This window comes from Petaurus breviceps, unplaced genomic scaffold (genome assembly GCF_028583685.1).
Source record: "Petaurus breviceps papuanus isolate PSGF00001 unplaced genomic scaffold, PetGlider_PUasm1.0 90895, whole genome shotgun sequence".
Lineage (NCBI taxonomy): Eukaryota > Metazoa > Chordata > Mammalia > Diprotodontia > Petauridae > Petaurus > Petaurus breviceps.
This window is the reverse complement of record NW_027187372.1, coordinates 33,332,333-33,394,437: the sequence shown is the minus strand read 5'-3', so window position 1 is coordinate 33,394,437 and position 62,105 is coordinate 33,332,333. Positions and strand designations below refer to the sequence as shown.

At 40.8% G+C, this 62,105-nt stretch overlaps 2 protein-coding genes across 5 annotated transcripts; both read right to left on the bottom strand.

The window, feature by feature from the left end:
- Nucleotides 1–1,840: 1,840 nt before the first annotated feature.
- Nucleotides 1,841–12,760, bottom strand: IL20 (interleukin 20). Of its 3 annotated transcripts, XR_011165702.1 has the most exons (7): nucleotides 12,538–12,756; nucleotides 6,363–6,563; nucleotides 6,001–6,066; nucleotides 5,734–5,886; nucleotides 4,971–5,045; nucleotides 3,451–3,666; nucleotides 1,841–2,196 (listed from the first exon to the last, which is right to left on the bottom strand). XR_011165702.1 is itself a non-coding variant. In XM_069074355.1 (6 exons), the coding sequence occupies exons 2-6, from the start codon at nucleotides 6,411–6,413 to the stop codon at nucleotides 3,589–3,591; spliced, it is 423 nt and encodes a 140-aa protein (XP_068930456.1). In that variant the 5' UTR covers nucleotides 6,414–6,441; nucleotides 12,538–12,760; the 3' UTR covers nucleotides 1,841–3,588. The 3 variants fall into 3 exon arrangements, 2 of the variants coding, with proteins under 2 accessions (XP_068930456.1, XP_068930455.1); XM_069074355.1 differs by having other exon boundaries at nucleotides 1,841–3,666; nucleotides 6,363–6,441; nucleotides 12,538–12,760; XM_069074354.1 differs by having other exon boundaries at nucleotides 1,841–3,666.
- Nucleotides 12,761–28,657: 15,897 nt separating this feature from the next.
- IL19 (interleukin 19) lies at nucleotides 28,658–42,836 on the bottom strand. Of its 2 annotated transcripts, XM_069074352.1 has the most exons (5): nucleotides 42,693–42,836; nucleotides 41,846–41,911; nucleotides 33,067–33,219; nucleotides 31,017–31,088; nucleotides 28,658–29,398 (listed from the first exon to the last, which is right to left on the bottom strand). In XM_069074352.1, the coding sequence occupies exons 1-5, from the start codon at nucleotides 42,834–42,836 to the stop codon at nucleotides 29,300–29,302; spliced, it is 534 nt and encodes a 177-aa protein (XP_068930453.1). In that variant the 3' UTR covers nucleotides 28,658–29,299. The 2 variants fall into 2 exon arrangements, with proteins under 2 accessions (XP_068930453.1, XP_068930454.1); XM_069074353.1 differs by lacking the exons at nucleotides 41,846–41,911; nucleotides 42,693–42,836 and adding an exon at nucleotides 37,598–38,140.
- Between the last annotated feature and the right edge of the window lie 19,269 nt (nucleotides 42,837–62,105).

Sequence of the window (62,105 nt, the reverse complement as noted above, 5' to 3'; positions counted from 1 at the left end):
AGAGAGAGAGAGACAGAGATAGAGACAGAGAGAGAGAGAGAGAGAGAAAGAGAGAGAGAGAGAGAGAGAGAGAGAAGAGAAGAGAAGAGAAGAGAAGAGAAGAGAAGAGAAGAGAAGAGAAGAGAAGAGAAGAGAAGAGAAGAGAAGAGAAGAGAAGAGAAGAGAAGAGAAGAGAAGAGAAGAGAAGAGAGGAGAGAGAGAGAGAGAGCACATCCTGGGTAAGCTTTCTCATAGAAGGCAGGGTATTGTTGTAGTTTGTCCTTTGTTCTTGCAGAGAGATTAGTTCATTAACACATCAAGCTCAGTGAGCCTCCAAGTTGTCAGGAAAACTTTAACGTTTACAAGACCACATCATCTCAAAATTATCACCACCATTTTGGCAATCTTGCTGGTCTTTACTGCAAAGGTTTGGGATTCTGTATGAGAACCACAAGTCCTTGACAACAATGTCTAGATGGTTTCCTCTGATTCAGCACGAATTACCAGGATGTGATTTTTGATTAATATATGATAAAAATTGTAAATTAGGCTCCTTTGTACATGACTTCCAGGTTCCTCTTTGCAATCTTGCTTCCTGCTGCTGCTACTTTTTACTGACTATTTATAAACTTACTTACTAAACAGACCAGAAGAGGGGTGGTCAGATGAAAGAGGTGACAAGATCTGTACTTTAGGAAGATCAGTTTGACAGCTTACTGGAGGATGGTTTGAAGTGGGGGGAGACTTGAGGCAGAGAGACTGATCAGCAGGCTATTGTAATAGTCAAGACTTGAAGTTATGAGAGCTTGCATCAGGGTGATTGCACTGTCAGAGAAGACAAAAAATTGAACATGGGAGATGAGAGACAGACAGACAGAGACAGAGAGAGATAGAAATGGAGAGAGGCACAGAGAGAGAAACAGAGACAGAAAGAGAGACAGAGAGACAGAGAGAAATAGAGAGGATATTTATTGCTTTATTTTGCAATTTTGTCTTGACTAAATATTTTACTATTTCAATGAATATTCCATTTTAATGCAATTCGAGTTCCTTGCCTGGTTTGTTAGTATAGCAAAAAGTCAACATAGGATCAACAACTAGGTTGATGTTACCAGTTTCTGAGTGACTGGTGGGATGGTAGTACCCTCAAAAGTACTTTGGAGGGAAAGATAATGAGTTCAGTTTGGACATGTTGAGTTGAAGATGTTTATAGGACATCCAGTTTGACACGTCCAATAGACAGATGGAGATGCAAGATCTGACGTCAGCAAAGAGGTTATGGTTGGGCAAGTAGATCTGAGAATCATCTGTATGGAAATGATCATTGAAACTGTGGGAGTTGATGAGATTACCTCATGTGAGTCAGGAGTGAAGAAGGATATAGTGACAGAAGGCATTTGGGTAATATGAGATGAGGAGGAGGGGAAAAGAGTTTGTTGGATTGTTAAACCATGGGAAATGAGCCTCAGTGATCATCTGGTCTAATGTTCATTTTAAAGATAAGGGAATTGAGGTCCAGAGAGTGGAAGAGATCTTCTATTAAGTGACCATGCTGGAGTCAGGTCTACTGACTTCACTTCTACACTCTTTCTGCTAAGCCTGGAAAATATTTTCATAGTTGTGCCTATTCATGCTCAAGAGTTCAGGGGAATCCAGAATTTTATTATCTGGTCACATTTCTAAAGCACTTTACAGAGCACAGTTATACAATAGGTCTGTGAGACAGGTAGCACCAATGTTTTTATTCCTGTTTTACAGATTAGGAAACTGAGGCCCAACAAGGTAGAGTTGCTTACCCACAGTCATATAGTTAGTAAGTGGTGGAGCTGGGTGTCAAGTTTATTAAGAAGACAGTAAGAACTTTCGGAAGAGATAGAAACAAACAAGGAGATTTTATTACTGTGCTCAATTTAATATGTATATTACATATTTTAAATTACATAACAGAGCTTCAGTGTTCGTAAAGTCACATTTCTAATCTATGCAAATTGAAATGTCCATCTTTGCTGATACTTAAGTTTATAATAAAACATAAAATTTTTAAACATTTTTTTAAAAAAAGAAAATGTCTTCATTTCAACAAAGAATAAATCAATCAATCTTAGCACAGCCCTAGATACATGATAGGCATTCAGTCATAGACTCTTCAACAGTTGGTTAATACTTATTAAATGTAGATTTAGAGCTGGAAGGGTCCTAGTCTCATGCTCTCGTCCTCTAGTCCCATGCTCCTACTTTACAGAAGAGGAAACTGAGGCCCAGAGATGTTAACTGACTTGCTCAGGGAGCTGGATCAATTTGAATTCATTCTCCAGTTGATCTTACAGAATGTTCAAGCAGACAGTAATTGCAAATAATTGACATTTACATATCATTTAAAATTTTTTTACATATATCATAGATCAAGTAATAAATATTTATTATTTATAAATTATTATTATAAATGCTTAATATTAATACTTAACAAGTATGTACTATGTACCAGGCACTGTTCTAGGCTCTGGGGATATAAATACAAAAGAAGGATGAATGTTACCCTCATGGAGCTTACATTCTATTGCAGCGTTACAACATGTTCACAGATAAATAAATACATGATATCAATAAATACATATGGGAGGGAGAGGAAGGTCAAAACAACTGAGGAAATCAAGAAAGTTCTTTTTTTTAGAAGATAATGATTGAGCCTTGTATCTTAGCTCATATAATCCTCAAAAGAACCCTTGAGGGGTACCTAGGTAGCACAGTGAATAGAGCATCAACTCTGGAGTCAGGAGGACCTGAGTTCAAATCCAGTCTCAGACATTTGACACACTTACTAGCTGTGTGACCTTGGGCAAGTCACTTAACCCCAATTGCCTTGCTTTCCCCTTTCCAAAAAACAAAAATAAAAAAACCCTTGAGGTAGGCACTGTATTATTATCTGCATGTCACAAATAAGGAAATGTTGAAGACCATAGTCATAGAATTATCGTTTTAGAGCTATAAGGCACCTTAGAAGCCATCAAGCCCAATCCCCCCATTTTACCTATGAGCAAACTGAAGACCAGAGAAGTTACCTGAAGCCTTTGGGTTATCTGCCTAGGGTAGCACAACTTCCAAGAAGCTAAGGCAAATTGGAACCCAGGCCTTTCTGACTTCAAGTCTAGTGCCCTATCATCAGATCCAAGTCCTAATTTCATGGATGAAGAAACTGATATTTAGAGAGGTAAGGTGACCTATTTGTCCAATAGTTACACATTTTTCTCTTGATTCAAAAGACCTTCAGGTAAAGTTCAAGACACAAAAATTCTCAATTAATAATCATAAATAGGGAGAGGTTCAACATTATTAAAATAAAAAATAAATAACACAAAAAAGTTAAAAAAGAAACAATAAATATACAATATTAATAAATACATTCCAATAAAGAAATGGGGGCAACAAAAATGTCCTATCAAAGTACAGTACTCAGTTGTAGGAGCACAAGACTATGAACCATGGGAGGAAATAAATAATCAGGTTATTACATGATGAAGGAAAGAGCCATTCGGAACTAATTCAGTGAGTGTTCTTGAAGGGCTGAAGACTCCATGGGGGGATGAACATGAAGGTGGCCATTTTTTCTTCTTATTTAGTCCTTTCCATCCATCTCAGGAGGATGTCCAGCTCTCCCAGGGCCTTGACCACAGCCTTCTGACCATCTAGCTAAAAGAACCAAGAAAAGTCTCTGGTGAATGCCAAATTGTAATGACCATTACATTTCTAGAGTACTTCAAATAGGGAATTTGAGGGGACAGGGAAGGGATTTCATTGGTGATATCATTGGTATGGAGATAGAATGTAAGTTCCTGGAGGGTAGGGATTTCTTCATTCTTGTCTTCGCAGCCATAGTCAGCCATAGCATAGTCACCCATTAGGCACCTAATGTTTGCTAATAGATTGATTAGAGAATTTCCAGTCAATGTGAATAGGAAGCTAGATGATGCAGTAGATAGAGCATAGGGCCTAGACTCAGGAAGATCCAAGTTCAAACCTAGCCTCAAACACATCCTCTCTGTGTGACCTTTGGCAAATCACATAATCTCTCTCTGCTGCAGTTTCCTCAGTTTTAAAAGAGAAGGAAATATTAGCAGCTACCTCACAGGATTGGGAGGATCCAATGAGATAGTATTTTCAAAACTTAGCACATAGAAGACATTTAATGAATGCTCATTTCCTTCCCCTAATTTATATTCTTAAAGAGCTGCCTGAAGCAATTAGAGGTAAAGTGACTTGCCCAGAGTCACATAACAAGTAGGGAGGTATGTGACTTGCCAATGGTCATAGGATCATAGATTTGAACTGGAAGGGACCTAAGGGCTCATCTCATCTAGCCCCCTTGTTTTACAGATGAGAACACACATCTAAGTACCAGATTGAGGATCTGACCCAGGTATCCTGTCCCCAAGACCATCACTCTTGCCATTACATCACTTCATCAGCAATTACATCAGACTGAAGCAGCCTCTGACCTCCTCCTCCCATAGTCTTCCTCCTCCTCCACCCACTCCTCCTAGGTACATCGGATGGAAACTGAGCAGTGCATTCTGTTTTGAGCCTCCTTCTGGAAGCATTGAAAACAGTCCAATCTCAACAGATAAGCCACTTTGGGTTGGGTTGTTAAGATGGGGGTGAGACTGGGGGACGGGGGTCGAGGTGAGGGACAGCAGCTGGACTAGGAGCTGTCGATATCACCCTGGTGATTTTGATGGTAGCCCAGTCCTCTTTTCAACTCGAAGACAAATGAAGTGCTAGGCTCTGGGAGCTCTTTCACAAAGGGACAGCCAGCCCTTGCTGTCAGCTTAGACAGGTATGGCCTTGCTTAGAGGGGAGGGAAGAGAAACCATCACTTCTGGGGACCCCTTGAGGCTCCAGACCACAGGATTCTATAGCAGTGAAGCTGTCAGTCTTTGCATGAACTTAGCCCAGTAAAGAAACCCAACCTCACCAGTGCCAACTAGGTATTTTACCTCTTCAAAGTGACTCAGAATATGGGCGTATTTCTCCTTTGCTTCCTCCCCGCAGTGGCACATCATATGGTCATGCTGTAATGGATATAAACAGGGATATATTTCATTAGAGAATGCTTGCAGAAATGGTATGGGTGAGTTTTATTCTTGCTTTCCCTCCAGTGTCAACCTCCAGCCACAAAAGTACTGTCTTCCTCATGACACATCCTTTCAGAATTTCTCCTTTCTGACTCTCCAGAACCCATGGGGTGGGGGTTAGGGGGGGAAGGAGGATGAATAATATGCAAAATGCCAGCCTAGAAACTCAGCTGTCCCCGCTTGGTCCACCCCTCCTTTCCTCCCACTACAAGCCAGATCTCCCTAGATGACCCAATCCTATTCAGACTTTGGTCTGTTTCCTGTGACTCAGTCATGTGATACTTTATGATACCAAAGCAGTCAAGGAGACTGATGATTTCGTGCTTTGGATACAAGCTGCTTTAATGTGCAATGCTGTTTACCACCTAGTGAAGGAGTATGAGTAGATTCTTAGAAATCAAGAAACCTGAGTTACTGCCCTGACTTCCCTGGCTACCTAACAGGGGACTGGGAGGTGAGCTGAGCCCACTTTCTTCAGAAAAAGATACTAAATAGCTGAATTTCTAGGCTGGCATTCTGCTGCTTCAGTTGCCCCATCTGTAAGATGTGTTGGCAGAGAAGGGACCCCAAGTTCCTTTAGGCTATATACCAAGATGGATTCTGGTATCCTGAGACCTTTACTCACACAGAGCCGAAGCTCCTTCTTGATTCCAAGAAAGGAATTGGCGATGCTGCTGACCTTCCGGCGAATGTGGTGATTGGATGTCTGGTAGTTTTTGAACACTCTGTCTAGGTAGAACCTCAATAAATGGCGGAAAAAGCAACATCTTTCTGTGGGCTGGAGAAAAATGAAGGGATGGGGTTAGATCAGCTGGATGACGTGAGATCTTGGAATTCCTGAAATTCTGTGCCCCACTTTTCTATCCAGAGGTCCTCTGTGCCAGACCCATACCTTTACATCTTGCAAAGCCTCTGAGCGCTTCAAGATTCTGTTATCCAAATTTTCATCTTCATCTTGCTACACAGAAGGGAAATCAAGAAGAGTTTGTATTAACGGCTCCACCTAGAGGCATACATGGCAAACCCATTCGGTCCATCTTCTGCTTCCCACTTCCCCAGGACCAAGGTCAAAGATGACCTTTCCAAAAACTAAAATGAACCTCTTCCCACCCTCACATCTCCAAGCCCTAGACTATGTCTCTGTATACAATCTCCAAGAGATTAATCCAGTGGGAGTATGTGGCTAGCAGGGAGAGCACAGCAAAGTGGGACCCTCCCCAACCCTGGCCCATATACACACAAACCCCTACATACCACATAGCCTTTAATCTCCAAAAATTCATTCCTTATTTCCTGAAAGTTCATGGACAGGACACAGCTTCCCAAATGGAGTCTTTTTAGTCCCAAAGAGGGCAACACAAATAGTGAAAACATAGTCGAGAAAAGACATAGGGACAAAAAAGAGTCTTTCATTTTGGGGCAAGGATCTGGGGTTGTCTTGGATGAAGAATTTTGCTGCAAAAAAAATTTAAAAAAAAGAAAGTATATCTCAATTGATTCTCTTCTATCAAGTCTTTGGAAAGCTTTCCCAATGCCAATTCACTGAGACTTTAGGTCTTTAAATGAATGGTCTATCCAGTCCTCATATATCACTTACTAGAGCAAATCCAGGATATGGAGAAGTGGGGCCAGAGCCTTCTTTTGCTGCTTGGTGGCTGTCAGAATGGGCTCAGGGAACCCACGGGTACCTTTATGTTCCCCACCATCCCAGTTACATCGTCATTACTAAGCGGCAGTAGTGCCTGAAGCAGCAGACATAGGTAGAATGTGTCATTTCAGGGAAAATGTCAAAACCCGTTCAGGGAAAATGACGCATATTTCCTTCCTCTCTTGACAGTCAATCTTGTTATCTGTTCAGGTGCCTTGTGAACCTGCCAGGGAACTGGGGAATGCCAAAGGCATTTTACCTGATACGTTGGAGACAACCCCTGACTCTATCTGGGCGGACCAAGGCCACAGAGAAGCCTTAACACCCTCAAACAATTGTTTGAGATCACTTTGGTTATTTGAGGATAATACTTTCATTTTACAGCCTAAGGGAAAATAAAAACTTAACGGATGATGTAACCAATCTCACAGCCAAGGGAAGATAAAACTAATGGGTTGTGAACCTAACTATACCCATTAATCCACTCCCTTGCTAGACTTTTTTTCTTGATGTGTCAGGTTGTAACTAATGCCTTCATAAAAGGAGCAGTTATCAGGGCTGAACCCCAAATCATTCTGGCTCTCATTGATTGGCCAGCAACAGGGCCCAGGCTGAGCCCTAATTGGTCATTGCTTGGGTCTGGATTGGCTCAGAATGAATGTAAACAGCAATTTTTTCTGTTATGGCCAGAAACCCTGAGAGTCTTCCCCTCCCAGATCTATGGTTTTTATAAAGAGGTAATTCTTTGCCGTATTTCTTATTAAGGCTTATAGACCTTAGCCTGAAAAGGCCAAGGTCTCCCATTGGGTCCTGAGCTATTTCCAGTGGTCCTGATCTCTGGCCCGTGGACCCAGATGGCTCCAGAGGAACAAGTGAGGCTGGTGACTTTGCATAACCCTCCCTCGCTTAAATTCAATTCACTTGCATGTAATGGCATCACTTCCCTGACATCATGGTTCTCTTCGAGAACAAAAGACAAACAACAAGCAGATATCAGGTAGTTTGAGGGAGAAGCTAAGAGTTCATTATTTGCTTGTTTAATACAATGCAGCAGTACCTACTTTGTGAAGGGCACTCTGGTAAGCACTAGGGAGGAACAGTTTCCAAAAAATGTTATTCCTGCCCTCACATTCTAGTAAATGGGTAAGACATATGCATAGACAACTATAATATACAACTTGGGCACCATAATCAGGTAAGTAATGGGGAAATGAACCACCTTGAAGACTGGAAAGGACATTCAGATAGCTCTCACCTGCTTTACCAAAGGGGAGCTAGGTGGTACAGTGGATAGAGTGCTAGGCTGGGATTCAGGAAGACTCATTTTCCTGAGTTCAAATCTAGCCTCAGACATTTACTAGCTGTGTGACCCTGGGCAAGTCACTTAACTTTGTTAGCCTCAGTTTCCTCATCTATAATATGATCTGAAATAGGAAAGGGCAAAACACTCCAGTATCTTTGCCAAGAAAACCCCCAAATGGAGTCACAAAGAGTCAAGCATTACTGAAACAAGTGAATAACAACAATAACATTTTTTTAAAAGAATAACTCTACTTTCCTTCACAGACAGAACTGACTATGATGGAAGCTATAGAAAGGTAAACTGGGGCTTAACTCTCTAAAAATTAGGATCTTGCAAAGGTTAGTTGGACTGCCTCAGAGGTCGAAGGTTTGCCCTTCCCTGCAGGTCTTCAAGTGAAGGTAAAGACTGAAAGGCCATTTGATGGGGAGGAGGTAGAGGGCATTTCCGTGCAGTGACATCATTGTAATGAACACTATTGTCATGAGTGGCAACAACTTGTACATGAACCATTACACCTATTCTGTATGCTGGTATGTATGTCAATCAATGAGATGAAATTTAAGAGGGATGTCAAATCTTACACTAGGGTTCAAAATATCAATTTTATAAGCACAAGATTGGGAAGGTAAGGCTAGATAGCAGTTTATCTGAAAAATGTTTGGGGAATTTAGTGGACTATAGGTTTAACACAAGTTAACATGTGGTATAGCAGCCACAAAAGCTAATGCAATCCTAGGTTAAATTCAGATTGTCATACCGTGTTTCCCCGATAATAAGACCTATCCCGAAAATAAGCCCTCCCCTTACTGTGTAAGATTCCTCTAAAATAAGCCCTCCCCTGAAAATAAGCCCTATTGAGATTGCTACTGTAGTGAAGGTGATCCCCTGCGCTACACACTACATTACGGTACCCTCTGTATGCACCGTCCCCCCCCTTGAAACGCACGCCGCGCTCCGAGCTGCATCCAATCAGAGCTGCAGCAGTGAGCGCGTCATCCTGTTCTTCCCCAGTGATTTGCTTGCTGGCGCCATTGAGAGCAGTGCTGCGGAGGAGAGCTGAGGCTGGACAACATAAGCCCTACCCTGAAAATAAGCCCTCTGGTGTTTTTCTTTCCAGAAAAAAAAAATAAGACAGTGTTTTATTATCGGGGAAACATGGTACTATCCAGGATTAGGGGAATGAGAGTCCCTCTGCATCCTGCTCTGGTTAGGCCACAATTGGAGTATTTGTATCTGTCAGCAGCTGATAAGCATTTATTAAGCTGGTTCAGTTCTGGCTATGACATTTTAGGAAGTTCATTGATGTGGAAGTATATTAAAAACCTCTTATTTCTCCTTCTTAAGACTTCTCTTCTGGGGGCCAAGTATCCTCAGTGCCTTCATGCTGTCTTCAGATGGCTTGGTCTCCCACACCCTTGTCATTCTGATCATTATCCCTCTAGACCAACTACACTTTGTCAACGTTCTTCCTAAATAATATGATTTCTTAATATTTCTCCAGCCTAAAATCCTTCATAGATTTTTCTCTTTAGGAAAGTAGGAAGAACAAAAGCTAAGGCCTTTCTTAGGGAAAATGAATTAATGGTGAGAACTCACTGTCTCCCTCCCCATCAGAGGAGACAGGTGCCACGACCCAAGTAAAAGTGATGGCCTCTTTTGCACTCAAGCTTAAGATCTTGATCACAGAAAGTACTACTTTGCAATCCTTAAGGAGAATGTATCAGGAAGAAGCTTAGTGGTGACAATTCTGAAATAGTCCCTAAACTGTATCCTATAAATGTTGCCCCCAATCATCTCAGAGAAGAAAATCACCTTGGGGAGCATGGGAGACTGTGCCAGCTTCAACATCTTTCTCTCCAAGTTTAGTCATCAACATAGCTGAATCATTTAAATGGTTCCAGAAAGCAAAGCTACAGATATCCTGGGGTCATCTCACAGACCCAGTCACCATTAAAGTCAACCATAGAGACTCAGGTACCCATAGGCACTGGTCACTCTGAGGTCTCCCATAAAGCTATTCCTGGTGTCACCTCAGGGACACAGAACCTTTATGGTCCTCCAATCACCACTGAGATCAGTCACAAGCATCAGCTATCTCTGCCAACTCCTTCTTTCCCTTAGGTCACTCAGGTCTTCATGATTCCAGTTGTCGAGGTTTAGGGGGTGCTAGGACCCTGAAATAGTGACACGCAGGACCTGCCTGAATGAACTCGACCAAAGCCCTCTTTCAACTAAAGAAAAACAAGGTTTATTAAATATCTGCCATACTGGTTAGACTCTTAAGGAATCTAAACATTTGTATTGCTAATGCAAGCAGGCCAGAATGAATCTGAACCTTTGTGATGCTTGTATTGGCAAGCAGGCCAGATTGAATCTGAATACCTTCCTGGAGGCTGAGATGGATCTTATATACAGAAAGACTGTGAAAGGGATCTAGGATTGGCCCAGTAGTCTGAGGTGATTAGAGGGGTATAGGAAGGATCTTGATGGGAGTAGCCAGTGTCTGGAGTGACTAAGGGTGGGAGGCCAGGAACCAAGAAAATGAGGTTTTGATAGGATCAAAGGTGGGAAGTAGCTGGAGGCCTGGGTTAGTTTACAAGTAGCAGAGAAAGGGGAATTATAGCCTCAGGAGAGCACCAGATTAAGTGGAAAAATTCAAGGAGAGTTCAAGGGGGTTTCCAGAGCCAGTACCCTATCCCAGGCTAGGGACTTATCCACTGTGGCACCTAGCTGCTACTCTGCACACATTATGAGTAATAAATATTTGTTGAATCATTGTAATTGAATGAATAAGTATTTAATTGAATTTCTACAGTGCCCTGTGTATAAAGGATATCTATCAGAAAATGTCACTCAACCTGTATATTTTAACAAACCTTATATATGCTCAGTGGAAGGAAGAAAAAGGACATATATTTACTAAGTACCTACTATATGCTGGCCACTATGGTAAAGTACTCTATAAATATCTCATTTGATCCTCACAACAGTCCTAGGAAGTAATGGCTATTATGGTCCTAATTTTACTGTTGAAGAAACAGGCAGGGGGTGGCTAGGTGGCGAAGTGAGTAGAGCGCTGGCCCTGGAGTCAGGAGGACCTGAGTTCAAATCCGGCCTCAGACACTTAATACACACACACACACACACACACACACACACACACAAAACCTAGCAGTGTGACCTTGGGCAAGTTACTTAACCCCAATTGCCCTCTAAAAAGCAAAAAAAAAAAAAAAAAGAAACAAGAAGACCAGGGTTAAGCAACTTGCCCCAGACAGCTAGTAAGTGTCTGAGGCTGGATTTGAACTCAGGTCTTCCAAAGTCCTGGCTTAGCATTCTATCCATAGCACCACCTAACTGCCTTTAAAGCATTGCTTTGAATTGCTTGGGTATGACTTGGTGTCATACTTGTTACTAGGGCATGATGGGAGATTGCAAGGCAGTGAGGGGAGGGAGAGGACAGGGTAAGTACACAAAGTAATTTAAGACATGGTCCCTGCTCTCAAAAATCCCAAAGTCTGAGTGACTATTTCTGCAGTCTACTCCTTAGATCTCTCGTCTTCTACTAACAAGCATTTTGGTAAATGACACCTACTATATATGCCTGGCATTGTCCTACATGCTGAAGACACAAAGATAAGAATTAACTAGTCCCTGCCCTCAAGGAGCTTACACTCTATAGGAAGAGGTGACAAGGATATAACAAAAAGAGTGTTGACTCAGTACAGAAGTTGAAGGGTCTGATTTAAAATTCTGTTTCTGCTGCTTCTCATCAATGGAACTCCAGCCTTCTGGGATGACTTGGCATCTTAGCCATTCCACCAGAGAAGTGGTGGCCATTTGTCCAGTCAGTACTTACTAAGCACCTACTATGTGGTAGGCACCAAAAAGAAATTGGTCTATTAATACAAACCCGGAATGATTAAATCAGCACTGGGAAATACAGAGCAAATGAATTCTTTTAGAGTTGTTGTCTAGTCATTTTTCAGTCATATCTGATTCTTTGTGATCTCTTTTGGGGTTTTCTTGGCAAAGATACTGGAGTGGTTTGCCATTTCCTTCTCCAGCTCATTTGATAGATGAGAAAATTGAAGGAAAGGGTTAAGTGACTTGCCCAGGGTCACACAGCTAAGAAGTGTTTAAGGCTGGATTTGAATTCAGGTCTTCATGACTCTAGGCCTGGAGTTCTGTCCCCTCCCCCCCCTCCTTCTAGAGTGAGTGCCTTCATATACCATACCAAAAGGGAGCTGACCTCTTCAAAGGTAGAACACATGTTTTGAGTCGTTTCTCCAAGGTAGTGACTTATACCAATCTATATGTCATTAATATAAAACTGAGCAGTCCTAACTGGCTGATTCAGTTAGTAAACTCATGACTTTGGCCTTATTAGAACAGTGCTTTGTGCCCACAGGCTTTCAGGCAAGTCCCTGAGTGGTAAAGGAAGAGAAGACAGTGGGATAAAGAGTGGGGTGTCCTACCTTGACTTGGGAGTGCTGGCTCTGTCTCCTTGGAGTGGTGTCTGTCTCAAGCTGAGTAGGCTCCCACTTATAAGCAGGTAGAATGAAGGAAGTGAGCACCAGACATGTAAGGGCTGGAACTCCCTCGGAATTTCTCCATTACTAAGGCATTTCCTCAATTCCTAAAGCAGGTGCAATTGTGGGTTTTTTAGGCTGAGATCCTGGAGAAAATAAATGCCTGAGGGATTCTCAGGAGATATGGTTCATCTGTTTCCAGCCTCTGCCTTTTCTGACCCCACCTTATTGCCTTCTAGAATGGGAAATAGGGAAAGGAATACTCCCAAGGCTCAGAATGGGAAAAACTTCTAGTCTTGGCTCTGCAACTTACTAGGTATGTAACCTCAAACAAGTGACTTCCTGTCTGTGGGCTGATTTCCTCATCTATAAGCTGAGGTCAATGGACTTGAGGGGAGGTCACTGTGGTGCCCAACTTTCTTCACTTCGGTAAACCATCTTGTGCTCCCTATTTAAGATGAAAGGAAATTCATTTTAGAGTTTACCATGCAAATGTACACAAGAGAGAGGAACAGGGGCTGATTCTTTGATCTCACTGGTATAGGAAACTCTCCAGTAAGGAAATTTGTTTTACCATTGCACATTCTTTGCAACCTATAGTCTTAGAGAATTGTCTGGTGGAATGAGATGCTAAGTCACCCCTAAGCTAAGTAATCACCTACTATACCCAGGAATATACCCACTTAAAAATAGTAACTCATTTGATCCCCACAACAACCCTGTGTGGAGGGGAATGGAGGGGTCATTATTATTTCCATTTTATGGTCAGGAAACCAAGGCAGACAGGGATTAAGTGACTTGCCCTGGGTCACTTCAGACAGAGGTCAGACTTGAATCAAGGCTGGCTGTCTATGCACTAAGCCACATTCCCTCTAATACATAAGAAATAAAATTGTTTAATTTCAAGAGGATAATATATTCCCAGTGTTCCTTTGGCAAGTTTTTGTATCCCCTGGAGATACATGGTGGGTAAACTCTAGACTAGGGGACTTTGAAGGTCCCTGATAGTTCTAACATTTAGTGATCCAATCATTGAATTTCTGAAGAAAGCTCATGAGCACATTTTGTCTATTCTTTTGCTCTCATCTCCCAATGACTGTGCACATGAACCTTCTCCTCCTATTAGACTATATCCTGACTACCCTCACTGCCTTCCAAACACACAGTGGTCATCCCTCCAAACAGAATATTCTTCTTCATCCATCTTTCAGAACTCAGTTCTAAGGGTAGCTATGTGGCACAGAGGATTGAACACTGGTCCTGAAGTCAGGAGGACCTGAATTCAAATCTGTCTTCAGACATTTATTAGCTGTGTGACCCTGGGCAAGTCACTTAGCCCTGATTGCCTCCAAAAGAAAAAAAAAAACAAACCCTGAAGACTCAGTTCTAGCTCTAACTCATCAATCATGCAGTGAAGTCAGAAGTCCTGCGTTCAGATTCAAGATATGACACATATATGACCTTGAGTAAGTTGTTTAACTTCTCCAGTCCTCAGTTTCTTTATCTGTAAAATGGAAAGATTGAATTAGAGGCAACTAGGTGACACAATGGATAGAGTCCTAGTCCTGGACTTGGGAAGACCTGAGTTCAAATCTGCCTCAGACACTTACTAGCTGAGCAAATCATTGAACCTCTGTCTGCCTCAGTTTCCTCAACTGTAAAATGGAGATCATCATTGCTTCTACTTCCCAGGATGTTGTGAGGATAAAATGAGATAATCTCTGTCAAGTGCCTGGAATATAGTAAGCATGTAATAAATGCTTATTCATTTCCCTTCCAGCTCTATTATCTATGGTTCTCCACGGAGCCCGCCTTCCTTCCTCACTTGCCCACTCAGTCCATGATTACTTCTTCTTCTGACCTCTGTCTATATTGCACGTTTGGAGACTTGGTCAAGCTATTGTGTAATACTGCTCCATGATAGGTTTATTCGCTGTCATCTTTCTCTCTAATGAGATCATAAGCTTCCCCGAGCCATGGACAGGTCTACTTCTTTTTTGTCTCCCTCAAAATGGTATAAACATTTGCATAGAGAATATAAATTAAACCTATGATTTCATCAGTGAAAGGAACTCCCTGAGAAGAGCTCTGCCTCCATTGATACAGGTCAACCATTTCTGTGCTTAGGATGCAGAGAGGTTAAGTGAGTTGCCCAAGGTCACAGAGTCAGTATGTGTCAAAGGCAAGACTTGAACCAAGGTCTTCCCAGTCCCATTCTCTATGCCCTTTGTCATGTTGCCTCTCAAGTATTATAGAAAAATTGGTCAAATTGAATTGAATTCAGCTGCCTCTGAGGAGCATGTAATTCACACTAAGTGATAGTTTACAAAGTCATAGAACATTAAAGATGGAGAGAGTGAGAGACCATCTAGTCCAGGGGTGGGGAACCTATGGCTTTGAGGTCACATGCGACCATCTAGGTCTTCAAGTGTGGACTGCATTTGAAGACCTAGAGGGCCACATGTGACCTCAAGACCATAGGTTCCCCACCCCTGGCTGTAATCCAATTCCCTTATTTTATAGACAAAAAATCTGAGTCACAGTAAAAGTAATCACTTTTCCATAGTTGCACAAGAGCAGAACCATGGTTCAAACCCAAGTCTTTTGATTTCAAACCCAAGTCCAATGATCATAAGGGAAAGAACCACTTTAAAAACATCTAGCTAGGATCTCACTGGTTTGGTTACTCCTTTCTATGGTACAAGTTACCAGTCTTCTACATCCTATAACTCTGCTACATTGGCTTCATCTGACACTGATGTCTTGTTGGTGCAGCTGTGAATCAGGACTGCCATTTTGGAAAGCAATTTGGACTTATGCAAATAAAGTCACTAAAATATCCATATCCCTTGAAACAGAGATCCTACTAGTAAGCTTGGGCCTCAAGGAGAAAGCCTCATACATAACAGATACAACAAAGAATTGGAAACAAGGTAGGTGCCAATCAATTGGGGAATGGCTAATACCATGGTACTTAGCTTTAGTGGAATATTACTGTGCTACAAGAAATCATGAATACCATAGAGACAGAGAAGTACATATTTATGACAAATGCAGAATGAAATAAGCAAATTTAAGAAAACAATGCCTCCTAAATGGAAAGAACAGTCACAAAACAATTAAAAAATTAATGTTGCACAATTATAAAGAACAAGCATGGACTACCACCCCCCAAAAGAAATCAGAATATACCTCCTCCCAACTGCTTTGCAGAAGTGAGAGCTTTATAGATATGGGAAACTGTATATATTTCCATACTTTCATGATGTACTGATCAATTTTACTAATTTTTTCCTCTCTTTCTTTAAAAATGTTATTGGCTACTATATGATAAGTGTGGAAGGGGTATGAGAAGGCATACTTGAAGAAATTCTGGTTATGTAAGAAACAAAAGATAACAATAAAATTATAGTTAAAAAAACAAAAAAGAGATGACTATTTCAAATGGGAAGGTGATAACTGACAATGGAAAGAAACCAGAGCTTCTCAGTTCTGACTTTGTTTATCTTTTTCTCTGTCAGGAAAAAAAAAATTATCTTTGAACTAAAAAGAGCAGAACAGTCAATCAATAAACATTTAGTATGCACTACTATTCCCCAGATACTGTGTTAAGCACTAGAGATACAAAAAGAGACAAAAGGCAGTCCCTGCCCTCAAGGAGCTTCCAATCGAATAGGGGAGCCAACAAGCAGACCCATATGTGCGGACAAGCTATATGCAGGAAAAACAAGAAATAATTAAGAGAGTAGATAAAGAGGGCTTGGGCAAGGCTTCCTGAAGAAGATGAGATTTTTATTTGGCAGTTAAAGGAAGCCAGGGAAGGGAGAACAAAACTGACTTATAGGGAGCTGACACCCAAAATAAGTAAAGAGATATTAAAAGAGCATCTATTTGCCATTGATGAGACTGAGTTACCTGGCCCAGACCAACTACCTTGGGTACTGAAAGTATTGGCAGATGCAATTGCTTTCAGAGATCTTAGAAAGATCAAAGAGACCAGGAGAAGTGCTACCAATCTGGACAAAGGCAAATAGCAAGGAGAATAGAGTCTGCAAACTATAAAGTCAATAAGCTTGACTTTGATTCCTAGAAAACTATAGAATATCTTATTTTAAAAGTAGTGAACAATAATTACAATGAAGCAATAATTACAAAGAACCAGCACAATTTCATCAAGGTCGTTTCAGAACAACGGGACACCACTCACTTCCAGGTCAGAGATCCAGGGTGGACAAAGGAAAGACCTGGGTTTGGTGAAAGGTAGTAGTGGAGATTCCAGAGGGAGGAGCAGTCATGGACCTTAGGTTGTGTAATGAGCTAGGAACAAGTTCAGAAGCAAATATTTTTACGCAGCTCTGCCCTCAAGAACTGAGCAGGATCTCAGCTCCACCCTTAAGCCTAGTCTCAACCCTACAGTGCAATAACCAGGGCAGGAATCCCAATTCAATGGGGAGGATGCAATTCTGTCACTCTGAATCTGCAGTTTTCCAGTTGACTGATAGGGGCTGATACCAACAACAGTCTATTGGAAGTTCCAATCAGGGGCAAGCCCATAGAACCACTGCACAGACCCCATCCCAGGTCAGGAATATACAGAGGTGGGACCAGGAGGGCAGTGAGTAGACTTGACTCTGGATCAACCACATTGGGAGCACTGAAAACTTACAGGTCCCCAGCCTGAGATGCCCCTGAGGTCCTGGAATAATCTAATACTCTATACCCCCAAAAAGCAACAGAAGAGCCCAAGAGAACAAAATCCCAATCCATATATTCCTCCTACAAGATGCAGAGTGCCCCCTTCTCACATTAAGTCAAAGGAATGAGCAAAGAAAAAACAATAATCATATCATAAAGTGCTATTACAGTAATAGGAATGCTTAAGATACAAACCCTGAAGAAGAAAATTACTATAAAGCATCTACAAGTAAAACTTCCAAGGAAAACACAGTTTAGGCACAAATCCAACTAGAATTCCAGGGGGGAAATTATATAAAAGTGATTTTAAATGATTTTTAAAACCAAATGAAACTGCTAAAAGTTAAAAATGGGAAAAGAAATGAGAGCTATGGAAGAAAGATATGCAAAGAGAATTGATAACATGAAATAAGAGATAGAAAACTTTACCTAGAAGGAAAAAATCCCTTGAAAATTAGAATTGACCAAATAGAAACTAATGATTCCATGAGACAGAAAGTTAGTGGGGGGAAAAAAGAAGAAACTATAAGGTACCTCATAATAAAAACCACTGACTTGGAAAACAGTTTGAGGAGAGCTAATTTAAGAACCATTGGTTCAAGGAACAAATCACAGAACCAATCAATAGTTTCATTAAAGAAAATGACAACAATGGATTACCATTCCAAAATTTTCGGATGCAGCCAAAGCAATCTTCAGGGGGAGATTTTATATTTCTAAGTACTTTCACCAATAAAAGAAAGAAAGATCAACAAATTGAATTGGTCTTACAACTTAAAAAAAAATCCTGGAAAACAACAAAGTAAACTCCAATTAAACATCAAGATAGAAATCCTAAAATAAAAAGATTGACATTACTGAAGCAAATAAAAAATTGAATTAATAAATAAAACTAGTTTTTAAAAAAAAACTAATAAAATAGATAAGCCATTAATGAACATGGTTTTTAAAAAAAATAGAAGAAAATAAAATTATCAGCACCAAAAATTTAAAAAGTGAATGCACAACAAATAAAGAAGAAATAAAAAAAAAATTAGGAGCAATTATATGCCAATAAAACTGACAATCTAAATGAAATGGTTGAATATTTACAAAAAAATGTAAAATGCCCAAATTAACAGAGCAAAAAAAAAAAAAAAGAGTGACTAGCTTAATCTTAAAAAAAGAAATTGAAGAAGCCATAAATGAACTTTTCTCCTCTTCTTCCCCCGAAAGGGCCCAGGTCAGAAAAATTTGCAAGTAAATTCTCTAAAACATTTTTCATAATAAATCCCAATAGAACACAATTTTTTAATAGAGAAAAAAGCACTGCTAAATTCCTTCTTTGGTGATACACATATGGTCTTGATACCTAAACCAGGGAGAAACAAAACAGAGAAAGAAAACTATAGACCAGTTCCCCTAATTAATATTGATGCAAACATTTTAATTAAAATATTATTAGGGAGACCAAAGCAACATATCACAAAGATTATACACTATGACCAAGATGGAGTTATGCCAGGAATGTAGGTCTGGTTTAATGTTAGGAAAACTATATGCATAACTGGCAATATTAATAGCAACAAAAATATATGATTATATTAATGGATACAGAAAAAGCTTTTGAGAAGATGAAATATCTATTCCTTTTCAAAAACATTAAAGATCTTTAATTAATATGATAAGTAGCATTTATCTAAAACTGAGGGCCAACATTATCTATACTGGGAATAAACAAAAGGCATTTCCAAAATGATTAGGGGTAAAACAAAGATGTCAATTATCACCATTGCTATTCAATATAGCGTTAGAAATGCTAGCTATAGTGACAAGACAAGAAAAGGAAATGGAAGGAATGAGCTTAGTAAAAGAGGAAATGAAACCATTACTTTTTGCTGATACTGTGATGGGATACTTAGAAAACCTTAATGAGTCAACTAAAAGCTAATTAAAACAATTTAGCCAAGTTACAGGATTATAAAATAAACTCATATAAAACAACATTTTTGCATATTACCAACAAAATGTAGTATGTAGAAGTAGAAAGAGAAATTTCATTTAAAATAACTGCAGAAAGTGTAAAATATAAGAATAATAACCATTTGTGCATTCATTTCAATATTTTTGTGTTCTGATACAGTTGATTTCTTAAATTAGTTCCATGTGATGCTAAGAAACACGTATATATGTATGTATGTATGTATGTATGTATGTATGTATGTATGTGTGTGTATGTGTATTCATTACCAGACTCATTTAAAAGGTTCCATGCGTCTTTAAACTGTAGTTTATCCAGAAATTTATGCAGTCCTGTTTTCCTCTTGTTTATTTTTCTGTTAGTTTGTCCAAAACAGAAAGAAGCACATTAAAGTTTCCTTCTATTATTATATTAGTCTGTCTTTTCTTAATTCAGTTAATTTTTCCTTTGTGAATTTAGGTACTAAGGAATTTGGAGAATTAAAAGTTTAATATTGATTTTGGTTTGTTAACTATGGTTCCTTGCAAAACAATGCAGTTTCCTATTTTACTTGTATTTATGTTGTGAGTTTTTGTTTTGCTTGGCTTTGCTTGCTGCTAGCTTTTTTAAAAACTGAATCTATGATTTTATACACGAAAGAGTTCTTACAGGCATTCAAGGTCAACTCTGTCCACTACATCATGGCAACCTCTCTGCTCCCTCTCACTACAGTAAATTTGGATAGTAAAGGTGCAAAGTGTATTTCCCTTCTAAATGGAGTCCAAAATACAGTGTGACACTATGAATCAGGGAAGACTGTGTAGTCAGTCGGGCAGTTAGTAATCAACAAGCATTTAAATACTTACTATGTGCCAGGAACAGTACTAGGTGCTAGGGTACAAAGAAAAGCAAAAACATGTCTCTGCCCTCAAGGGGCTCACATTCTAATGGGAAAAACAACATGGAAAAAAATGTATATACAAGATATATACAATGTGTGCTGTGTACAGAAAGTAATATTAGAGGAACTGATATTTCTGTCAGTCTTCCACTGACTGTGCGAGAAAAAGAGTCAATTATTATAATGCTATATTTTGGATCTACTGGCAGTCTCAAATTCAGTTTCATTGAGGAAGAGTCCAAAAGATAGGACAACACCAGAGATGGAGGAGAATGGCATTGATTCTCTATGATCTATTAAGAGTTACTTTATGTATTTTGCATACTTTTTTCTGGGCTACTTTAAATTCTTTGTGTTTTCTGCATTGTCTGTGGGGTGAAATACTATCCTCTCCAACTAGAAGAGTAGATAGTTAAATTTTTATTGTGAGCATTTACAACTCAGAAAGTGACTAATACTGCAAATCAGGGCTTGGTTTATTTATTTTTATTTCATTTCAGTTTTGTCTAAACTTAAGAAAGTGATAGAAAATCTAAATAATGCAGATTAAACTGCATTAGAAATTTCAGTGTGTGTGTATATATATATATATACATATATTATATATACATTTTTTTTCCAGAAAGCTGGATGTTAAATTATTTTCCAACATACCCCAGCCTGTCCTCAATATCATTTTACCATATGAGTGCTTATATGGGAACTGAAGATTCTGTTATATTCATCCATGGAAATCTAGACAAAGATTTTGTTGTTGTTCAGTCATTTCAATTGTGTCCAACTCTTTGTGACCCAATTTGGGATTTTCTTGGCAGAGATATGGAGTGCTTTACCATTTCCTTCTCCAGGTCATCTTACTGAGGAAACTGAGGTAAACGGTAACTTGCCCGGGGTCATACAGCTAAGAAGTGTCTGGGGCCAGATTTGGGTTAGTGAAGATGAGTCTTCCTGATTCCAGGTCCTGCACTGCACCACCTAGCTGCCCTAGACAAAAACTTACATCAGTAATATTTATCTATTGCCTAGAGTTTACTCCGAGTAGGAGTTATAAGGAGCCAAAGATAGAATGGTCCATGGTAATAATGTCCAAGATACAACCTAGTCCATCTAAGTGTAGAACCAGGAGACCCTGGGCTATTTGGGGTGGGAGGGAGAAGTATTGGACTAGTATCCAAATCTGATGCAGCTTCACGCAATTCCCCAAAATAAGAAATAGGGTTGAGGTGTCAATTTATAAAATCCCAAGAGATGAAAGGCAGAGGCGGCTAGGCTAGGTGGAGCGGTAAGTAAAGCGCAGGCACTAGAGTCAGGAGGACCAGAGTTCGGTTCTGGCTTCAGACACAACACCCACACAAAAAAACTAGCTGTGTAACCTTGGGCAAGTTACTTAACCTCAATTGCCCTCCAAAAGGAAAAAAAAGAGAGAGAGAGAGAGAGAGAGAGAGAGAGAGATGAAAGGCAAACTGGATATGAGAAAGAGGGCAAGATCCCTTTTTCAATAAAACAAAGGTATCTTCTTGGCCAAGTTAGCCCTGGGGAGGAAACTATGAGAATATGAAGAAGAAAAAAAACACCTCTTCCTTTTCTTCGTAAGGCAAATCCTAAATTTGCTGCTGAGAATTTTACCCTGTTCGTTACTCATATACAGTATGTAGTCATATCTCAAAACAGCTTCCTACCTGGTTGTGTCATTTGCTGTGGTAAGACTGGGAAGATTTTCCAGCCTGCAGGGCCTTTGGAAGGGTTGGATAGGCTAGAGGCAGATGAGTTAAGAGAAAGTGAGGAGAGTGTAGGGGAAAAGACATGATGGGAAGGGAGAAATCTTTTCTCAAGTTTCTTCAACAGGTAAGAGACTTTTCCCTTTGGCAGGCATGGAGTCTGGGGAACTCCTCCCAGCCTGGGGCCCAGGCCACATTCCTAGGAAAGGTGGGGAGTGATGAAAGGAGGAGCCCCTTGCTCCATCCAAAACCTACAAATATTTATTCCTTTTTGGTTTTCCATTCCTCAAACTGATGGGCAAGGTTGCCTTATTTCTGTTTCCTTAGGTCTCCCCCTTATTATTCTGTATCATGATACCATGTCTGGGCCTCCATGGCCAACTGGCTTTATCTTCAGAAAATAATAAAAACTCAAACTTATACAGCATGCTAAGAATTACTAAGCACTTTGCTCACAAAATAAGCAATGGAAATATTCTGATCTTATTTTATAGATGAGGAAACTAAGTATCAGAAAAATGAAGTGGCTTGACCATTGTCACAGAGGTTATAAGAGTCAGAGGCAGAATCTCAACCCAGGTGTATGTTAGTGATTGTTTTACTGTACCACTGCCCCTGCTGGAATTAAAGTCATGAATCATAGGATTAGAAGACTTTAGAACTCGAAGGGGCCTCAGAAAACATCTATATTTCACAGATTTATTGAGTTGGTGAGTAAGTGAGTGGTATTCAAACCTAGTCTTCTTACTTTAAATCCAAAGCTTTTGTAGGTGCCAAACTATTATGAATTGTAAAACCTGTAAAATTGTAAAAAACCTAAAAAAATTGTAAAAAAAAAATCTCAGTTTTGTTGATTGTAAAATGTAAGTGTTGGGCAAGATGACCTACAGAATACCTTCCAACTTTAAATCTGTAGTCCTGTGATCTAGGTTACTGCCAGCAGCCTGAATTTCTTCCCCTTTTGCTCCATCTCCAACACCTAGAAAGAATCCTTATGACATAATCCCATTGAACCAGCAAGTATGGTTGATGGTTAAGTATTTTTTTTTTAAGGATTAAGAAGGGTTAGAGAATAGACTTTGAAAGGGTAGCCTCCTGAAAGGTAAGGATAAGGTAGCTGGAAAGACTGGGCTAGATAAGTGAGAAAAAGTAAGTAGAACAATTAAAGGATTAAGAAAATTGGCATCTAGGTGGTTCAGTGGATAGAATGCCAGGCCTAGAGTCAGGAAGACCGAAGTTCAAATCTGGCCTCGGGCATTTACTAGCTGTGTGACCCTGGGTTTGTCACTTAACCCTGTTTAAGTCAGTTCCTCATCTATAAAATGAGCTGGAAAAGGAAATGGCAAACCAGTCCAGTATCTTTGCCAAGAAAACCCCAAATGGGGTCACAAATAATCAAACACAACTGAAAAAAAACAAACAACAAAAAGAAAACTGATACAAGTAGATTTAGATATGGCTGTGTGGTACAGTAGATAGAGATATGGATCTGGAGTCAGGAAGACCTAAGTTCAAATCCAGCTTCAGACATTCACTAGCAGTGTGACTGTGGGTAGGTCATTTAACCTCTTCTTGTCTCAGTTTCCTTAAATATAAAATGGAGATAATAAGAACATCTACTTCTCAGAGCTGTCATGAGAATCAAATGAGAGAATATTTGTAAATACCTTATCACAGCACCTAAACTGATGCTATAGACAATGAAAGTTGTTGTGATTATTATTATATTGGTGGGGGTGAGGGTGGCAAATTGGTGAAACAGACAGGTGATTGATGCAAGGCTGAAGGGGAGGGGAGTGAGGCTGTAACTGTGTAGTTACTCAGTCAGAGGAGTAACTGGAGTGTGTTGTCAGGTTATTAAGATCAATAATTGACAATAAAAGCTTAAACCAGGGTTGGGGGTCTAAACATTCACAAGTAGTTCAAAGAAACTATGGATAAACTAAAGAGGGAGAAGACTATGTGTGTGTGTGTTATATATATATATATATATATATATATGTGTGTGTGTGATACATACTTATTACACACACATAGAAATACATATGTATATATGTAATGTCATATGTGTTATATGAGATATATTCCTAAATTAGGTGTTGTACAGTAGCCACCAAAAAGCAAGAATAGTAGCTGAGAGGTAGAAATTCACAGAGGATAAAATCCAAGAAAAGAGCCCATCATAAAAACCATGACCTCATTTGTTTATACACAAATGATGAAATTTTAGGCAACAAACAAGGGAAATCAGAGATCCTATTGTTAGTTATATTAATTAAGGAGGCAAATTAGACTTCATAGTCTTTATTGAGACGTAATGGGATAAAATCCACAACTATGGCTCTGGAAGGGTATACTTTATACGAAAGAAAAGGGATAGGAAAAGGTGTGTGTGTGTGTGTGTGTGTGTGTGTGTGTGGTTACTAATGTCTATTACAAAGGTATACTTGTGAGAAAATACAGGAACCTGAGAAGGAAAACATGATGACAACTATTTGGATAAAGGTTAATGGGGGGTGGGGAGGGGGAGGTAGTAGAGAGATAAACAAATGATCTTTCTTTCGTTTCATTTTTTTGAAGCAATTGGGGTTAAGTGACTTGGCCAGGGTTACATACCTAGTATCTAAGACCACATTTGAACTCAGGCCCTCTGTACTTCAGGACCAGTATTCTATCCAGTGCACCACATAGCTGCCCCTAAACAAATTCACTGAAGTATACTACAGACCACCTGTCCAGAAAGAGGAAATAGATGAGTCTAAAAACAGACAACAAGCCTGTCACAGAGAAATAATATAATAGTAATGGGAGGACTTCAATTATCTGGACAGCTGCTGGAGCTTTCTCTCTGCCAAAAGCAGAGCAACTAATAATTTTCTTTAGTTATAATTTTGTCCTTCAAAAAAAGCAAAGGAGCTAACAAGGGGAAATCCTATTCTGCAACTGATTCTTACTAACAAAAAGGAACTGGTCACTGGGATTGAAATAATGGGAATCTTTTGGGGAGTTAACCATACTATCCTTAAGTTTGTGATAGAAAGGAAATCTAAGCATTTTCCAACTTGCAACCTAGATTTTTTGGAAAGCATATTTTGAAAGGTTCAAGTAAAAGATAAGTGGAATCCCATCAAGAAAAATGTTCCCAGAAGAATGGAATGCTCTTAAAGATGAAATACTGAAGACATGAATGTAATCCATTCCAATGACAAGAAAAGAATGGGATTGGTATAAAGAGACACATGTGGATTCACAGGGAACTCACCAATCAATTAAGGGTTTGGAGTCTAAAGGAGATGAAAGGAAGGTCAAGCAACAAAGAATGAATATAACAGTGTGACAAAGTCCTGTAAAAATAGAATCACTAGGGTACACTAAAGTTCAGAGTGAGATGAGGCTGGCAAGGAAAGCGAAGGAAAACAAAACCCCCAAAAAAGGGTTGGTTTCTTGCATTTTTAAAAAGCTATTTTTGGAGACAAAGAATGAAAGAAGGGACTAGAGCTTTGCTTGGGGTGAATGATCACTGAAAAAAGAAAAGGGAGTGCTATTCAGTTTTTATTTTGTTTCTATTTTCTCTGAAATGACAATTACACTAGAAACAAGGTAGGAAAGGAAAGGGAAAAGCACTTATATAATGCTTTTATATATAATATGCCAGCACTGCTCTAACCACATTTTAGCTTCCTGAAATGACAGAACAAAAATGATAATTTTATTAAATAATAATTAAAAACATGACCATAAAGAACTGATTAACAAAGTTGATAAGCAAGATAAGTGAGCACATCAATATCTAATTCATCAAAGATGGCAAAGATGAGCTACACCCTTGGGTCCTGAGGATCCAGATATGACTCATGTTAGTAGATATGACTTTGAAGCTACTGCTGGTGATATCCACTTAAATCCATGAAAAATGCCCACCCCTGCTCCAGGACTGTACTCCACTCATAGAATCATGGATTTAGAGCCAGAAGGGACCTCAAAGGTTATCCAGTCTAACACTCTCTTTTTACAGATGAAGGATTTGAGGTCAAGAGAGTTAGTACCCTCAGACCCTATGTGCCTGGAACATGTAAATGCTATATAAATGTTAGCTATTATTATTATTAAAAAGGTCAGGCATGAGTGGGATTATTATGAGGATAAAATGAAGCAATATTATTATTATTATTATTTACCTTTTGGAAGGGGGAAGGCTGGGCAGTTGGGGTTAAGTAACTTGCCCAAGGTCACAGGGCTAGTAAGTGTTAAGTATCTGAGGCCAGATTTGAACTCAGGTCTTCTGAGTTCAGAGCTGGTGCTCTATTCACTGCACCACCTAGCTGCCCCATGAAACAGTATTTGTAAAGTTCTTTGCATATGTTAAAGCACTATGCAAGTACTAGCTATTACAATTACAAATAAATAAATAAACTAGAAGGTCAAAGCTGTGTCCCAAAGATTGCCAACACCTTTCCCACGTACCCAATGCCTAGCCCCAGACCTCCTCCTTACTCTGAAATTTCCAGTCTCTTTGTTCCCTAAAAGTTACCTCCTCTTAGTTCTTATTCCACCTAGCACTGTCTCCCAAGGATATGTCCTTATGAGCCTGTAGCTTCTAAGTCTTCTGGATGAAAAGGAGGTGAGGGAGCATACATTTGGAACAGAAGAGGATTCAGGTGGAGAGAGTGGATGCTGGACAAAGGAAGATCTAATTCTGGCTTCCCCATTTCTCTTTCATCAGGCTGTACCAGGAAGGGTGTTGAACTGGGAGGGAGGAGGCTTGATTCCCTATCTTGCTCTATCATTAATCAGCTCCGGAATCCTGGGTGAGCCCCTTTGCTTTTGTTTCCTCTAGAATCAGAGTCTCATATTGGGAAGGGATGTCAGAGATCACTGAGTCCAACCCAAACTGGAATTCCTTCTACCACAGACTCTGAGCACTTTCAGTGATAGGGACCTGCAGATCCACTTTGACACCAATCTGATTGGTAGTACAGTGGTTACAACACTAGGCCTGAAGTCAGAAAGGTCTGAGTTCGAATTCAGATATTTCCTAGGTGTGCCACCCTAGACAAGTCACTTAACCTCAGTTTTTTCATCTGTTAATGGAGATAATAGTACCTACCTCCCAGTATTGTTTTGAGGGTTAAATGAGCTAATAAATATAAAGTACTTAGTACAGTGACTGCTTACATAGTAAGTGAAATGTAAATGTTAACTAGCAGTGAGAGTGATGGTGGGGGTGGTGGTGGTGGTGGTAGTAGTAGCAATAGTAGTAGTAGTGGTAGTAGATGATATTCCTGGAGTCAGAAAGACCTGAGTTCAAATTTGACCTCAGATACTTATTAATTAACAGTATTTGTTGTTTAGTCGTGTTGGTTGTGCCCAACTCTTCAGGACCTCATTTGGGGTTTCCTTGTCAGAGATACTGGAGAGGTTTGTCATTTCCTTCTCCAGCTCATTTTACAGATGAGGAAACTGAGGCAAACAGGGTTAAGTGATTTTCCCAGGATCAAACAGCCAGTAAGTGTCTCGTACCAGATTTGAACTCAGGAAGATGAGTCTTCCTGACTTCAGGCCCTACACCACCTAGCTGCCCAATTAAAAGTGTGACCCCACTCAAATCACTCAAACTCTTTCTGCCTCAATTTCCTTGTCTGTAAAATAAGGGCATCAGACTTGGTGATCTCTAAAATCCCTTCCTGCTCCACTGTAATGTATGTTACAAACCTCAAAGCACCCTACAAATGTTAGCTCTTATATTGACTCTAGGTGAAATGGTAGGAGTGCTAGAGCTGGAGTCAGGAAGAAGTGAGTTCAAATCCACGCCCAGACAGTACTAGCTGTATTCGCCTGAGCAAGTCACTCAATCTTTGTTTGCTTTATTTTCCTCATCTGTAAAATGGGGATAATAATAGCACCTACTGCAATGGGAATCAGAAGATCTTCCCTGCCCCTAGGCCTCTTGATAGGCTTAGGTGACTCTGAGAACTTTCCCTGATTTGAAAATATACTCTGCCCCCTAATAGGCTTGTTTTTCAGGAATGCCCACACCTGGTTACTTTGTTATTGGGCAGTGGGTCAAGAGGGTTGTGACATTTTCTGACTCAGGAGAAGGCTATATATACCCTGGTCTTAGGTTTTGCTTTGGTTAGGTTTTGAGGCTTACTTTGGGAAGAGTTGTGTGATTTCACCAGACGAGACTCTGGGCAGCCATTGAGCCCCCCAGCTTTGAAAACCTAGATGTTGGTGCTTCCCTCTCTGGTAACTAACTAGGTATGGATGTAATGGTCACACAGCTGGAAGCCCTGTCTGCTAAATTGTGTTATTTTTGGTTGTTACATCTGTTTGTATTCTCTGAAGGTCAGGGTGCTGTCTTTTTCTCCTGAACCAGATAAATGATATGTGTTTGATTGATTAAAGTAAGGTTGTTAAACCCATTTTGAGTTGCTTTCCTTTAGAAAAACAGATCTAAGAACCTGTGCTAGTAGCCATCCTGGGTATGCTAGGGTGCTTGCTGCTACCCCTACCTTCTGGAATATTCTTAGGATCAAGTGAGATAATATAAATACTATATATAATGATATATTAAAATAAATATAAATTACTTTGTGAATATTGAAGTGGTATATAAAAGTTATTATTGCTTTTATTATTACCTTTAATATTTGAAAATGTCTATCAGACATTTATCTGGAAGGGGAGGGGAGGTTAAATTACATGTGCTCTAAGGTCCTTTCCAAGCCCAACATTGTACAAATCCAAGCCTCCCCACACAGTCCTGTCTGCAAAGAACACACTTCTCTGGGAGTGGTGAAGAACTGAGTTTATTTAAGCAGTAAACACTTTGTACAATATGTACTACCCAGCTAATCGCCCAGCTGACATCACAGACATGGGGCAAACAATGTCACAATAAATTAGAGGGAAGCCAGGACCTTTCCATCCCACAGAGGTGGCAAGGGACAAACAGGGAATTTTTCAACAAGTACATCCAAAAGGCATAAATAGAGCAGGAAGCTGTTTGACAACTTTAAGGGAAAGACATCTTCCAAGTGGGACTGGACAGCTTGATACCAGACAATGGAATTCCATGTCATGGCCAGGGTTGTCACTGTGCCCCTATCCAAACCCAGTACTTCCCCATAAATCCCTTCAGTGAAGACAAAAACCTGATAAAATATTCTGTGTAGACTTAACACCCTTCCCATCATCCTTCCCTCCCTTCACACCCAACCTCCCCACCCAGATTTGACCTAACTATCACTGGTACCTTGACCACAAATCTTGAATTTTTCAGCTCTGTCCCAATTTCAAGAAAATCAAGTAGACTTTTTATTGAGATGTTGCCAAAGGGTTATTCCTTTGCTACCCACAAGTCCTGATTTTTGTTTTTTAGTGTGGTCGCCATAATTTAGGTTAGGCCCCTAATATCCAACTTTCTTCCTAGGGTAGAGAATTGTCCTTTGATCATCACTTAGTAGCAGCCTTAGGTTGGTAATTCCGGCTGATCCAGGATAGTAAAATGTCTAGTTCCCCTAGAGACTTAATTGCTGCAGCTTTGACCTCCATCTGGAATAATAAGAAATACACATCCATCACTAAAATGGCATTGTTTAACACTTTATACTTTCCAAAGCATTTTTCTCTTCACCTTTTTCATGTATGAAAAAGTAAGGGTTAGACTAGGTGGCCTCTAAGGTCCCTTCTGGAGAAGTTAGGTGGTGCAGTGGAGAGAACATAGGCCCTGGAGTAAGAAAGACTCATCTTCATGAGTTCAAATCTGACCGCTGACACTTACTAGCTATATTACCCATGGCAAGTCACTTAACCCTGTTTGCCTCAGTTTCCTCATCTGTAAGGTGAGTTGGAGAAGGAAATGGCAAACCACTCCAGTCTCTTTGCCAAGAAAACTCCAAATGGGGAGAGTCAGATTCAACTGAAATGACTATACAATAACAAATAAAAATATGTACACACACATCCATATGTATGTATGTATGTATACATTTCCTTTTGGACATGTAATTTCATTGGCATAATTACTTCCTGATGAGGATACTGCCCCTCTTTACCACCAGATGAACACACCCAGTGGACAGAGCTGGGTAAATTCTAATCTTACAGCATTGCCTGGGGGCACAGAGAAGGTAAAGTGTGGTGAGTCACACAGTCAACACCTATCCAAGGTGAACTTGAACCCAGGTCAGCTCTTATTTCCATTATGAATGCTGCTTCTCCTTGCCTCATATGGATAATTACAATTCTTTGCCCACCACCCAAAAAAAGAATTCCCTTAGTAGAATGAGAGGGGGTCAGTTTTTTTTTTTGTATCCCAGTGGTTAGCATGGTTCCTGATACACGTGGGACACTGGATAGTTGTTTGATTGTTGAAATAAGCACATGGCCACTCTATATAAGCATAACATACTGTTCCCCACCTCCCCTATTACCACGCTTTTCTCAGTAGGGTGGCTTACTTCTCAAGTCAGTTCTCATACCTGACTCTCTCATGTAGTGTCCCAAAAGTCTTAGTGCAGATTTGCTGAACTCTTTGGGATAACCTGTACTAAACATGCTTTTACAGTTTTCCTACTTCATAGGACCTTCATGTACCCTCAAAATCATTACTATTTAGGAGACAACATTATTTTCATTTGACAAATAAGAACTTGAGTTCCAGAGAAAGGCAATGATTTGTCTTAGATCACACAGTTAGTTAATTACAGGGCTGGGTCTTGATCCCAATCTGCTCCTCTGGCAGGATAAGAATTTCTGTTTCAGTTGAGTAGTACAAATATTATTATGCCCATTTTATAGATGTGAAAGTTAAGGCTCAAAGATATGAGTGATTTGCCCAAGGTCATTCCTTCATTCAACAAGCATTATCAGGTGGGACTCTTTTCAAGATAGGGGGCATAGCTAATGGAATGGTGGAGCTTGGGCTGTAATTTGGGTCTTCTATCCAGGCTCTTCCCAATTCCTGCCACCTCTTGAAATGCTTGTCAAAACCAGCTTTCATGGTAGGGGCTGGAGAAGTTGGTACTTGAAGCTGCAAAAATCGGGTAGGATGTCTGGGTGGGGCTAAGGCAAATTCCCAATGAGAATTGCCTTGGCATGGGGGAGAGGCTCTCTTGTAAGGCTGATGGGCCCATCTGTGTCCATACCCTCCAATCCCCAAGCTCATTACCTGTTCATAATTTCTGACAATGATTTGAAACTTCTCGGTGGCTTCTTTTTGACAGTCACAGTTCTTCTGCTTCTGTTGTGGCAAACAGGGGAAGAAATCCCAAATGATAAGGATGGTCTAAAGCTGTTTATGCCCACAATGTGCTTAGGCTCTCCTCCCCCAAACACCCTGACACTCCGCATGCCACAGCCCAACATTTTCTCCCATAGTGAAAGGCACAAGTGAACAAATGCTGGATTTTCCCAAAGAACCTTGGGGAACTTGAATAAATAAATATCTCATAGAGCCTACTCTGTTCCAGTCACTATGCTCACCAATGGGGAGATAGGGATACAAGAATGAAATTGTCCCTTCCCTGGTGTGGTAGGAAGAGCCCTGGAATCAGAGGATCTGGGCTCAAGGATTACTTCCTGTGCATGACTTTGGACAAGTCATTTTATTTCCCTAGACCTGAGTTTCCTCATCTGTAAAACGAAGTGGTTGGACAAGATGGCTTCTGAGTCCCTCCTATATAGTTCTATGAATCTCTGTTTAACCAGAGCTTATATTATGTATCCAGATAACAAATACAAAACCACAGCATTTAGATTTAGAACTTGATGGTACTACAGAGGCTATCTAGTCTAGACCCTTCATTTTATAGATGAAGAAACTAAGTCCAGAGGGATGAATGCACACGGTCACATTGTTTAGTCATTTTCAGTCATGTCTGACTCTTTGTGATTCCATTTGGGGTTTTCTTGGCAAAGATACAGGAGTGGTTTGCCATTTCCTTCTCTAGCTCACTTTATGGTTGAGGAAACTGAGGCAAATAGGGTTAAGTGACTTGCCCAGGATCACACAGCTAGTGTCTGAGGCCAAGTTTATATTTGTAAAGATGAGTCTTCCTTATTCCAAGCCCAGTGCTCCAGCTGCCCACTTAATAGCATCTATCTCATGAGGATCTCATGAGATAATATTTGCAAACCTTAAAGTGCTGTATAAGTACTAGCTATTGATATTAATTAATACTGTGTATTTTATTAATAATTAATTGATATTAACATCAATGCTACTCCTTTACAGTTTTAAAGAATTCCAAAAGTGCTTTCCTATCCATGATCTCATTTGGGTTTTACAATACCCTGTGAGGTGTCAATAGTCTCATCTGACAAATGGGGAAACTGAGACCCAAAGTAATAAGATGGCTTGCCCTAGTCCACATCATTAGAGAAAAGACCAAGAGCAGTGCCCAGGTGCCAATTCCCAGCCCAGTGCCTCTCCTACCATACATACCATGGTGAATTTATGTAAGAGTCTTTGGTTTGGGATACATGACTCAGAAGGATTTGTCTACAACCTGGGAAGGACCTAAGGCCAAAGAGGAAACCCCAAAGAATCTACAATTCAGACTACCGACAGAGCAAAGCCAGATTCCTCAGCACTCACTCTTCCCCCATTGCCTCATCATCACCCAGATTTCTTGGATGTCAATCAACCTAGAGACTTCCAGGCATCTAGGTCTAAGAAAGTCTACACTGGTCACATCTTCCCACCTCTCTGAGGATAGGTATAGGCAGAGTAAAAACCAGGAGGACACTTAGAAAGGTAACCACTGATAGTTTCCCCAGAAGGCAATTGGGTAAGGAAATGCCTTTGTAGGGCAGAATGGCTTGTCTTTGGTCCAAAGTTTCAGCTATGCTTTAAAAGCACTATAATGTACTTGACAAAGGACTAGTCTAGGCATCAAAGCACTTAGGTTCACGTCCTAACTCTCTGACATATTTTCTATCTGACATTAAGCAATTTATTTAATCTCTCTATGCCTCTTTCATCTTTAAAATGGGAATACTATTGATCTGTCCAATCTACCTCACAGGACCAAATGAAATAATACATATGAAACTCTCTCCTGCTCTCCCCTTTCCTCCTCTCCCCTCGCCTCCCTAGCACAAAGCTCTAACTGGGGCTTAATAAATATTTGCCAAATAGATGAACAAACATGGCCCAGCGTATTTCCCTAATGAACAAACTAGGTTGAACATGTTTAACTAGGGAGATGGTTACTCACACACTGCTCCAGGGCATTCCGAATGCGGAGGAAAGAATTGGCAATGGTGCTGAGACCTCTCTGGATTCTGGGGTCTGACTCCTCATGATTCCTGAAGACCTTGTCCACATAGAACCCTAGGATATCTTTGGTCATGCAGCACACATCTGAAGGCTAGACACAGAAATTCTTCTTATTTCCTGGAGCAAATCACCAACCCACGAAGTCTAACTCCCCTATGCCCTCAGAAACCAGGACAGCTGAGTTGGGATCAGAGGAAGCCTGGGTAATCCAAATCTACTGAGAGAATTTCTTTTTAATAGAATTTCTCAGTATGTTCACCCTCTTCCCCTATCAAGCCAGAGCCAAAGAAAGAAAGGAGTAGAACAGGGAGTTTTAGGGGACAGGGAGGGTGTTGGATTTTCCTTTGACACTGTTGTTCAGTCACGTCTGACTCTTTCTTATCCCTTGGACCATACTGTCCATAGGCTTTTCTTGGCAAAGATGCCATTTCCTTCTCCAGTGGATTAAGGCAAAGAGAGGTTAAGTGATTTGCCCAGGGTCACACAGCTAATAAGTTTCTGAGTCTGGATTTGAACTTAGGTCTTCCTCATTCCAGGTTGAGCGCTCTGTCCACTGAGCCACCTAACTGCCTCATGGAAGAAACCCTACAGGTCATCTAATTCACCCAATGCAGAAATTCCTTCCACAACAGCTCTGACAAATGGTTATTTTCTGTTTGAATACTTCTAGTGATTGGGGAGCCCATTACCACACAAGGCAACCCACTCCGTTATTAGATACTTCTAAGTGTTTCAAAGTTACGTTCAGTCCAGCAGCTGCATCATAGTGCACATCTGTAATCTCTGCTGTTGCAAGTGGCTGAGGCTGCTGGATCACTTGAGTTTGGGAGTTCTGAACTTTAATGGGTTAAGACAATCTGATGCCTGCACTAGGTGGCCCTAATATGGTGAGCCCAAGAGGTTGGGGGTCACTGGGCTGGAGAAGGAAGGGCCAGGACAGGTTGGAAGCTGAGCAAAAAGACTTCTATGCTCCTTGGAAGTAGGACAGAGTTATGAGGAGAGGAAAGGTCAGGAGAAGGGATGGGAGAAGAGAGGGATGGAAGGGGAGGGGAGGGATGGGGAGGTGAGGAGAGGGGAAGAGAGGGGAAAGGAGGAGAAGAGAGGGAAGGGGAGGAGAGGAAAAGAGAGGAGAGGGAGGGGAGGGGAGGGGAAGGGAGGAGAGGATTGCTAGTAGCCTAAACCTGGCTCTCTGCCACTTCTGCCTATTGCTCCTAGTTCTGGAGGTAAGCAAAATAAGCTTAATCTCTCTTCTACATGACAGTCATTCAAAGACAGCTATCACATTTCTCTGGAGACTTCTCTAGGCTTTTGTTCAGTTGTTTTTCAGTCACATCTGACTCTTTGTGACTCCATTTGGGGTTTTCTTGGAAGAGATGTTGGACTGATGTGCTATTTCCTTCTCCAGATCATTTTATAGATGAAGAAACTGAGTCAGGCAGGGTTAAGTGACTAGACCAGGGTCACATAGCTAGTGTCTGAGGCTGGATTTGAAACCATGAAGATGAGTCTTCCTGACTCCAAGTCAGCCAGAACTCTAGCCACTGCACCACCTCAGGTAGTCAATCAGCAAATATTTGAGTGCTTACTATATGCTAAGAGGTCCTGTCTAGTTGTGCTAGACACTGATTCCTATGACAGTCTTCATGTCAATGTTACAAGGCATCATATCAGTCACCCTACTTTGGACAAACTTCAGTTTGTTTTAAAAAAAAGATATGATCCCCATCCCCATTCCTTCAACTGAATGCAATACTGCAGTCGTGGTCTGATCAGCCCAAAGTAAGGCACTCATCTCCCTCATTATGGACATTAAAACAACCTAAAATGAAATTCATTTTTTTTAAAGCAGTAACTTCCCATTTGGGGCAGTTATTTAGCTTCCAGCCCCAAGATGACCAGGTTGTCAAATGCCTCTCCCCATCACGTTCACCACTGTTTCTTCCAAACCCTGTTTCAGTTCATCTTGTTAGCTATGGCCCTTTGCTTTAGCCCACTCAGACCTTTTTAATCTTGCATCTCTCAGTCAACATTATTCCTTCTAGAGAAGGAATTGGAGAAGCCTTCTTCATTCAAATCACTGATAAAAAAAATTTTTTTTAATTAAAAAAAGAACAGACAAAATGGACTGACTACTGGAGATAAAGAGGTTAGATAATCTGATCATCAGTTAATTTAGATAATCAAGATTTTGAAGGGAAAAAATCTGTATTTTACTTCAATAGACTATTACTTCATCTCTATATGTTCAATCAATCAATAAACATTTATCAAGAACCTACTATGTGCCAGGCACTGTTCTTAGTGCTGAGGATACAAAAAGAGGCAAAAAAGAGTCCCTTCCCTCAAGGAGCTTACAATCTAATGAAGAAGCCTCTCCTCACACCAATCCATATCATTGCCAGACCAAAACAGACAAATAAAACCCCATAATCTACATCACTTTCATCCTTCCAAGCTGAATTTACAAGAATTCCCCAACTTCATACGGGACGAAATCCAAACTCCACCAGGCTCCATCAAGGCTCTCTACTTCTTAGTCCTTCCCTTCTCTTCCCAATCTTCTTTCCTAATACTCCCTAACACTTCTCTTCCACTCCCATCATTTGTCTCATTCTTGTCTTTATACCCCCATTCTTTTAAAATTTGGTCCACCTCCTCCAGGAAACCTTCCCAGACTATTGTCCAATAACCAATAGGTATTACCAGCAAGATCTGACTTGGTTTAGAGGTTTAAGATAGAAATCAAAAGACAAAAGTGAGAAATACTAGCTCCTTTTTTCTGACCCTTATCTTTGGAATTTGGGGGCATGACCACTCCTCCTTTCTCCTTGTACCATGAAGAGCTACTACTTCCTGAATCACCACCCTTGCTCCACTGAGCCCAGCTGGGGAGAAAATAAAGGATGACAGGTGAAAGACAATATGACCCACATGTTCCCCTCCTTCTTACCAGGCCACCTTGGCTATCTGGTCTCCCCATTTTTTTTTTTAGTCTGAGAGGCAGAAGTCAAAGCCTAGATGCAACCTAAATTTTGCTTTGTGGAAGTTATGAAAAGGAATTAAAAATCTCAATAATAAAAATCCCTATTTACTCAGAGCTCCGAAGGATAAAAAATTATATAACACTAATTATTTTAGGCAGAGGAGTCAGACCTCTGTCGTACTCTCTGTACCATATCCCAACCCTTCAATGGCTCCCTCCACTGCAGTCTCTTGTTAGCAATTAAGACTAAACATAGATCACTTAGAAGTTATGACCTGTTGTAGTTTAATATAAAAAATGAAGAATTAGGTTCAGCCCTAAGAAATAGAGAAATTGTGTGGCTACTTTAGCACTTAAGTCCCTCTTTCCAAGTAGTCCTTGACCATCAGTCTCCACTGCTTTTGCTCCTTTCTTTTTGAATCTGCCACGTTGTATCTTGGTTCAGTGGGCTCTCCCTAGAGTCCTGGTGCTCATTCTCATGATTGCAAATCCAAGAAGTTCCATTCTGCCTCATGGGACTTCAGTTCCCATCATGTATCACTCCATGTCCCAGAACTCAAGTTACATCCCTACCTGTACTCCTATAGAACTTAGAGATAATAATATATAACTCAGCACTTCATTCTTTAATTATTTTAGGTGAGTTTTCTCTCTCCTACTAGATTAGATTGTAAATTTCTTGAGGGCAGGAAGGATTTCAATTACTTCTCTGTTTCCCCCATCCTACGACTCCCAATTTGTAATTTCCTCTTTAAGCTGATTTGGAGCAGGGGTAATATCAGGGCTGGATGCCCAGAAATGGTAACAAAGCCCATACAAATGGAAAGAGAAGAGACTACCACTAATCCCACTGTCTAGCTCAGTTATCGATCAACATGGGGCCATTCAAATATAGTCTCTCTGTCTATTACACCTTCACGTGGTTGTATGTGGTCAACCACTGTCAGAGGGCCCAGGAGCAGAACACAGAAGGACACTAGACTGATTTAACATTTTTTAAAAAGTGGTTCTAGGCAGGTGCCTGAAGATGCAAAAGATTGTTGCTCTTCCGGAAACACTGGTTTATCTGCAGCCAAGACAGAACCCTGAGGCTGCTTAGCATTCAACACCTTTTAAGCAACTAGAATTTTCAGCAGGCTGCCAGCATCTAGTCCTTTTATTAGATGCCTCAGCACAGCTATAGTCCTCAGCATAATCAAATCTCAAATCACTTTTAATGACTATTGATATATATATATTTTTTTAAAACCTAAAATATGTTTTAGATTTCTTACTCATTTTAAGTAACAAGTTATAATAACAACAAATTACACAATAGACTGTTTAAGCTTTACAAAATACTTTTCCTTAGGTATGGGGTAGAAGTTTACAAATAAGGAGACTGAGGCTCAGGCAAGTAAAATGATTTGCTTAGGATCATATAATTGAGTCTCAAGATTTGAACCCTGATCTCCTGACTCTAAAAGAAAAAAGCCAGTGTACTCACCATTGTACCACACTCTCGCTTAAAGTTGTATTTCATCTGCTCGAGAAGATCCCAACAGTGGTTTGTGTTGGAACAGGCACCTCACAATTAGTTCCCATAGACCTATGCAGTGGGAACTCTCAAATGTCAAAAAACTCTTCCCTGCCAATGCAATCCTTCCTCCCATCGCCATCCCCAGCCACCAGCAACAGAATTAAGATGGGGCAGATCAGAATCTAGCTGACCACAGTAGACCCAAATCTGCTTTTCATCAATTGTGATTTGCCTGGTTCAGGACAGAAAGCCCCAGCCCTGCTATGCTCCACCCCTCCAACAAGCATCCCACAGCTGTGCCTCAAGTGAACTGGTTGGGTTTAGGTGGGACATTTACTCAAGCAGATCATATTCCAGGCCTCCTGCTGTGCCCAGCAGCTGGAGAACTATTCCTGAGGAGGCTGATTGCGTTTGGCAGGGCCTGTGTCAGAGAGGTAAATGACTCTATCCAGCTATTTGTCTTCATTAGCGTGAAAAGAGACAGAACTCAAGTGGAGTAAGGAGGCCTCCCAGCCTGTCTCCTAGTCTTAAAAAAAAAAAAAAAACACCAACAAAAAAATCTTCTCAATTGGAACTCAAAAATCATATGCCTCATTCCTTGGACCAGGAGGAGCTAAAGATCAAACAAACACTGCGGGTCTTTCAAAGACAGGATTCTTCGATAAAGTAATACAGAGCCAAGTAAGAACCTTGGGCCAGATAAAGAGTAGATAAAGGCCGTAAAGGCAGTACAGGCACATGGGGCCACCTCTGATATTTGGAAATATTAGCATCACCCCTTCACCAGGATTCAGAACCCTAAGTAGATCAGGTCCTTCACCAAGGATACCAAAATAGGGAGGATTGTGGGGAAGGGACTGGGGGGGAGGGGGTCAAGGGGGAGAGGGTGAGTATGGCAGCAGAGGAAGAGGAAGTAACACTTTCTTTCTGGCTTTTCAGAGATTGCTCTCTCTGCTCCTGGCCCCTGCAGAGGTATAAAGAAAGCAGGTATTGGGGCAGCTAGGTGTCGAAGTGAACACCAGCCCTGGAGTCAAGAGAACCTGAGTTCAAATCCATCTTCAGACACTTAACACTTACCAGCCATGTGACCTTGGGCAAGTCACTTGCCCTGCCTTTCCCCCTCCAAAAAGCGAAAAGAAAAGAAAGGAGGGGTTCAAACATCAGGAGAAGGTAAAAGAGTGAAGCAAGAGGAGTGTGGGAGGGTGAAAAGGGAGAAAATGAGTATATTTATATGGCATGACCTATGTTTCAGGCACCGTGCTAAATGCTTTTTACAAATATGATCTGATTTGATCCTCACAACAGCCCTGGGAGGTAGATGATCTTATTATCCCCATTTTACAGTTAAGAAACCTGAGGCAAACAGAGCTTCAGTGATTTACCCAGGGTCATAAATCTAATGTCTGAGACCAGATTTGAACTCAGGTCTTCCTGACTCCAGTTATAACAGTCTAGCCACTGTACCACCAGCTGCCTTTGAAGAGGCAGATAGACTGCCCCCTCTTGTAGCATGGCTATATCCATGGGGACAGCTAAGTGGTACAATGGACAGAGTGCTAGACCTGGAGTCAGGAAGACTCATTTTCCTGAATTCAAATCTGGCCTCAGACATTTACTAGCTATGTGACCCTGGCTAAGTCCCCTCACCCTGTTTGCCTCAGTTCTTCATTGGTAAAATGACCTGGAGAAGGAGATGGCAAACCACTCTAGTATCTTAGCCAAGAAAACCCCAAATGGGGTCACAAAGAGTCAGACACAACAGTTAACTGAACAACAAGAAAATACCCATGGTCAAACTGTTTTCCCTGAGCCTCTCTGTTCTTCCTTCAACTGCTTTTGTCCTAGATGAAAAATATCCTAGTTATGCCTCTGCCTCCATTAATGTCCTGTCTCCTGAAGATACAAAGCAGACCCTAGTCTCTAAAAAGCAACTGCAGTGGGTCCTACTGAACACAGAAGGTTTCTATTACAACCTGGGAATAGACTGTATGGCTGGGATCCCAGGACCAACTCAGCTAAATTCTTGGAGGCTTATCACCAGATTGGCCTCAGGGCGATGAATTTTTGGATCATAGCAAGTGTCAAAGAATTTCTACTAAATCAGAGAAGGACTTTGATCTGCATGGGTGGAGGGGGTACCGACAGGGAAGAAATCACAGGCCAGCAGATGACTAGGAAATATGAAATGCATATTTCTACTACCACATGGAGGAAGTACACCTCCCCATGTAGATACCCTGGGACAAAGCCCTGACTACCCTGCGCTAGTTACAGCTCAAGGGGAAGTTCTATGAAGTAATGTATTAGTATATACAGTATCACCAAAATATAAAGCTATTATACTTATTTCACTTAAATTAATCTGAAAATAACAATAAGATATTTCTTTTGTTTCATATGGAGATTTTTCTTGATAGAAAATGGAACTTTGGGTGTCAAACCTGGGGGTCTTGGAGCAACTGTCCCTTTTGTGGTTATATTGTACCTCTAGGAGAGAAGAATCAAATTCTCAAATTTATACCATGTCAGTTGCCCTACTGAATAAACTCTACTGGTTCCCTCTTACGTCTAGGACCAAAGATAAACTCCTTTGTTTTCTCTGCAAAGGTTGACCTACCCTCCCAGTTTTATTTTACATTACCATACTGTACATTAATATATGTATACATGTAATGTACATTACTATAATCCAGTCAAACTGACTTTATTGTTGCCCCTCACACATAGCTCCATCTCCAGTCTCCACACCTTTGCACAGGCTGTCCCCTACTCTTGAAGTGTCTTCCTTTCTCACCTCTACCTCTTATAATCCCTAGCTTCTCTCAAGACCTAGCTTAAAAACCACCTCCTACATGAAGCTCTTCCTTATCCCCCAGATGTTCATGCTTTCATTTTCCCAATTACTTTGTATCCATTTTTATTTATACATTTAAATATACTTATATGTTTATATTATGTGTGTACAGACATAGATACAGTATAGACAAAGACAGAGACAGACACAGACATAGACGTAGATGTAGATGTAAGCATAGGTATAAGCATAGACACAAGTTGTCTCCCATAATGGAATATAAGCTTCTTTTTTTTAATTTAGGAAAAAAATATTTTTATTTCAGATGGGTAACTTGTCCTTTTACAAACACTTGTGAAATGTGCAAGTACCAACTTAAGCTAATTACACAGTTTTTATAATTCATCTAGATTCACATGAGATTGTAAACTTCTTGTAACTAGTCTGTTTTACTTCTATCTTTGTATCTCTCATACCTAGTACAGGACCCAGCACATATTAAATGTTTAATAAATGTTTGTTGATTTATTGATTGGCTATAACTACACCTGAATGTACCTTTCTCTAAAGTATTTTTTATCTATCACAACCTGAAAAAATTGAAAAGCAATGTGATATAACAGAACAAATACTTAACTGGCAGTCAGGAGACCTGGGTTCTACTTCCAGTTTTGCCACTAAGCTACCTGTGTGACCTAATAATAATAATTAATTTGTTTTTAAAAGCATACTAGGCAAATTGCAAATCACTTTCTCATACTTTTTCACATTTGAGTATGCAAACTACCATGTGAGTAGGATATCACACCCATTTAATAGATGAAGAAACTGAGGCTCTGGTGACTTGTCCAAGGTCACCCAGCAAGTAAATGTTAGATTTGGGACTCATAATCAGGGCTCTTGAATTCAAATCCAGTGCTTTCTGGACCTCCGTTTCTTCATCCATAAAATAAGGATTTGTAAAAAGATATGTCTATGACCTCTTTCCCACTCCAAAACCAAAGACCTCTAAAGTATTGCAACTTTATGACTATAGACTCTAACTAAATAACAAGTTCTATAGAATAATTTTATAAGCACAGAGATCCCAGAAGATAAATGGCACTTTGTTCAACTGAAAGACTAATGGTCACCTTGGAAGGATGCAGCCCCACTTCATGGTGTACTCTAGGTGTGGGTTTGGGGTTAAATATTGGGCCAGATTCTGCCAGTGAAGAGCTTTCCCCTCTGAGCAGATTTCAGAGAGGTTCTGGGAAGTCCCAGTCCTCAGGACACCTATTGGTCTTAACCAGGGGTAGGGAACCTTTTGACACCTCCCAGGTTGGACAAAAAGGCTAGGAAGGAAGAGAGGGAAATTAGGCACTGGGAGCACTGACCACTGGAGTTTCTCCTACATAAAAGTAGTTTGTATAGGGCAGTACCGTGATGTTGTACAGGGTTTCAGATGCAGACAGGATGGTGACATTCTGAAAGACATCCTTCGTTTGCTACAAAGGGAGACGGAAGAGAGAGAAAAAAAAAGGTGATGAGTAAATCACAGGATCATAAACTGAGAGCAAAAAGGCACCTTGAAGGTCTTCATTATACAGATGAGGAATCTGAGGCCTAGAAAGGTTAGCTGACTTGCCCAAGGTCACACCTATAGAAACAGATAGAAGCCACATTCAAAGTCATGCCTTCTGACTCTAAATCCAACATTCTTGTGGTGCCGTGGATAGAGCACTGAGCCTGCATTCAGGAAGAACAGAGTTCAAATCCCGTCTCAGTCACTCATTGGGTGACCCTGGGCAAATGGTACAATCTGCCTCAGTTTCCTCATCTGTAAAATGGGCCAATAAAAGTACCTACCTCCCAGGGTTATTGTGAGAATGAAATGAAATAAAATTTTTAAAGCACTTTGAAAACCTTAAAGTGCCATATAAATGCTAGCTAGCTATTATGATATTCTCCTGGAACCTGACTGAAAGCACTTGTTTTGAATAAGGTCTGGGGCATATCTGTTGCTGTTCAATTGTGTCTGACTCTTTGTAACCTATGGTCCATGGAGTTTTCTTAGCAGAGATACTGGAGCAGTTTGTCATTTCCTCTGCCAGTGGATTAAGGCAAACACAGGTTAAGTGACTTGCACAGGGTCAGATAACTAGTGTCTAAGGTTGAATTTGAACTCAGGTCTTCCTGACTCCAGATCCATTGCTCTATTCACAGAGCCACCTAGCTGCCCAGAGCACATCTGTACCCACTCCCATTCCCACCTGAGCCCATACTCACAATTGCATTTTTTATTCCCTGGAAGCTCTTTTCTATGTGATGTATATCCATGGAGATCAGACACCTCTTGATAGACCAGGCGTGTGCTAGACACAGGAGAAGGGCTGCACACAGAAGACAGAGAGGAAATCCAGAAGGCTTCATTGTCCTGAAGGAGAAGGGAGGTAGCTGTCCAACTGGGAGTACTTCTGAGAGAAAATGAAAAAGAAATCCTCCATCATCTACCTTCTTAAATTTCTAAAGCAAAAAGTATTCAAACCAATAATATACAATCTGAAGATTTGTAAAACTTCAGAAAAGCACATGTCCTAATCTGACTTTCTTGAATCAATTAGATTTCGGTTCCTTCACTTCCCCTCTCCAATTTACTTGTCCCAAAACATGATAAAATGTTTTTATTTCTCAGAGAACTTATTTTTCTGAGCATCACTCTGAGTATGAGTCAACACAGCTCACTTCGTAAAAGGATTTGGGGGTGGGTGGAAAGACTTGTTTTTCACAAGTAAATAAGAAAAAACAGAGTTTCAAAAATGCTGTGGGAATTAAGCAACAATTCAATTCAACAAATATTTATCTGGGAGACTTCTATGAGTAAGGTCCTGTACCAGGTGCTGGAAGAACTTTGAAAAGCAATAAATGTATATCTACTATCTCTCTACCCCCAAATCCATTTGGAAATAAAGGTAAAAACAAAAGTTATCAATAATAACTATTTTTTAAAATTATATCAACACCCCCCCCCGAAAAAAGTCAAGATTCTGTCACTATACAGTCCCAAAGTATTTCTCATTTTACTCAGTCTTAAAATTAATTGAAGTCAACTATGCAAATTATCCTTCCCCATACCTTTACATACACACACACCAAATGAAATGGAAAAGGCAGGTGATAAAATATCCCTTCTCAAGTTAGGTGAAGAGATGCAATGGGCTACAGTGGGAGGATCACTGAACCCAGAGTCAGAGTACCTGGATTCAAACATTGCCATTACCACTGTCTAACTCATGACTTCTGCCAAGTTACTTCCCCTCTCTAGGCCTCAGTTTCCTTTTTTGTAAAAAAGAGAGGTGCAATTCCCTTCTACTGTGGAGCCTACTCCATGACTCAGGAGATCAGGAGGCTCTATTTTCATTTAACCTCTGCCCCTGAGATCAGACACTGGGATGGTTTTCTCTGTCTCTCTCTGCGTCAGTCCATGGGAATATCACTAGTGCTTTCACTGTGCTTTGGACCATCTTCCTCTTACTTATTCTGGCCATGGTCCATCAGAACACATTTTCCTCCTCACTTTATTTTTTTGTGGGGCAGGAGTCCAGCAAGAGCCTCTGCTTAAAGATCTCTAATGAGGGGAAACCCACACCCCCCCATTCTATTTCTATATGACTTGAATTCTTAGGTACTTTGCCATCAAACCAACATTGGTTTCTTCTACATTTCCACCTGTTGCCCTTGATTTTCCCTTCTGGGACAAAAACAGAGTTTAATCCCTCTTCCAAATAACAACTTTTGAAATACTTGAAGAAAGCTACTTCTTTCCACTGCATTTTCTCTTTTCCAGGCTAAACACACTCAATACCTTTCATTGATCATCATATGACATGGATTCCAGGCCCTTCACCATGCTGTTGGCCCTTCTCTGGATCTTCTGAAGCTTATTAATATCTATTTTTCAACTGCAATGCCAAGAATTGAACACAGCACTCCAGATGTCATCCAGCAAGGTCAAAGGGCCATAGAACTATCACCTCCTTTTTCCTAAAAGTTATGACTCTCTTAGTGTGGCCCAAGATGATATTAGGGTTGTTGGCCACAGAATTACACTACCGGCCATGTTGAATTTTTAGTCCACTAAAATCTTCAAATCTTTTTCAGAACAATTGCTGACTTGCCCCACCTCCACCCTCTTTATCATTGAGAAATCAATTTTTTTTGTACCCAAGCTTCACAATTATCTCTATGAATTTTCTCTCATTAGATTCAGCCCCATGCTCTAACCTGTCGAGATCCTTTTGGATCCTGATTCTGTCCTACAGCATATTAATTATCCCCCCCAACTTTGTGGCATCTGTAAATGTGATAAAAGGTTCAAGCCCAGATCCCTGGAGTACTCCACTGGAGACCTTGCCAAGTGGACATTGAACAATTAACAACTACTCTTTAGTCCAACTACTCTTTAGATCCAGTCTCAAATCCATGTAATTCCCTTATTGACCAGTTCACATCTCTCCTTCTTCTCCACCAGAGTAGTATGTAATACAGTGCCAAAGTCTTTGTTAGAACCTCAGTAAACCCTATCTCTGATAACCCCTTTATCTACTTAGTATCTTAATAAAAAAAAAAAGAGGAAATGAAGTTAGTCTAACCTGACCTCTCTTTGGTGAAGCCAAAATGACTTTGTAATCTCTGTTTTATTTTTCATCTTTGTATTCCTGGTACCTTGCAGAGAGTAGGTGTTTAATGAGGCAGCTAAGTAGTACAGTAGATAGAGTTCTAGGCCTGGAGTAATGGAAAACCTGAATTCAAATTCAGCCTCAGACACTGAACTAGCTGTGTGACCCTGGGCAAGTCACCTAATCTGTCTGCCTCAGTTTCCTTAAATGTAAAATGGGGATAAGAATAGTACCTGCCTCCCAGGGTTGTTATGATTGATCAAATGAGATATTTGAAAAGCGATTAGAGCTGTCTCTGGCACTTAGTAGGTGCTATATAAATGCCTATTTCCTTCCCTTTCCTAGAGGGTCAGAGAGTTGTAGTGAAAATCAAATTTGGAGTCAGAGGACCTAGGTTTGACCCCAGATCCACTATTTTCATGAGGGTGTTACAGTTTCTAAATCTATAGAATGAGGAAGGCGGGGTGAGATGATCTTCCACCCCAAATCCTATGATTTTAATATGAATTGAATTAAATCGGATAACAAATCCCAGGTGAAATAAATTCCTGCCTTTTCTCCATCTCTCTCTACCTCTTTCTGGCACAGAACAAAAACCTATCACCAGCCACTTCCACAAGATAGAGAGTTCCCTGCACAGAATGATGATTGTGGAGCTGACAGAGACCTGAGAGATCATCAAGCCAACTTACATATTTTACAGATGAGATGCCTCACCCGGGGTCACACAGGTAGAAAGTAGCACTCAAAATTGGAACTCAGGTCCTCTGACTTCAAAGAGTGCTCTTTCAACTACTCCAAGCAACATTAACATTAACACATATAATATACTTAAAATGAAAATCCTAAGAGAGCCACAGGTTCAGTTTGAAATACAGGTACATTTGAGTCATCAAACATCCATTCAACATTTATTTGGGTTGGAAAATTGTACTAAGTTCTGAAGGAGAAGCCGAGTTTAAATCAGATACAGCCTTTGACCTTTTCCTCAGATTTAGAGCTGAAAGGGATGTCAGAAATCTTCTAGTTTAACCTCCTCATTTTACAGCTGTGGAAACTGAGACCCAGAGAGATTAAACTGACTTGTCCAAGGTCGTCAAATAGTTGGTGACCAGCAGGATTTGAATCTACAACCTCTAGTCGCAAAGTCATTGCTTTTTCTACACTAATTCTCTGCCCAGAGTACCCCTAGTCCCCAAGACTTCTAGAAAGAAAAATGGCTTGGCAAAGAACACATTCCCTTTCCAGCAAGAAACTTCTCTTGAGCCATGGAAACTTGCCGGCTCCCTTAAAAAATTGACAGAGATCATTAAAAAAAACAACAACAAAAAACTGCATACAGAGCTCATTCCCCAGTCAGCTAGCCAGTCCTCACGCCCACCCATCTCCTGCCTAAGTTATTTGGCACTTTGCTAAAGAAAAGGTCACCTCATTGAATTCAGATTTCTGGATATCTCGACCCTTTCAACAGAGATTACTGTTATATACTTCTCTTCCACCCTCTACCCCTCTTAAAGAAACTAATTAGACCCTATTTTCTGTAAAAAAAAAATAATAATAAACCAGACCAGAGAACTGCTTGATCTGACTCTTCCCTCCCACCCCTTATTTAAGGAGATACTAATAGACAAGCAGAGTTATTTTCTCTGGCTACATAATCTATGACCCCAAATTATAGAGAGCATTAGGCACCTGTAATACCCTAAGGAAAGACATAAAAAGATTATAGAGCAACTCCATCCCACTAAGAAGGATGGGTTTGGATAGCAATGAATAAAATCAGCAGGTGGAGAAATGTGGGTGTCTTACCTCTAAGCCCTAGGCTTCTCCAAGCTGTGTCAATGGCTTGTGCTGTGTAGTATCTGGGGAAGGCTGGTCACTTTTATGCAGGTGGCTAAGAGGAAATGCCGCAGAGGTGTGTTGTGTGGGTCTGCCCCTTGGAAAACTTTTTTTTCTCCCCAGTTTTCTCAGCATCTCCTTCCTTGACTGTTTTCTTTTCTTCTTCTTCTTAGTTTTTTTTTTGAAGACATCAACTGATTAATCATTATTAAGAAATTCCGCTCCTTCTTCTGGGTCTTGACATGCATTTTCTAAGGAAAATGAACTCCTGCTTCATATGCAAATGAGATTTTCTTGCAATCCTACAACCACAGAGAAAAAAAAATTACTCTCCTCTCTCTTGTGGCAAGACACCAACAGTGTCCTGAAGGCAAACTCAGGTAACAGGCCTTGCCAAACATGTTCTTCTGCCAACCAGCTCCCGTGAAATTTGCTGCTGGTTGCAATCTGGCCCCGTTCAGCACCCTCACAGGGGACATATGTCTTTCTTGAGGAAAAATGTGGATAGAAACCACAGACTCACAACATCATAGAATGTTTTGAGTTAGAAAACACCTTAGAGATCTTCAGATCCAGCATCCTCTCTAGTGTGTTAGGCTCCTGAGGTTCCTGATGGTTTGGGTTTGGTGTCAGCTCTGCTCCTTACTTACCAGTTAGGTGACATTGGGCTTTATCTTCCCCATCTGTAAAATGAGAATGTAAAACTATCTAATGGTCAGGAGTGGTGAACCTGAAGGCTCAAGGTCACATGTGGCCTTCTAGGTCCTCAGGTACTACCTTTTGACTGTCTAAATTTTACAGAACAAATCCTTTTATTAAAGGGATTTGTTCTGTGAAGTTTGGATTCAGTCAAAGGGCCTCACTTGAGGACCTAGAGGGCCGCACATGGCCTCAAAGCTGTAGGTTCCCCACCCTAGAAGCCCTTCCAGAACCAAATGCTATACTCCTGTGACCTTAAGTAGGATGTTCTTTTCATTATAACAGACTGTGTATCTGCATGGTATAGTGGTACAAGGATAAAACTTAAAGATAGAAGACCTGAGTTCAAATCCTACCTCAGACTTTTAGTAACTCTATGACCTAGATAAGGTATTTAAATTTTCTGAACCTCAGTGTTCTCATCTGGAAAATAGAGTAAGTAATAGCATTTGCCACCTAGGGTTTTTGTGAGAAACCGCTGAGATAGTCTGTGTAAAAGCATTTTGCAAACCTAAGACAATGGATTTAGATATGGAAGTAAGCTTAGAGACTTTCTAGTTTAACCTCCTCGTTTAAGAGGTAGAGACTGAGGCTTAGAGAGGTTGTGACTTACCCAAGGCCATGTGGGGAATGAGAGAGGTAGGCTTCAAACCCAGGTCCTCTGCCTCTAAGCCCTTGCTCTTTTCAGTCATATAAATGGGATCTCTATAGCAGATCCTGCCACCATACCCCTACTAGGCCCTACTACGACTAGGAAAAAAAAGGAGTTTCATCCTCAACTTAGCCAGAAGAGCCAGAGGCCCAGGAAGGATCTGCTGGTGGCAGGTGAAACAGAGGGATCACTGTTCCAACACGTGTGTCACTTGAACCCATAAAAGAGGAAAGGAAACCTCAGTGGGAATGGTATGGGACCTAGCTGCGATCCACTTAGGGATTTTCTGTATAAGACAGGCATTCTCTCCATTATAAAGAAAAAGAAAAAAGGAGACTATGAAAGGGGAGAAAGGCTTAATCGCAGTGGCCAGAAGCTAAGCCAGGCATCCTGACTCCGAGGCTGGGACATCTTTTCTACACTGTTTCTCATTCACACAAATGTCAAAACATTTTAGAATAGACACAGTGTGTTGTTGTTCAGTCATTCTTCAGTCATGTCCAACTCTTTGTGGCCCCATTTGAGGTGACTTGTTCAAGGTCACACAACTAGGAAGTGTCTGAGACCAGATTGGAACTCAGAAAGATGAACCTTCCTGACTCCAGGCCCGGCACACTATGCACTATGGCCCTACCTAGCTGCCCCTGGATAGAGTGTACTAGACACTGGGGTATTTCCTATATGACAATATTTCTAATCCAGCACCCCCTCCACCAGGAGATGGAGAAGTGAATGAGAAGTTGGATTTTTACCAAATAAATAAGCCTGATGGGTGGATTAACAGAGCCCCCCCAATTTCTCCTGAAGCAATAACATGGAGCAGACCTGCACAGATTGGCCCCAGAGAAGGGCCAAAATTAAAATAGGCTTAACTTCTTCAGGCCACAGATAGGTTTTTAGCAGTTCACTTCCCAAGTAAAAGTATAAATAATGATTAAGCTATTTTGCAAATTAACCATATAAAAAAGAAAGGAAATTTCAATTAATATCAATTACTTAAGATTTTTATTTATCATGAAGTTCTACGTTAAAAAAAAATTACTTTGCTGCACTCAGTGTGTCCCTACTCATTGCCAGTAATGGCGGCGGAAAGCTCAGCAAAAAGATACTACTCTTGCCCTTCTCAGTCTAGAGACAGACGGATGATGGTTGGCCTGCCAAACAGGAGAGAGTATGCAGTGTCAACGAACCCACCCAGTTATCTGACAGCACCATAGTGACTAGTGGAAGGTGGGTTAAGCAGGGCATGGACAAACCATTCATTACATGTTCACTCTCTGTGCATCCACTACATTTGTCACAGGCTGCCTGAAATCCTTTAATGGAGTTGCAAGCAGCCCACAGGCCTGTTTTACAGACCTGATATGAAGGGTAAATGACTGGGCAGAAGGTTGGCATAAAGAGTTTGAGGCTTAGAGTCCAATCTGAATCCTGGTTCTGACACGGACTATCTGCATGATCATGGCTGCTTTAAGCCTCAGTTTCCACATCTGTAAGATGAAGATGATGATTATACTAGCTAATTCAGAGTGATTATGAAGAAAGTACTCTGTAGACCTCAAAGTACTATAGAAATGTGAGTTAATGCAATGGATAGTATACACATCAAAGACTCAAAGGCAAGAAAAATTTGAGCATCATGATGGTTGGGATTCTAAGACAGGGAGGTGAATGAACAGAGATGGTAAGGAAGTCATAGCACCAGACGTGGAAGGGAACTCAGTGGTCATCTGGTCTAATTCACGGCAAAACAGTTGCCGTTGTTCATCTCTCTCTCCCTCTGACTTTGGGTCCCTCCCTACACACTGGAGCTTCACTCCTTCTGCCTTTGGAACCCAGAATGCCGAGTAAATAGGCTCTAGAGGTATCTGTAACTAAGCCTCTGCTGATGGATTTGGCCAGCCTGCTCAAGCAGACTCCCTAACGAGCCCACTAGTGGAAGGTCTCTCACATAGGCCTCCAGGGAGGCCATCCATCTGAGCTTCTCAGGGGATGCCCTTTGGGCAGCCACCACTGCCCTCCTCATCCCTATCCTGCTTGCAAAAGGAAGGAGGAAGTGAAATGCCATTTTTGAAAGGTTGTTAATTGTGGGGTTGGAAAAAGGAAGGCTTCAGCAGTGGGAGAGGATGGGGATGCGGGTTGGGGGAGCTCTGATGGGAATGACTAGGACTAAAACAGAAGGTAATGGACAGGGCAGCCAAAGAAAAGTGTTAAGGGTAAGCAAGGATGGGGGTGCTGCAGTCTTTCTGAATGAGACAGAGATCTAAATTCCTCCTAAGTAGTGTCGGTTGGATCCTTCTGTCATCAGCTTAAAGCTTATCTGGTTCAACCCCATCATTGTACAGATATGGAAAGATTATATAGCTAGCAAATATCAGGGCTGGGAGTTCAAACAAGGTCTTCTGACTACAAAACCAATACTCTTTCTCCTACACTATGGAATCTGGAATGTCTGGGTCTAGCCCAAGGGCAGAAAAAGGATTCGCAAGCAGGGGAGGATGGATAACTGGTGGAGAAACATCAAGATTTTTCCATTTTTAGGTTCAAGAAAACAATATTGGTCAGAGCCTCTGAACTTTCTGACTATCCAATGACCTGACCAAGTATATTCCCTCTACTACCCCCAAATTCTGTCTCTTTCAACTTCCCCGTTACTGTCTAGGAAACCACCATTCTCCTAGGGTCTATCTTCTCCTCACTTGTACTCACCCACATTTCCAAACTACGGCCACGTTTGGTTTTTACCTTTATGACATCTCTCTGATTATGAAGCCTTCTCTCCATTCACATGGTCACTACCCTGGTTTAATACCTTATCACCACTTAAATGGACTGTTGCAATAGGCTTCTAAATGGTCTTCTTGACCCGTCCCTCTCTCCACTCCAGCCTATCCCCCATTCAGCTGCAGGTCTGACCATGTCACCTGCCTTCTGAGTAAATTCTAGTGGCTTCCTTTTACCTCTAGGATCAAATTTACAAAGGGAACCCACAGTCTTCATACAACTTTTGAGACATTTTACAAAATTCTGTTTGACATTTAAAGCCGTTCACAATTTGGTCCCTTCCAACCTTTTCAGTCTTCCTACACTCTGACATAGTCTATGATCCAGTAATCTTGGCTTTCTTATTCTTCCTATACAATACTCCATCTCCCAACTCCATGACTTTTCACTGGTTGTCCCCTTACCGCCTGGATTCTCTCTCTTCACCTCTTCCTCCTGTCTCCAGCCTCCTTTAAGACCCAGTCGTCTAGCCAAGTTCAAATCTTATCTCCTGAAAGAGGTCTTTCCCATTGCATTCCCTTCCCCAGACCTAATCCCCAAGGATTCTCTGAGAATCCTTCTCTCTGAAATTCCCTTCGTTTACCCTTTCTGTACCTTGTACGTACGTGATTATTTGTATGATTTCTCCATTAGAATTGAAAATAGGTACTGTGGTTGTTGCATCTCTTTGTATCCCTAGAACTTAGCGCTATTCCAGGCACATAGTAAATGCTTGTTGACTGACAGACTGACATTGAGTGGAACGTTGTAGGTGTGAGTAGATGTGGGGATAGAAGTTCCAGTCTCTGAAGGTCAAGAAGAGAGAGAAATAGGAGGTCTGGTTAAAAAGGCCATTTAGGTTTTTGATTTCTCCCTCTGGCCTGAGCTCTCTCAGCTTCCAGACAGCAGTCCAGCTGCTCATGTGATCAACAAATTACCACACTGCCCATGTTGACTCCCACACCCACAATCGTTCTCTTGTACTCAAACTGTATGTTCTGACCCAGCTTTTGACTTTAGGGCAAAGATGTCAGAGCAGGAATCATATTGTCAGGGAGGAAAACAGATTATGGAGTCACAGCAATTAATTACTAGCTGAGGAACTTAACCATTCTTCTTGGGCAGCATTCTGAGCTCCTAGGTGTGGGGAAACACACACGCAAACACACACATGTGTGTCCATGCACACACACATAAATGTTACATGCACACATATATGTATATACATATGTAAGTATGTATGCATTTAAGCATATAATTATTTATTATGTGTTTTGGAGTGGGGAGGTGGCATTCAATTCTAATGGCCAGTATTGCCCAGGAGGACAAATAACAAAGCCCTTTTCTCTCCTTGTGATAGAGTGTTTGGGAGACTATGGATGAGGGACATTACATATACTACAGTCATTGCATCAGTTGGTTTTATTTAACTATTTTTCTTTGTTATAAGGAAGGAAGCCTTGAGGAAAGATGTACCTAAAAGTGATTGTGACAGATGGACTAAAGAACTCAATCTTTTTTTCTTTCAAAATAATGAATCTCAGAGAGGTGTGGGATTTACCCAAGATCACACACTGTACAGACAGAAAAGTGACAAAACACCACCAAAACCCTGAGCCTTGTTACCTACTACTAGAGTAGAGCTGGATGCCATTCTATGATCGGGACTAGAAACACATAATGGTCCCAGGAGTTGACCGGATAGTGACCTGGGATTCACAACTTCTAGGTTCTACTACAATTGACTGTTGAGACTCAGGGAAAGCTAGGTGACACAATGGCTAGAACACTGAGCTTAGAATCAAAAAGATTCATCTTCATGAGTTTAAGTCTGGCCTCAGATACTTGGTAGCTGGATGACTCTGGGCAAGTCATTTAACCCTGTTTGCCTCGTTTTCCCCATCTGTCAAATGAGCAGGAGAAGGAAATGGTGAACCACTCCAACATCTCTGCCAAGAAAACCCAAAATGGTGTCACAAAGAGTTGAAAACGACCCAGAACAACAACAACTGAGCCTCAGGGTCCCCGTCTTTGCCACTGAACTTCTTGTGGGCAAGCAAGAAGCCAAGAGTAGAAACTACTCTGAGTGGGGGTCGGCTGGCTAGTGAGTAAAGCACTGGCCCTGGAGTCAGGAGGACTTGAGTTCAAATCTGACCTGACACTTAACACTTACTAGCTCTGTGACCTTGGACAACTCACTTAACCCCAATTGCCCTGCCCTCCCCCCTCCACAAAGCAAAAAAAAAAAAAAAGAAAAAAGAAAAAATTAGAATAAATTTCAAAATTAATACAAAAATAAAAGAAATTAATAAAAAAAGAAACTACTCTGAGTTCTTTAGCAGACAGGTGCATATTAAGCTGTGCCAACGGGAGCTCCCTCTGTGCCAAAAGAAAATTATTAACAACTATCCCAACCCCACCTCCACCTCCACAACATGTGCTGAGCATGACTACCTCAGAGTTATCTCTTTACCAGAAAAGAGTGGCACCTGCCAGGGCCCCAGGCCATTCTCCATATCAAGGGAAACCCCTGCCATTCTCCAATTCCACTGAAGGCTGACACAGTAGAAATGAGACTGCAGCAGGAGGAATTTAGGTTAAACTAAAGGAAGAACTTACAGGCATTGTGTGAGACACTAATTTGGGTGGAGAGGGAGGAATCTGAAAATGAAGAGAATACTCATTAGGGTGTGGAGGTAGTGTAGTTTGGTGGAATGGGCCCTGGATTTGCAATCTGAGGACCTCAACTCCAACTGTTATTTGGTCACTTGTGTGACTTTGGGCAAATATCTTAACCTCTCTGGACTCAAGTGTTCTCATCTGTAAAAGGGGAGGAATAGATGAAAAGATCTCTAAGGACCTTTCCAGCTCTAACACTTTGACTCTATAAGTGGATCTTTTTGTTGGGAAAATGAAGATGAACTTGAAAGAATACAAACAGGTGTCATTTTTTTTTAAATATATTTTAAAACATTTATACTTTTTAAACCTTTCAGTATTCCTCCCCTCCTTCCCGCCAAAATCTGTGATTATATTACAGTGGTCACCCCTACCTTCAAGAAGAACTGACCCCTCTCAGGCTTTCCGGGGGTGTCTGATTGAGTTGCTCTGGGGGAAATGTTGGTGTTAAGAGACAAGCTGATGATCAAACCATCAGGCAGCTTTCACTGTAGTAAACACTGCACAATTTCCCAAAATAAGCTGCACTCTAGTTATTTTGGGGTCAAGATGACCCATGAAACTGGATGAAAAATATGGCCTTTGGTGTTGAGCACAAACATTTACAATACGAAAGAATACACAATATCACGATAGTGGGGAAAACAAACAAAAACAAAGCTAGAGTCATCGGATCTGGGTTCAGATGTCACCGGGGAAACTTACTCCCTGTGTGACCTAGAGCAAATCATTTAACCCCACCCCGCCCCTTGGGCCTCAGTTTCTTCTGGTGTAGTGACTCCTCTTCTTGAGTTCAAATCAGCCTCAGACACTTACTGACTGTGTGACCCTGGGCAAGTCCTTTAATTCTGTCTGCCTCAGTTTCCTCATCTGTAAAATGAGCTGAAGAAAGAAATGGTAAATCCCTCCAATATCTGCCAAGCAAACCCCAAATGAGGTCATGAAGAGTCAGATAGGACTGAAAAGACAAAGCAACAAAATGATGGGAGTTGAACTAGGTGACTTTGGAGACCTCTTCCAGGCGAAAATTGATCGCCTATGAGCTAAGTGCTTTAAAGAGTTGCTGATAAGGTGTTGTGTGAAATCATTATTACTGGTGGGGAAGGCGGAAATCAAAGAAAGTTCCCTGGAGAAGGTAGCATTGGAATTGGACTTTAAAGGAGAATGATAATAACTCACATTTTAAAAAACTTCCCCCCAGAAAAACCCTGTGAGGTATGGAAGAGGACAGGCAGAGAGGCTGGACCTGAGATTTCATTGGCACAAGGAACTCCTAGAGGAGGACAATCCTTCCACCAAGGCAGGTCAGCACCTCCTCTGTGTCTTATACTCATAGAGAATTGGCTGGAGTCATCATAGTAGATAGCTAACATTTATATAGTTCTTATTATATATTGGGTAGTGTGCTAAGTCATGAGAATAACCCTAGGAGGTAGCCCATTTTACAGATGAAGAAACAGAGGCAAATGGGATTGCCAGGGTCAGACAGTCAGTAAGTGCCTGAGGTAGGATTTGAACTCAGGTCTTCCTCACTCTGGGCCTGGACTTCTATCTGCTGCTCTACCTAGCTGCCCAAGGTCATACTTGGGCCAAAAGGCACTTGAACTCAAATGCCAGCTCTCTATCTTGAGGCCAATAGTGCCACTATAATTATCCCCACTTTACAGATGAGGAAATTGAGAGATTAAGTGACCTGCTCATTGTCTCCAGCTAGTAAAGTTGGAATAAGGATTCAAACCCAGAAGTCCCAGCTGAATCTAGTTCTCTCTCCACTATTTTCTGTGAGGATAACATTAAGGTGGATAAAGCAGTGATTGAGACAAATATTTAGTGAAGAAAAATAAAATATCCTTGGAAGAAGCCTGTGTTTGGGAGAGAGGAGAGAGGTCTGAGCCAATGGAACTCTAGTAGGAAGAAGACAAAACTACTCAACTCCCATTTTGCTTCTGCTTTCTCTCCTAAGGTGGATGATGTTCATACTGGAAAGTACAGAACAATAACAAAAACAACAGATTAACACAGAATTGCAACTCCAGATAAATGAGGAGATAACAAGAGTGTACCTCCAGGGTAATTCCTAGAGGAATTACATTCCAAGGTATTGAAAGACCTGGCAGGGGGAGGATGCTGAATCACCCTTAATGATCTCTGAAAAGTCTTCACAAATAGGAGAGGCGCCACAGGTCTGAAGACAGCCCAGGATTGTCCCAGTTTTCAAAAAATGTGAATTATTTAAAGTATAGACCAGGGAGCCTGACTTCCATTCCTAACAGAAATGTAGCATATATAATTAAAAGGATGGTTTGTGAGTACTTAGAAAAGGAAGAAGGGGTCGCTCTGAACTGATGAAAATAGGCTCTTCAGATTATATCATGCCAACTTAACATAAAACTATTTTTTGATAGTTATTATACTGAGTCAGGACAATAACACAAATTTAGTTAATCTACATTATAGGAAGGCATCTGACATAATCTTTTGTGATGTTCTTGTGGATTGGATGGAGAGATGGGGACTAGATAACAATATGCTTAAGTGGGTTTGGAACTGATTGTACAACTGTACCCAAAGATTAGTAATTAATGGATCTATATTATCCTATATCCTGGAGAGTTTTGTCCTTGATTAGGGATAAGTAAGAATTTAAGAGGTAGTTTGGTGGTACAGTGGGGGCAGCTATGTGGCACAGTGGACAGAGCGCTAGGCATGGAGTCAGGGAGGCTCATCTTTCTGAGTTCAAATCTGGCCTCAGACACTTAGTAGCTGTGTGATCCTGGACAAGTCACTTAACTCTATTTGCCTCAGTTTCTTCATCTGTAAAATAAGCTGGAACAGGAAATGGAGAACCACTCCAGTATCTCTGCCAAGAAAACCCCAAACAGGGTCACGTGGAGTTGGACATGACTAAAAAAATGACTGAACAACAGCAAAAGCAGCCCAGTGAATAGGGCTCTAGGCCTAGGTAAGGAATCCTGAGTTCAAATTTGGCCTCAGATGCTAGCTCTCCGAACCTTGCAAAAAATTCCTTAACTTTTTTTTACCTCAGTTTTCCTCTAGAATGGGGGTAATAATAGCATCCACTTCTCAGGGTTATTGTGATGATCAAATGAGATAATATTTATTGTAATTAGCACAGTGATTGGAACATTGTAGGTACTAGATTAATGCTAATTCCTTTCTCTTCCTCCAAGGTAGAAGAGTGGGTTGAAGAATTAGGTCTGGAATGGACTTGGGTAAATTTTTTTTTAAAAAAGGGCAATGTCAAGGAGGTTATCAGCCCTAGAGGGTATCTTGGAGGAAAAGATTGACTCAAACCTTCAGTTTTATCTATCTTTTCAATTACTGGACTGAAGGAAGTACCAAAAAAAAAAAAAAAAGCAATCCCCTTACCATGTGAGGAAAGAATGTTGATGGTGACCTTGAATTGTAAGCTGGTAGGTATTGGTAGATATTCTTTCTTTTTTGCCCCCCAAAATGATTCATTTCTGGTAGGGAGACTCACCAATGTTCCATCCAGCTTTCGGGTTCCAGGCTCTTTGGTCCATGACTCTCCAGTCATCTCCCTTTCTATACTTGTTCTCCTTCAGCCACACACAGGATGGTTGTAGCCTTGATATGGCCATCCATTACTCACAAATGTTCCACGTTCATGAATTCTGCCATATTTTAGCTAATGATATTTTCTCATTCCATCTCTCCCTTTGCCTTATGATCCTTAATCCTATTCTTCATCCTTAATGTGACTTCTAATGCCTCCCATCCTCATTTCTTTCCCAGGCTATTACCCCATACACTGGCTATATTCTCTTCCTTTCACTAACACTACCTTTTGGTACCCTATCTTCTACAAGTCTTTAGCCCCTTTTCCTGTCACTGATCATGTCTTCCCACATCCCAGTCTTGGATTACTTCCAATATCCAGTGTCTTCCTTTCAATCCACATGCTTCTGAATGGAACTGGAAAAAATCATGCTCACTAGGTCTACTACAAATTTATGTTACATAATCTCAACTGGTCCCTTATTGCTGCAAGGCAATCATTTTACACCTCCATGCACTATCCCCCTCATCACACCAGTTATTTCATAACTTTTCATCCTTCTTTTAGCATTGCATGGTACCCCCCACTCTTTATTCCTTTATCTCAGCTCTGTGAATCATAATTTTACTAAAAAAAAAATGAAGACTATTCCCCAAGAGCTCCCTCTTCTCCCCTCCTCATCTCTCATCATTCAGATGTTTTCCTCCACTGAGTCCTCCTTCACTCCTGTGTCATACAAAGAGGCAGCCCTTCTCCTTGCCAAGGCAAACCCCCCTCTTGTTCCCATCCCATCCTATCTTCTCTAGTATCTATATCATCCCCACTCTCTCACTAATCTTCAATCTTTTCCCCATCTACTGGGCCCTTTCTACAGCCTACAAACTTACCCCATCTCCATCAACCTTAGAAAAACCAAAACACTCCCATTTTGCCCAATCATCCCCACTATTGTCCTATTCTTCTACTCTGCTTCCTAACTTAACTCCTTGAAAAAGTCAGCTATGCTTAATGGCTCCACTTCTTTTCCCTCTTTTTCTTTCTTTTTTTTTTTTTGCCTTTTGGAGGGCACTTGGGGTTAAGTAATTTGCTCAAGGTTACACGGCTAGTTCTTTTGTATGAGTGTTAAGTGTCTGAGGCCGGAACCAAACTCAGGTCCTCCTGACTCTGGGGCCAGTGCTTTACTCACTGTGCCACCTACCCACCCCACACTTCTCTTCCCTCTTAATTTTAATCTTCTGCGATCTGGTTTCTAACCTCACAATTCAGCTGAAATTGCTCTCTCCAAGGTTACCAATGACTTCTCCATCACCATTTCTAATGACCTCTTCTCAAATCATATCCTTCTTGACCTCTCTGCAGTCTTTAATATGGTTTAGCACAGTGCCTGGTACATAGTAGGCTCTTAATAAATCCTTGTTTCCTGCCTGCCTACCTTCCTCTTGGGCGTATCAAACTGGAGGTCCTGGAAACTTTTCTAATGTAACATGTCAGAAACAGAACTCATTTTCTTTCCCTCCAAATCTTCTTTTCTTCTGAACTTTCCCATTACTGTCAGGAGTGCCACTATCTTCCCAGTCCCTCGGGCTCATAGCCTTGGCATCCGAAGCCTACTTCCCCTCAGGATGTGTATCTAATCTATTCCCATATCTTGTCATTTCTACCTTCACATCTCTCACACATGTCCCCTTTTCTTCACTCATGCTGATGCCATCCTGGTTCAGGACCTCGTTGCCTCATGCCTGGACATTGGCGGTAGCTTTTTGGTCATTGGTAATAGTCTCCCTGCCTTGGATCTCTCTCCATTCTAGTCCATTCTCCGCCCAGCTGCTAAAGTGATCTTCTGAAAGCATAGGTCTTCCCATGTCATCTTTCACTTACTAAACTCCCATGATTCTCTACCATCTCCAGGATCTATTTTTTTTTAATCTTCTGACTTTTAAATCCTTTCACAACTTGGTCCCTTCCTACCTTTCTAGTCTTTTCCCACTTTATACTCTTTTTATATACTCTAGAATACAGTTACTCTGGTCTTATCATTCTTTATATAACCCTCCTCCTAACTCAGTGCCTTTGTCCTGGCTGGGCTCCATAACTGGAATTCTCTCCATCCTCACTTCTACTTCCTAGTTTTCCTGGTTTCCTTCAAGGTTCTGCTCAAATTCCACCTTCTTCAAGAAGTCTTTTCCCATACCCACCACACTACTAGTGCTTTCCCTCTGAGATTCCTTTTAATCCTTTCTGTAGATATCTTATATGTTATACATAGTTCTTTACATGTTGTCTCTCCCCTTTAGAATGTGATCTCCTTGAGGACAGGTACCATATCTTGGTATCCCCAGCGTTTAGTACATGGCACATGGGCTTGGCATATAGGTATCAGTGGAAGGGAGGTCACAGAACCCCTTGGTGATATATAGTTACTGGAACAGGACTATCTTTTACCTAGCTCCAGAAAACTTGACTTCCCTTTGTGATCTGATAAAACCAGCAGTGAATGGAACACTGGGAGATCTGTGTTCAAAATCCAGTCACAGATACTTGTTAGATGTGTAAACTTGGGTAAATCACCTAACCCAGTCCTACCTCAGTTTCCTCACCTGTAAAATGAGAATAATAATTGGACCTACCTCCCAGCATTGTTGTAAATATAAAAAGAAATGATGTTTGTAAAGCACTATTATTATTTTTAGGGCAGCTAGGTGGTATAGTGAATACGGCTCTGGACCTGGAGTTAAGAAGGCTCCTCTCCCTGTGTTCAGACACTTACTAGCTGTGTGATCCTGGGCAAGTCACTTAACCCTGTTTACCTCAGTTTCCTTATCTGTCAAATGAGCAGGAGAAGGAAATGGCAAATCATTTCAATACCTTTGCCAAGAAAACCCCAGATGGGGTCATGAAGAGTTGGTGGGAGACCGCTGAAAAATAATTAAACAATAGCTATTATTATAGAAAGGACTGCCACAAATATGAAACATTACATATCAGATTTTTCTTTACATATTGATTAGTTTTGCTGTTTTTTTTCTTGTGCCTTTTTCCTTTCTTCTTCTCCTCCTTCTCTTCCTCCTTCTTTTTCTTCTTCTCCAAAAATTATTTGTTATAAAGAAAGGTCCTCTGGGAGCAGAAGGAGAAGGGGATAAACTATATCAACAAAAATCTGTTTTTAGAAAGAAAGAAAATTCCTACATTCGAGAAACCTCCAATGATCTCCTTCCTGGCTACTGAGACCAAGTTGAGAGAAGGGAGAATGACTAACTTTTTTCTCACTCCCAACCCAAAACAGGCACAGGCAGCATACCTTCCCTGCTTTTGTGTCTGTTTCCTCTAAGGATTTTTGTTCTTTCCCAACTAGTACCTTTAGGAGGTGAACCCACTGTTTGTTTGTGGGGGGAAGAGCTGAAAATAAATCTATTGCCTATTGGTTTTCCTGTGAATTACTTTATTGTGTCAATTACATATTTTCCTATTTAATCTGTGGTTCTTTCATCTATAATAGAGAATGTTTAAACCATAATATGAAGTCCTGAAATACTTTACATGAACGTGAAGATAGATGGGGACCCAGATTATGACAAAGATTATATGAATTACAAATTACAGTAACTAATATTTCTACAGAGTTTGGGTTTTTTTTTTAAAAAAGCTTTCTTCACAATAATCCTATGAGATAGGTGGTGCAAATAGCATAATCTCCATTTTATAGAGGAAGAAACTGAAGCTTATTAAGGTTAAGAGATCTGCCTGAGGTCACACACCTAGCAAAGGGTGAAGCCAGGACTGGAATATATGTCTTTGGACTCCAAAGTCAGTGCTCTTTCCGCATGGTAATGCTACCTAGTAAGGTCCAGAAGGGGAAAGATCATAGAATCTCAAAATTAGAAAGGACCTCAGAAAGCCACTGAGTGAAACCCCTTTCTGATATAAACAGATCCCTCTACAATATCCCCAACCAGTGGTCATCCAGTCTTTCCTTGTATAGAGACGTCTTCATAGATACTATAGAATTCAGTCTGGGTCTCAAGAGATAGGTATGATTGGATCATAGAAAGCAGATAGGGTAGAGTATTCTAGGCAGGAGAACACTATGTACAAAGTCATAGATTGCACACAAAGACTATCCCCAGAGGATAATGAAGGGAGTTCAGGGAACAGTGAAGGGACTAATTAGCTGAAACTAAGTTTCATGGGGGAAGTAGTAAGTAAGGTAAGGTCGGTAGGGTGAGGAAAAACTATTGAGAAACTTGGATGTCATATACAGGAATTTGGATCTGCCCTTACAGGCAACAGAGAACCATTCAAGATTTTTGTGCAAGAGAATGACATGTGTGAAGAAGATTCAGTTAAAAGTAGTCAGTAAGAAAGGTTGAAGGGCAGAGAGACTGGTGGTAGAGATTCCAGTTAGAAGCCTGTTGCAATAGCCCTGGAGAGATTCAATAAGAACTGACTTAGAGTGAGAGTGGTGAAAATGGAAAAGGAAATGGTACTTGAGAGACATTCTTTCATGGAAGAATGTGACAGCAGATAAGAGACCAGGGGCAGCTAGGTGGTGCAGTGGATAGAACCCCAGGGCTAGAATCTGAGTTCAAATCCAGCCTCTGATACTTACCGTGTTTCCCCGTCTTATTAGTTCTTTTGGACAGAAAAACACCAGAGGGCTTATTTTCAGGGGAGGGCTTATTTTAATGAACATTGACAGCAATTTTAATAAACAGGTAAATGTGAACAAAAAAATGTACCTTTATTCAATAAGCAAATCACTGGGGAAGAACAGGATGACGCGCTCATTGCTGCAGCTCTGATTGGATGCAGCTCGGAGCGTGGCGTGCGTTTCACGGGGGGGGGGGGGGGGG

Excerpts from the sequence above, each read along its gene's own strand:
- IL20 (XM_069074354.1), bottom strand. The coding sequence starts at position 6,521 with ATGAAAGACTCTTTTTTGTCCCTATGTCTTTTCTCGACTATGTTTTCA. Across the intron at positions 6,067-6,362 it reads TGGAGATTAAAGGCTATGTG|CAAGATGAAGATGAAAATTT; the intron begins GTATGTAGGGGT and ends CCTTCTGTGTAG. Across the intron at positions 3,667-4,970 it reads TTCTGAGTCACTTTGAAGAG|CTAGATGGTCAGAAGGCTGT; the intron begins GTAAAATACCTA and ends TGGTTCTTTTAG.
- IL19 (XM_069074352.1), bottom strand. The coding sequence starts at position 42,836 with ATGAAGCCTTCTGGATTTCCTCTCTGTCTTCTGTGTGCAGCCCTTCTC. Across the intron at positions 31,089-33,066 it reads GGAATGCCCTGGAGCAGTGT|AAGCAGAAGAACTGTGACTG; the intron begins GTGAGTAACCAT and ends TTGCCACAACAG. Across the intron at positions 29,399-31,016 it reads TTGTCAGAAATTATGAACAG|ATGGAGGTCAAAGCTGCAGC; the intron begins GTAATGAGCTTG and ends TTATTATTCCAG.